Genomic DNA, 72,089 nt, shown 5'->3' with positions numbered 1-72,089 from the left:
TAAACATTTAAAGTTGAACTAAAATCATCAATCAAGTCTTCCGAAGTCCAAACTAACAACCTCACAACACAAAAATCGTACAAATGACTTAGAAAAGTTAAATTGTATGATGTTGTTCAAAGATCAGGGTTGTTTGCTTGTAACTGCATGTTGACAACTTGATTAGTAAAAGTAATGCGTGGGTGGATTTATTTAGTGTGTGTTGGATTCTTTTCCATCACAAATTACCCAAGTAATCTACCTGAAATAAATGTTTATGGATTCTGTTACATGTTATATGAGAGTAGATTTGGAAAAGAAAGCTGGGGCAGAAGTAGACAGTGCTATGGAGATGGATGTAGGTACTTCAGGAGGAGGTTTGGTTCCGGAACCTTATATGGAGGAGAAATAATAGGTTAGGGTTTAGAGTTTTTATAGGCATTTTTTTAATATTTTGAGCTTAAAGTTTGGCAACACATTGGGTTTAGCACATTTTAACTTACAAATTGGGTTTAGAAAATAATACCCAAAACAAATAATTAAATAAAAAAATTAATTTAATTAATTCGGTTCGGTTCGGTTTCTAGATCACTAAAACCGAACCGAACCAAATACCGAACCGAACCAAAAGAATTTGGTTCGGTTCGGTTTTTTTGGTTTCGGTTCGGTTTGGTTTTCGGTTTTTTTCGGTTTTCGGTTTTTTGAACCCACCCCTAATCAAAACTGGGTTTGAACAAATGATTGATCTATCATAATCTCCTGAAAATCTAATTGCTTTCGTACCAATATATGGGACTTTTATCTAATTGATATATCATATATATATATAAAGTGAGAGCCTCAGTTTGGTGAAGCATTCTAAAATGCCAAGAATGACCCTTTGTTTCCTTCACAATCAAAATCCAAAAAAATGGAAAAATGAGGATAAATTGGTAAAAACACATAACTGAACAAAAAAACTGTTTTGAAAAAAAAAGAAAACAAAAAGTAAATACGTTTCCTCTGCAGGATTCCCACAATCTGGATTGAGTTTAGTGGGACATTCCACAATAACTACCTACGCCCCCACTAATATTTAGAGATGAATAACCCCTAAAATAAAAAAATAAAATAAAAATAAAGGACAAAGTGGTAAAAAAAGGATAATTGAAAGAGAGAGAAAGCATTAAAACAGATGAGTTTTGCTGGATGAGGAATGAGAACCACGAACGTGGGATTCAAACAAACCCTCCACGTTCTGCGAACTAACAACCAAATCAAAGCCGATACCTTGTGTTGATGCACAAAACCGGAAGTCTTGGAACAATGTAAATCCGACCCTGAATCTGCAAGAAATGTAAATGATACAAGAAGTATCGTGGTTCACCCCAAGGTTTGGGCTACGTCCACACTGATATGTATTTATCTGTTTGTGAGGGAGAGAGATGGAGATAGCTTCTGAAGGTGAGAGAGCCTTTCCATGGCCTAGGAAATTGGCCTCATCTAATTGTGAGGGTGAGGGGTCCTTTTTTAAAATAAGGACTCCTCACTTATTACATATTTACCCCTTCCTTTATCACATAATTACATTTAAGTCCCCTGAGTATTTATATGAGGTCTAAATACGAGGCCTTAAATATGGTATAAACAGTAGTCCCTTAAGCCTTCAGTCAAGAGAGTCTTTTGGCTGGAGACTTGAAATTCAGTCCATGTGTGGGCCGAAGTAACTAGATGTTGTCTTGAACTGATGCTCGATATAAGGCGGTGCTCAAAGTGAAATGATGCTCAACTATAAGTAGCACATGTTGCGAGGCTGCTCGGCTTGTGGCTTATGTTGCTTTGGTTGGCTCGGCTTGTGGCGCTTGAAGGTGAGGGGGTCCCTTTTATAGAATAAGAGCTCGCTCCTCAATACATAAATAATGGGTTAGGAGTGATGCTGGCGGCGAGGCGGTTGCTCAGCTGGCGGCGTTGCTCTCTAATGAAGGTGAGGGAGTCCCTTTTATAGAATAAGGGTTCGCTCCTCAATACATAAGTGATGGGTTATGAGTGATGTTCGGGGCGAGGCGGTTGCTCAGCTGGCGGCGTTGCTTTCTAATGAAGGTGAGGGATTCCCTTTTATAGAATGAGGGCTCGCTCCTCAATACATAAGTGATGGGTTAGAAGTGATGCTCGCGGCGAGGCGGTTGCTCAGCTGGCAGCGTTGCTCTCTAATGAAGGTGAGGGAGTCCCTTTTATAGAATAAGGGCTCGCTCCTTAATACATAAGTGATGGGTTAAGTTTCCCAAGTATTTTTCATGAGTGCTCTCTAATGAAAGTGAGGGAGTCCCTTTTATAGAATAAGGGCTCGCTCCTCAGTACATAGATAATGGGCTAAGTCCCCCAAGTATTTTTCATGAGGCCCAGTTGAGGCCCAATATATGGTACCTAATGTAGTCCCACAAGTCTTCGGTCAATAGAGTCTATTGGCTAGAGACTTCAAATTGAATCCATGTATGGTCCGAAGTGGCGGTTGTTCGGAGGCGGTATTTGTATACCCTATACTGAAGCTTTGTAGGTGAAGCTTTGCAAGTAAAACTTTGAAGCTAGAGCTCTGTAAATGATGCTTTTGAAGCTAGAGCTCTGTAAATGAAGCTTTTGAAGCTGATTGACATGAGTGATGCTCATGAATGTTTATGTTGATTGACATGAGTGATGCTCATGAATGTTAACATGAGTGATGGTCATGAATGTTTATGTATGATTGTCATGAGTAATGCTCATGAATGTTTATGTATGAATGACATGAGTAATGTTCATGTATAATTTGGAGTACTGGACGTACTTTTGATCACCTGGTTAGTGGCATGAAGGAGAGTACGGGTTGTACTTTTCATCCCCTGGTTGGTGGCATGAATGGCTAGTTGCCAAATGATATTAGAGTACGGGTTGTACATTTCATCACCTGGTTGGTGGTAATAGCGGCAGGTTGCTGAATAATTTTGGAGTACTTGGCGTACTTTTGATCACCTGGTTGGTGATAATAGCGGCGAGTTGCCGAATAATTGTGGAGTACTAGGCGTACTTTTGATGACCTGGTTGGTGCTATTTCGGGCTTATGGGCCTTCGCCCTTTACACAACATTCTAGCCCATTTATTTTGGGCTTTGCCATTTTTTTTTATTTATTTATTTTACCCTCTGATGGGGTTTATACATATTACCCTATGATGGGGTTTATACAGATGTTTCCGAAAGATAAGGAAAATAAATTACATCATTCAAAAATAAGGAAAGTAAATCACATAATTCTGATGGGGTTTTTATTCCTTGCTTTTGCTTTCTCTTTTGCTTTTGTTTTTCTGCTTTACTTTTGCTTTCCTGTTTTGCTTTTGCTTTCCCATGTGCTATTTTCTTTTCTGCTTTTGTCACTCCATTTCTTTGCCCACCCATGTTCCCCATCTTTTGATGCAATCCTTTAGGCACAATTTTTGACAATCTCCAAATCCTTAAAGTAAGATCATCAATGAAAGTAATCATTTTGTCTCCATTTTGTTGTCATGCATGTGCAGACACGCCGAAAGATCAAAAGGAAAGAGCAAATAATAACATCCATCACTGCAGCCATGAATCTTACCGTTTTTCAAGTACTGGGTGGGATCCACCACCGCCATCTCCGAAGAGCCTCCACCCTTTCCCGGAAAGTAGAGCAGATCTTCCTGTCAATGAGACAGCTCTTGATCTTGTTCCAGAAGGAGGTGCTGTCTTTGTTACTTTGTTCTTGACAGCAACTTTAGTCCCGTCACTGAGAATCCCTCTGATGGCGCAAAAGCCGCCGCTGAAGCTCCTCAATAAATGGAGTGATAGACGGGTCTCAGGAATTGAGCAGCAGGACCTCATGGGCGGTGATGATGACCTTGATGTGCTCCAAGTTGATCACGATAGCTCGCTCTCGACCCAGCACCATAGACGGGTACGAAAGAAACGGATCCAGGATCCGAAGGTCCCGAGCGGGTAGACCGGTCCGCCGCATGATAGCGTGCTTGTCGGCCTCTACAACCTGGGCTTACCCGCTGGAGTCCAAAAACAACCATGGCCTCACGCCAAGCCCCTTCTTCCCCAGCCCGCCGGCCATCGACATGCCGAGGCCGGGCATTGCGGGTCGGGTCGGGTCGGGTCAGAGTTGTCTTCCGCTGGGGCTGTGGCCGACTAGATGGGTGGTGACTAGGATGAGGGATTCTCATCACTGTGGTTAGGAATTGGGATTTGCAGGTCAACCTCTCCTGAATCCCTCTCTGCTTTGTTAGAGTTGGGATGAGTTGCTGTGTTCCAAGTTTTGCTCGTATGCATTTATATCTTAAAAAGAACCTTTTTCCCAGCTTCTCCCATAAGATAGCATTCAAATTTAACAGCTGTCTTGGGTAGCAAAACTCCTCCAATTGATTTCTGAGGGAGTTCATCAAGACGAATAAGCACTCTGTTAGCTTGCGGAACCACCTTGGCGGGTTCCCATTTCTGGGCAATTGCGTTGACTCTCATTGAATTTCTTCGCAGACCTGGGAGTAGCTTCTGGCTGTTGGACAGAGAAGCGGTGTTGGGTTTGTACAACAAAGGAGTTGGTAGTATGACGAAAGTGGAAGCCATAGCAGAGCTCGAAGAAAGATGGAGGGGTTTCAGTGGAGGTGTAGAGAGAGTGAAGAAATGTTGGGGATGGAAGAAGTGAGGGAAGATATCTTAAACCCTGGTGCCTGGAGCTGTGTGAGGTAAGGAGAGAGTTGTTGAACCGGCAGAGACCCGAACCCGACCCGGCATAGTGGAAACAAACTCAATCAGCACACCCACCAATAAAAGTAGCCCACGAAGCCAAGAAGAACCCAGTTGCCAGAAGCAGTTTCCAAAACTCCATTTTCCACTGTTTGGCTGATGGTAGTGAGGCTAATCAAGCAGTATTTGGAAATGTGAAATCTGGATAGGAAGGGACTGCTTTCTTGGATTTTTGTGATTTTGCAGATTCAAGGTGGAAGTGAAAAAATGAAAGAGAACCGACACAACTTTTCGTATCAATTCCCACAGACGGCGTCAAATGTTGATGCACAAAACCGGAGGTCTTGGTACAATGTAAATCCGACCGTGAATCTGCAAGAAATGTAAATAACACAAGAGTTATCGTGGTTCACCCCAAGGTTTGGGCTACGTCCACACTGATTGTATTTATCTAAGAGTATTTGTGAGGGAGAGAGTGTGAGAGCTTTGCTCTATATAGGAGAGGCTTAGTGTTTGTGAGGGTGAGGAGGTCCTTTTATATAATAAGGGCTCCTCCCCTAATTACATATTTTCCCATTCCTTTATTACATAATTACATTTAAGTCCCCTGAGTATTTATACGAGGTCTAAATACGAGGCCCTAAATATGGTATAAACACCTTGCTTTCAATTCCTATTCTTCCGCATCCTTCCCCTTTCACTCCCAGCACCATCTGCAATCCCTTTCTCTCTCTCGCTTTCTCTCTCTCTAAAATCTAAAATTAATTGACGGTGTGTTTTTGAATGCAGGGAAGAGGAATTCTCGGATTTAGTTTTGCGCGGGCAAAGTGTGGGCTTTGAGAGTGAGCTGAAGTTATCTAGCAATTCAATGGAATCAGAGAAGGAATTTCCAAAGTTGAACCAAAGCCTGTACCCAAATATTGAGCCGTAAGTTGTCTACAACGAATATTGAGCCGTAAGCTGTCTACAACGAATATTGAGCCGTAAGCTGTCTGCAGCACATTGCTTTTCTCTACCTCTTCCATATAATTAGGTTTACAAGTTGTTTTAGATATTCAGTTAATTTTGAAGCCATTGTCAATCTTTCCGGTGCAGAGTTTGATTTATCAATCATCTGCTATCTGCATAGAATTTCATCTTTTTTCCTTTCAATTTTGGGTCAAATGTTGGTAGCATGATTATAATCTTTCAGTTACAAGTGTTTTTTTCCTTTCAGTTGCTATATCTTTTGGCAGAGTATTTAACAGAAGTTCAATTTCAAGCAGTCACTTTTCTTGGACAGAATGTTGCGGAAAGAAATATTTGACAAACGAATTAGTTCCTTACTTAAATAAATAAATCGAGACGACGAGAACTTCATCACGCAAAACTGAATCATCTCATTCTTTTAGGTCTAAATTTTTTTACTTTTTTTCCTTCTCTTTTGTCTTCTTTTATCTATATATATATATATATATATATATATATATATATAAAAAGAAAGCCCAGTTTGGTGAAGCATTCTAAAATGCGAAGAATGACCCTTTGTTTCCTTCACAATCAAAATCCAAAAAAATCGAAAAATCTACTTTTGTCTCTTAGTATTTGATTTCTTTCCCCCCCCCCCCCCCTCCCCCTTCGTCTTTCATTTTAATTTCAGGTATAGGAAATCTATTGCAGGGAGCGGATGGAAAGAAGCACGACCCATCCTGTGAAAACTGGAGGAAGAGATAGGCAGAGCGGCATTTTGTTGCTTAGGATTCAACTACGTATGCTCTTTCTGAGTACTTTTTATGTTGGTTTTCTTCTTACTTTTATTATTTTCTTGGTAAATTGTTAACACGCTTTTGTAAACTGATAGATATGTTGATATATAATTTATGGAACTATTACGATTCCCTTAATTGAAGAATAATTCGTACTAGATATTAGAATTCCAGGGTATAATGAAATGGCCACTGCATGAGAATCTTTTATTTTTCATAATTAATTTTGTTAATTCAATATTTTCTTCTTAACATTCTATTTGGTTTTGGAGACTGCTTTTACAAAATTATGAGTTTTTTGTGTGTATAATAGTAAAAGAAGAGAGCCTTTGGAGGGTGCTCATATATAGGCTGCGATAAGGTAATTGTTTTCAGTTTACTAATAGTTATCATTTGGTGTTTTTTTTTTTTTTTTTTTTTTTGAAAAGCCTTTTTCATTGTAGTTTTTTTGTTTATGTTTTTGCAGATTTATGAATAAGGTTGGGTATTTCTTGCTGGTGATTGTATGATTGAAGTCGGTTTCCTTTCTTCACCTTTATGCTGGGTAGTTGATTTTGGGGTACAAAATATTGTTTTCTTTAAGTGATCGGATCACGTCGAATCCTTATGAAAATGAATCCAGAACAAAATCGCGCTAAAGCTAGGGCGTCACCCGTAAGTGGCGCGCTGTGTGGCCCGAGCACAGTGATAAGTGAGCAAGGGTCGCTGTATCTCCATCGGCACCCGGATGCAGTGTTAAATGAGCAAGGGGGCCATAGAAACTTCTTTTCGAACGACTCCACTCAAAGTTGTTTGGGAGCATATGCTCCTATCAACTTTACCCGGGACACACAAAAGAAGTACTTTGATCCTATTAGACGGGGGAGGGTGAAGAAGCTAGGACAGAAGGGTAGAGTTCAAGAGAGCAAAATGCGTTTAGGAACGTGGAATATAGGAACCTTAACGGGAAAATCTATGGAAGTAGTGGAAGTTATGGTGAGGAGAAGGATAAATATTATGTGCCTACAAGAAACTAAGTGGGTTGGTAGTAAGGCAAAGGATCTAGAAAACTCAGGGTTTAAACTTTGGTATTCGGGCACAAATAGAACGAGAAACGGTGTTGGCATCATCGTGGACAAGACCTTGGTACAAGATGTTGTAGATGTCAAGAGGGTAGGATATAGAATCATGGCAATCAAGATTGTAATAGGACAAGAACTTATCAATGTGATTAGTGCGTACGCACCTCAAGTAGGGTTGGATACGAGTTCGAAGGAGAAATTTTGGGAAGATCTTGGAGACTTGGTGCAAGGAATTGCTCAGACGGAGAAGTTATTTATAGGAGGAGATTTAAATGGACACGTGGGCAGGGAGACAGGCAACTATGGAGGTTTTCATGGTGGCCATGGTTTTGGGGAGAGAAACGAGGATGGGGAAGCTATCTTGGATTTTGCACTGGCATATGATCTCTTCTTAGCCAACACCTTCTTTAAGAAGAGAGAAGAACATGTGATCACCTACAAGAGTGGGTCGTCAAAAACACAAATAGATTTTCTTCTAATGAGGAAAGGGGATCGTATAACTTGTAAGGATTGCAAAGTTATACCAGGAGAGAGCGTGGCTAATCAACATCGCTTGTTGGTGATGGATGTACATATCAAAAGAGTAAGACAAAAGAACAAGACTTGGAAGTGCCCAAGAACTAGATGGTGGAATCTAAAAGAAGAAAAACAAGCCATTTTCAAAGAGAAGGTAATCACCCAATGTGTGTGGGATAGAGAGGGGGAAGCTAGCCAAATGTGGGATTCCATGGCTAGTTGTATCCGAAAAGTAGCAAAAGAGGTATTAGGAGAGTCCAAGGGCTTTGCCCCACACCAAAAGGAATCTTGGTGGTGGAATGAGGAGGTACAAACAAAGGTGAAGGCTAAGAAGGAATGTTGTAAAGCCTTATACAAGGAGAGGACCGATGAAAATGGTGAAAGGTATAGAAAAGCGAAGCAAGAGGCGAAGAAAGCTGTCAGAGAAGCTAAGTTAGCGGCTTACGACGATATGTATAAACGACTAGATACCAAAGAAGGAGAGTTGGATATCTATAAACTAGCTAGAGCAAGGGAAAAGAAGACAAGGGACCTAAACCAAGTGAGGTGCATCAAGGATGAGGATGGAAAGGTTCTTGTTACAGAGAACGCGGTTAAAGACAGATGGAGAGGTTATTTTCATAATCTTTTCAATGAAGGACATGAAAGGAGTGCTTCTTTAGGGGAGTTGAGTAACTCAGAAGAGTGTAGAAACTACTCCTTTTATCATCGAATCCGGAAGGAAGAAGTGGTTGTAGCTTTGAAGAAGATGAAGCATAGAAAAGCAATAGGCCCAGACGATATACCAATCGAAGTGTGGAAAGTTTTGGGAGAGACAGGTATAACATGGCTCACTGACCTTTTCAATAGGATTTTGAAAACGAAGAAGATGCCAAATGAGTGGCGAACGAGCACTTTGGTGCCTATCTACAAGAATAAGGGCGACGTACAAAATTGCATGAACTATAGGGGTATTAAGCTAATGAGTCATACAATGAAGCTCTGGGAGAGAGTCATTGAGCATAGATTGAGGCAAGAGACACGGGTTTCGGACAACCAATTCGGGTTCATGCCAGGGCGCTCAACCATGGAGGCAATCTATCTCTTACGAAGATTGATGGAAAGATATAGAGATGGGAAAAAGGATTTACACATGGTCTTTATAGATTTGGAAAAAGCGTATGATAGGGTCCCAAGAGACATTCTTTGGAGGATTTTAGAGAAGAAAGGAGTACGAGTAGCATATATCCAAGCTATAAAGGATATGTATGAAGGAGCAAAGACTGCCGTAAGAACTCATGAAGGACAAACCGAAAGCTTTCCCATAACTGTAGGATTACATCAAGGCTCATCCTTAAGTCCTTACCTTTTTGCGTTGGTAATGGATGAGTTAACAGGACATATTCAAGATGATATTCCTTGGTGTATGCTTTTCGCAGACGATATAGTGTTGATAGATGAAACTCAGGAAGGGGTAAATGCAAAGCTTAACCTTTGGAGAGAAGTGTTGGAATCTAAAGGTCTTCGCCTAAGCCGATCAAAGACAGAATATATGGAGTGCAAGTTCAGTGCAAATGGAGGCCAAAACGAGTTAGGGGTGAGGATCGGAGATCAAGAAATACCAAAGAGCGACCGTTTTCGTTACCTAGGATCTATCTTGCAAAAGAACGGAGAATTAGATTGAGATCTCAACCATAGAATACAAGCTGGATGGATGAAGTGGAAGAGTGCATCCGGCGTGTTGTGTGACCGCCGTATGCCACTGAAGCTCAAGGGAAAATTTTATAGGACGGCAATAAGGCCGGCGATGCTGTATGGCACAGAATGTTGGGCGGTGAAACATCAACACGTACACAAAATGGGTGTAGCGGAGATGAGGATGCTTCGTTGGATGTGTGGGCACACGAGAAAGGATAAGATTAGGAATGAGGATATCCGGGGTAAAGTAGGAGTAGCCGAAATTGAAGGAAAGATGAGAGAAAATCGGTTACGGTGGTTTGGACATGTGCAAAGAAGGCCTACTGACGCTCCGATTAGATGATGCGACTATGGGACAGAGGTTCAGGGCCGAAGGGGTAGAGGAAGACCTAGGAAAACTTTGGAAGAGACTCTAAGAAAAGACTTAGAGTACTTGGATCTAACGAAAGACATGACACAGGATCGAGCACAATGGCGTTCTAAGATTCATATAGCCGATCCCACTCAGTGACTTGGATTTTCCAAGTCTCCAACCAAGAAGTTTTCCTCACTCGGGAAATTAAGGGAACACTACCCCAACCTACATGCTCCACTCAGAAAGCTTCAACATACAAGCTTCAACAAAAGAAAATTCAAAGAACTTAGCGAAGAAGGCTTTGGTGTATTTAACACAATACGTTGAAATGAAGGAAAGCTTATTTATTGATATCCCCGATAAGCTACAAATATGTACATATACATGAGTCAAAATAAACACACAAGAGGGAGCCTTCACAAAGGTTGCTTAGGAGAAGTCTCAGCAGTCGGTAGAGCCCCAGAAAGAGAAGGCACCGGAGGGGGATCATTTGGAGCCTCAGTACTGGACAGAACCCTAGAAAGAGGAGGCATCAGAGGTTGATCATTTGGAGCTTCATTACGCGGTACAGCCCCAGAAGACGAAGGCAATAAATGCCTTTGGAACAAACCCACAAATCTCTGATGATCAAGTAAAACCTGACCATCAGTTTCCTTCATCTGGTCAAGCTTCCTCTTCATGTTTGTAGCATAGTCATGTGCGAGCCGGTGCAACTGTTTATTCTCATGCTTGAGCCCTCTAATCTCATGTTTGAGACTCATCACTTCAGCCGCCAATGATTCAACTTGGCGGGTTCGAGCAAATAGGCGTTGGGCCATATTAGACACAGAACCTGCACACTGAACACTGAGAGCCAGCGAATCCTTAACAGCTAACTCATCAGACCGTTTGGAAAGTAGTCTGTTATCTTTGGGAGTGAGAAGGTTCCTGGCCACCACCGCAGCGGTCATATCATTCTTCATCACGGAATCCCCAACGGTAAGAGGACCAGTTGGGGAGACGAAGGATGGGCGCCATATGTTGTCTGGAGAAGGCGGGGCTGCCTCTTCAACAAGGTTCAAGTCAAAACGACGGTCGGAGGGGCCAGACATTTTCAAAGGTGTTGAAGAGAGAAGAGGTCGGACAAATCAAGATCTTAGAAGTGCAAGAATGAAGCTTCTACTGGTGGAGATTCAAGTGTGCTTTGGAACTTAATGCCAGCCTCTATAAAAATCTGCACTCGACGGAGCTTCAGAAATCAAAGAGGCGCCTGCTCAGAAATCGAAGAGGCGTTTGCTTTCTCAAAAGTTGGGCTGCTTAGAGATCACGAGGGTTGATCTCAGAAATCGAAGAGCCGTTTGCTTTCTCAAAAGTTGGGCTGCTCAAAGACCACGAAGGCCGATCTCAGAAATCGAAGAGGCGCTCGCTTTCTCAAAAGCTGGGCTCCCTAGAGACCACGAGGGCCGATCTCAGAAATCGAAGAGGCACCTACTTTTCCAGCCTTGTCAGCACCTGTCACACGCACACTCAGCTTTGCGGAAATTATGGGCATTCTGTCAAAGACTTCTGGGGAAGTAGAAAACACATGAATCTTACTGTTCAATCACCCACTTCCCACACGCAACAATAGCTCATGGGTACCACAGATAACTTTGCCAAAGTTCTCTGCCAAAGTTGAGCACGTGAAGCTTGCAGCTCCCACTACATCGCTCTGACCAAGAAGAGTAAAAGAATAGCAAAGAAACAGCACTAACAAAGTTTAGACCCATAAATTTTGAAGGTCTAGCTACCATATTATTACCCACAAGGGTAAAGGAACAGTACCACTGCTGGATAATTGGAAAGTCCATGTATGTCAACCTCTGTGCTTCGTGGCAAGGTAGACTAGCAAACATGCCCAACCTTTACTCACATTCGAGAAAACACTCCCAATAAGATTGCTTGCTCCAAAATCGAAGAGGCACCGTCCTCCGAATCTAAAGAGCCAGACTCCCAACATGACTACTTTCTTAAAAATCGAAGAGAGGGTAAAGGAACAGTACCATTGCTGGATAATTGGAAAGTCCCTGTGTGTCAACCTCTGTGCTTCGTGGCAAGGTAGACTAGCAAACATGCCCAACCTTTACTCACATTCGAGAAAACACTCCCAACAAGATTGCTTGCTCCAAAATCGAAGAGGCACCGCCCTCCGAATCTCGAGAGCCACTCTCCCAACATGATTACTTTCTCAAAAATCGAAGAGACACTGCTCCGCGAATCTCGAGAGCCAGACCCCCAGCATGATTGCTTTCTCAAAAATCGGTGAGGCACCGTTCTCCGAATCAATCGAAGAGGCGCTCGCTTTCTCAAAAGCTGGGCTGCTCAGAGACCACGAGGGCCGATCTCAGAAATCGAAGAGGCACCTCCTTTTCTAGCCTTGTCAGCACCTGTCACACGCACACTCAGCTTTGCAGAAATTATGGGCATTCTGTCGAAGACTTCTGGTGAAGTAGAAAGCACATGAATCTTACTGTTCAATCACCCACTTCCCACACGCAACAATAACTCATGGGTACCACAGATCACTTTGCCAAAGTTCTCTGCCAAAGTTGAGCACGTGAAGCTTGCAGCTCCCACTACATCGCTCTGACCAAGAAAGGTAAAAGAATAGCAAAGAAACAGCACTAACAAAGTTTAGACACATAAATTTTGAAGGTCTAGCTACCATATTATTACCCACAAGGGTAAAGGAACAGTACCACTGCTGGATAATTGGAAAGTCCCTGTGTGTCAACCTCTGTGCTTCGTGGCAAGGTAGACTAGCAAACATGCCCAACCTTTACTCACATTCGAGAAAACAGTCCCAACAAGATTGCTTGCTCCAAAATCGAAGAGGCACCTTCCTCCGAATCTCGAGAGCCAGACTCCCAACATGACTACTTTCTCAAAATCGAAGAGAGGGTAAAGGAACAGTACCATTGCTGGATAATTGGAAAGTCCCTGTGTGTCAACCTTTGTGCTTCGTGGCAAGGTAGACTAGCAAACATGTCCAACCTTTACTCACATTCGAGACAACACTCCCAACAAGATTGCTTGCTCCAAAATCGAAGAGGCACCGCCTTCCGAATCTCGAGAGCCAGACTCCCAACATGATTACTTCCTCAAAAATCGAAGAGACACTGCTCTCCGAATCTCGAGAGTCAGACTCCCAGCATGATTGCTTTCTCAAAAATCGAAAAGGCATCGTTCTCCGAATCTCGAGAGCCAGATACCACAGATCACTTTTTCAAAGTGCTCTGACAGAGTTAAAACATGTGAAACTGGCAGCTCCCACTACCGTGCTATGACCAAGCAGGGTAAAGGAATAGCATTACTACTTGTTGTTAGGGAGACTCCTATATATGTCGACCTCCATCCCCAACGGACAGGCAGACCTGCAAAAATGCTCAACCCTTCATCATATCTGAGAGGGCACTCCCAACAAAGCCTTTCGAAATATTCAGCTTTCTTTCCCCCCGATAATACCTCTGCAAACAAGCTATACTAGAGCAAGAATATCTCATATCATCAGGGTTAAAAGCAAGAGTATCCCATATCATGCTTTTTCCCTGTTTTTTCTTTTGGCCTTGTTTTTACCTGCAAGACAAGGAGAAAGAGAGCAATCAGTCAGCACTTGGAATCAAGCTTCCAGCCAGGAACTGACTGCCTGGAACCCCTTACCTGATTACTTACCTGGCATTGCTCTCGAGTACTCATCTTCATCATCTTATGTTTCCAGGGAAGATTCCGCATCTGCTTGAGGAACAGATAGGGCAAGTGCGAAGGATACAAGAAAGCATGTGGAGACAAGCGTAACAGCACACGTGCCGATACATCCATTACTCTGTCAAAAGCAAAAGTATCCCATATCAGCAGGGTGGAACGTACTCTAGATTTGAGGGACTTGTTTTGACCCTCAAATTCTTCAGTCGGCCTTATACTCTGGAGGAAACCAGAAAACCCTCCAGCTCAGTTCAAGAATAAGCCTGTGGAAAGTTACTTCTTCAAAAGCAAAAGTATCTCATATCATCTCTTCTCATTTTTCTTCTCTTTATCCTTCATGCTGCTGCAAGATGGGGAGAAGGTGAACAATCAGTCGGAGCTCTGATTGCTTACCTTGTCTGTCACCTCTTTCAGCAGACCCCCTAGCTCGGCGACTTGGGGGACTCCTACTACATGGTTTGTATCGCGCTTGACCAAGCCTGAAACTACAAGTAAGCTTCAAGTGAAATTGATACATTACCTTGTGCATCTCCACCAGTTAAAGATACCATCCCTGGATGGAGGAAGAGTACTTCCAGAGAAGATGCCACATCTACCTATGAGACAGATAAGGCAAGTCAAGACGACACCACACTCCGATACTTAGAAGTTTCGTGATTATGAGATCATTCTCCCACAATATTTCCTAATGTCATTTGTACTAAATCATTCACTCGTACTCACTAAAGGAGAGCTTGAACCTATGTACTTGTGTAAACCCTTCACAATTAATGAGAACTCTTCTATTCCGTGGACGTAGCCAATCTGGGTGAACCACGTACATCTTGTATTTGCTTTCCTATCTCTATCCATTTATATACTTATCCACACTAATGACCGGAGCAATCTAGCGAAGATCACAAAAAGCGACCGTTTTCGTTACCTAGGATCTATCTTGCAAGAGAACGGAGAATTAAATGGAGATCTCAACCATAGAATACGAGCTGGATGGAAAGAGTGCATCCGGCGTGTTGTGTGACCGTCGTAGGCCACTGAAGCTCAAGGGAAAATTTTATAGGACGGCAATAAGGCCAACGATGTTGTATGGCAGAGAATGTTGGGTGGTGAAGCATCAACACGTACACAAAATGGGTGTAGCGGAGATGAGGATGCTTCGTGGGATGTGTGGGCACACGAGAAAGGATAAGATTGGGAATGAGGATATCCGAGGTAAAGTAGGAGTAGCCGAAATTGTAGGAAAGATGAGAGAAAATCGGCTCTGGTGATTTGGACATGTGCAAAGAAGGCCGACTGACGCTCCGGTTCGAAGATGTGACTACGGGACAGAGGTTCAGGGCCGAAGGGGTAGAGGAAGACCTAGGAAAACTTTGGAAGAGACTCTAAGAAAAGACTTAGAGTACTTGGATCTAACGGAGGGCATGACACAAAACCGAGCGCAATGGCGTTCTAGGATTCATATAGCCGACCCCACTTAGTGGGAAAAGGCTTTGTTGTTGTTGTTGTTTGTTGTATCTATTAATGTGGTAATTACTTCTTTTTTATTTTTATTTTTTTTAACATTCTAACAGAGTTTTGCTTGGATATCTACACAACACCAGGCCTAGATAGATCCATCATTAATGAGTGAATTGGACATCATGGCACTTATTATGCTCTAAATAGTTTAATTTTCAATTTTTGTATGTACATTTTAGCTTTAAAGTTTTTGTAGTTTAAGTTTTCGTTTTCATTAACTCTATAAGCTTAATTTCTTTCGTTTTAGGTGCTCAAAAACCGATTGAGAATGATGCAACCAGAGACAATTTGGGTACAAACTCAACTGCAAACGAAAAAATTGTTCAGGTATATGTCTTCCATTTGTGTTTTTAAGTGATTGCATTTAGAGTTCTAATATTTGGTTATTGGAACTTATTTAAAGTGCTATGTGCTTTATCTTCTTCTTCATTTTATAGCTTTATGAGTTCTTTATGCCTTCTTTTTATGTTCTTATTTCAGATTACTTTGTATATTTGGTTGTATTCTTAGAGGAATTTTCTTGCTTCACTCTTTGTACATATATACCATGGAACTAAAACGAAGTATGCCTATAGGCAGTTTGGTTTCAGTGCATTTTATCCATCAAAATAAGAAAAGAGAATAAGTAGTATGGAGTTTCTTTTTTCTTACGGACAAAATTTCAGTTGTGTATATTATGCTAATGCAGGAGAAGTTGCTTCTTTTTTTGGATGTTACTGGCGGGTGAAAATCAGACTATTTGTTCGAAGTGTCTACCGATTAGATTTGATTGCACAAAGATAATGTTGTTGCCGTACCTATTAATTTATTGTGTCATGCAACAGTATGCTTATAGATGTATGCTTCTATAAGCTATCAAAGCAAAGAGAAATTATCTTTTCTTGGTCCGTGTTAAATGAGTGTATATATGCAGCATGATTTTATTTTATTTGGAAATATACTACTATTGCATACCTATTTACCGATTTATTATCGGAGAAGAGTACAAAATATTGCAAAGTAACTTCTATTCAACGTTGTTCAACACAATAGTAGAATAAATTGTCTCTTAATATTGTATTTCTAAGTCTAATCCTAAGGTAAACCAAAAAAAAATTGCAAGAGCGCGTGTAGAAAGACTAAATGATTTGGTGTGTATTTGTCACAAAAAAAAAAATATTATGTGCAATTCTCTCCCCTTTTGGTTCTTTTATACTGAGTCACTGACATATTTCTTGGTTACATGGTTGTGCTTACTACTTCTCAACAGAAGGAAAAAAAACACACGATGAAGTTATATATTAAAAAAAATAGGAGGAAAGATGGGTGTTGGCCTCTCACAAATTCAAAATCAAAAACTTCGAAATGGCCCTCACATTAAAATATAAATAAGCACTTACGAAATAAGGAAACAAATTAAGCAGCACATTTTCAGGGGCACGCATAGCGTCCGTGATAAAAAAAATATCTTTCGCATGCGCAATACATTAAACATATATCTTGACAATTACAATGAAAAATAACTAACTTGAGACATCTTTAGCAATGAGATCTTATTTATTTTCAGTAATCACTTAGGATATATAAGAAGTAACACATCTCTGTGGTGTGTAGCGCCCGTGATGCAAAAAAGCCTCTAGCATGCGCGTGAACGAGTGCAGAGAGGCTAGTGTTTACATTATGTTGACAGCATCTTGGTCAATTTCAGCTCGCAATTCCAGTGAGTTAGTGGACATTCGAATGCTGAACTAAGTTTGCAAATTTTTTTTGTTGAGCAAACGATATTTATCTACACTAAAGAGAGAGAGAGGGGTTTCTAGATTTTGGAGGAGGAGCTCTGTAAGAGTAGAACCTCTGGCGTGTAGTTCCTTTATATGAGGAAGTTTTTATTCATTAATGATATATTAATAATTTTATATTAACTTTTAATTATAATTATCATAAAATTAAAAGGATGGCCATAATCCAGGGTCCAAATTTTGCTTATTTTTCTAAATTTCCCACCTAATTTTGGTTGTGTATAGTTTCACTTCATCTTCCACTTGCTAATTAACTATCCAAATCAGTGGGGGCAATTTTGTTGATGGTGTTTGATATTTTTTTGTGTTGAATTATCCGAGAGACGGATCAAAAGCCCATTTCTAACAACAACGATATTGTCCACAATTTGATAATTATATAATTATTACTTGCACAATCCGTCAGGTGTTGAGTTTTATCACAAAAGATTTTGGTATTAGTAAGAGTAAGAGTAAAATATAAAGTCTTCTTTTTCCATCTTCCGCTTTCTAATCAACTTTGTGTGAGCTGCTTCTCAAACAAGTCTAGGACACAAACCCCATTAAGTTATAAAAGAGTGGTTGAGCTGCTTCTCGAACAATAACAACCACATTGCCTGCTTGTCTACTCGTTGTCTGGAACATCTGCAAGCTTATTGTTCTCAAAGTAATCTTTTACTTTTTCTACAAATTTATCGATTCGATCCTATTTCCTAGTGCCTTCGAAATTGTCACGGAAGAAAATAACTAAGAGGCCTACTAGGAAGTAGGGGCTTCCAGCCATATATGCATCCGGGTCTTATAATGCATACTCAAGCACCTAAACACAATTGTCTTTTAACATTTCTTCTAATGACAAGTTAGAGTGCGGAGGTCTAATCCACTTTACAATTTGATCATGTACATTAAAATTTTAACTAGTAATTTTATTTTCTAATTTTATAAAAGAAAAGATTTATGCATACTCTATTTCTCCTCGTGCACATTTTGTCATTTGATTATCTTATAATTTATTCAGTCGAAGCAAACACAAAAAAAAAAAAAAACATAAAAAAGTAGGAATGTACATGAGGAAAAAAGAAGGGTATAGATATTGTTGGAATTTATTAGGTTTATTTAGGAAATTAATTAGAGATTTGATTTGATTTTGTAGTAGGGTATTTTTGGCATTTACGCATTAGGGTTTCTTAGGTTTATTGCTCTATAAATAGAGCTTGTAATTTAGTTTGAGAGTAAGTGAGTCACAATGTAGTCTCTAGGGTTTTTTGTAGCCGTCTCGGCATTCTCAGTTTGTTCAATAAAATTCTTATTATTTTGTTCGTCTTGTTCGTTCCGCACTCTGATATTCAACTTGGTATCAGAGCAGGTTCGATCCTTATGGTTCAATCCGTTCTTGTTGGTATCAATTTGTTTTGTTGCTTTTTGTTTTTTGGTTTAGTTTGGGTCTCGTTTAGGCTTTCGCTTCCGCTTTGGTCTATGTCCTTTGTTCTTGGTCACTCTGTTTTTGTTCGTTTTTGTCTTTGGATTTCTGTTTATGTTCTTTGTCTTTGGATTTCGGTATTGACCGTCAAATTGTGTTAGTCTTGTCCGTAGATTTTTTACGTTTTCTGGTTTGGTTTTCAGTTTGTCCTTGGTAGTCTTCAAGAAAGGGAAAAAAAATTCTGTTTTTTGAAAAAAGGTATTTGGTGAATCCATCGCACTAGGATTTCTGCATTCCCCAGCCCCACCCTGCATCTGGATCCGTCCACAACCGTACCCTCGCGAAAAAAAAAAAAAAAAAAAAAAAAAAAAGGAAGGAGGTTGGTGATGTTGGTTCGCACAGAAGGTAAAAAAAAAGGAAGGAATCGCACAGAAGGAAAAAAAGGAAGAAAGAAGGAAGAAAAAAAATATTTGGTTGGATTTTTTGTTTGTTTGTTCGGCATCGGCATCGACATTTGCACTTGTACTGGCATTGGAATCTTGCACTAGCATGGAAATCTTGCACTGGCATTGGAATCTTGCACTTGCACCGATGGAATTTTGTATTGAATTGGCATCGGAAGTTAGCATAACAAAGCTTGCATCCACATCGTCTGTTGGCAAACTCATGTCGTATACCGTCATGAGTTTGACGGGGGGTGTTGGAATTTATTAGGTTTATTTAGGAAATTAATTAGAGATTTGATTTGATTTTGTAGTAGGGTATTTTTGGCATTTACGCATTAGGGTTTCTTAGGTTTATTGCTCTATAAATAGAGCTTGTAATTTAGTTTGAGAGTAAGTGAGTCACAATGTAGTCTCTAGGGTTTTTTGTAGCCGTCTCGGCATTCTCAGTTTGTTCAATAAAATTCTTATTATTTTGTTCGTCTTGTTCGTTCCGCACTCTGATATTCAACTGATATATCACTACCCCTTAGAATTGATGAGTCTATAGCTTAAAATATACCTACAAGATTATCGAACTCTTAAACAATCCAATTAACTAGAAAATGACACACATACACACACAAAAAATATATAAATGTGACGACCCGTCCCTAATCTTATGTTTTTACAAAATTTAAAAGTGTGATTTTATGAAAATGACATCAAAGGCAAGGGTCTTGACTTCCGTTGACTAACATATAGCGAGGTGTATGAATTAATCCATTAGCGTTTTCTTGAAGTACTCAACATTACGAAACTGGAAACTCGAGAAGTACTTTTGGTTTGGTCACTATTTATATATATTTTATATATTTTTCTAATATATATACTTTATTTATGATTTAGTGATTTTTTGGGGGGAAAAAGTTGAAAAAGAGGAAGAGAAAGAAGAAGAGGGAACGGGAGAGGGAAGAGAGATGGGTTGCTGCCCAATCGCAGGAGAGGAAGAGAGGGAACTGACCAACCAGAGAGAAGGGAAATGAGGGAAGAAATAAAGAAAGGGAAGAAATCGGGTCACCACCTTAACCCGTTTTTTTTCTCGACCCGGTCGGAAATAATGGAATCCTTAGGTTCCGCAGGCCAAATTACGTCGGTTTAAGTTGAACCACCATTTGGAATGTACTCCACGACCCTCTCCTTATCATTTTCATCCCAAATTCGAAGAAATTGGGCTCGAAATCACGAAGAATGGCACTGGTGGGTGCGGCGGGTCACGTAGGCAATCGGCCAATCCCGAAGGTAATCATGTCAATCTCCACCACCATTAGGCTCCCCTAGAACCCAGGAATAAAGCCCAGGCAGTGGTGGAGGTGTTGGAGCAAGTTTGGAGGTCGAATCAAGCACACCTAAATATAGGGTTTCCAACGGGTTTTAATGAAATTGAAGCTCTTCCCGGCCTATTTGGCCTTGGTCACATGTATGAAAGTTACCCTACTCATTGAGATCTTCATTCCTGTAATTTTTGGTAATTTTTGGAAATAATTGGATTTTCCGACGAGTCGAGACGGCCGACCGCCACCCACGGCGGTGCGTGGCCAAGGGGCCGTCAATGTCATTCTTAGGCTAAATTAGAGGCCTTGAGTTTAGTTTTGGTAATTTTATAACGTAGGTTGATCGTTTGAAACTAAATTCCTTACGATACATTACTTGGTAAAAATGTGAATCGACGATCCGACCGTTCGATCGTCACCAAACTTTAATATGTTATAGTACATAATATTTAAGGAGCATAGGAAATTATGGATTGGGAATCCGACGTACAGATCTTCCTGAATTGAATTTGTAAGTTCATAAAATAAAATGTTAACCGCCACTTGGTTTTGGCAATTGGCGGAGATCCGACCGTTGGATCGTAATGGAACTTTAGGATGTTGTTCGAGAAGTATAATGTGGATTTTTAGAAGTAACAGATTGAAAATCTATGATGTGGATTTTCCGGATTGAATCTTAAGGGTGTGTTTTATGTAAATTATGTATTCTATCGATAAGAATTTTGAGATGTGATTTGATAATTGTTCTAGGCGCCGATCGCTCGTGACGCCTCTTTGTGTGTGCTAGGGAGTTGTAGAGTAAACTCTAAGTGAGTGAGTCTTTTCCTTCCTATTGTATACATCTACATATATATATATATATATGATTGATAATTTCACAAATGGTTATAAATTGATTATTGCATATAATTACTGTGAATGCTTAGAAGTACTGATGTGAACTACAAATAGCTTGATCCCTGTTTAGGGTACGTAGGCAGTCTAACGAGACGCTAGATGCAGCCATACTATAAATGAGACTAAATAATTGAGACAATAGCCTTGTTTGGGAATTGAGCAATGTGAAGGAAATTGGTGAAAATATGAGATTTAAACTTATGTTTTTAGTGATTGGATATTGGTCATAAATCAATGTGGAAGGAATCAAGAAATTGAAATAAGGAAACGTAAGTAACGATAGTTAATTAAACTAGTGTTTTGTTGGACTTATCCTTGATAATTATTTCTGAAAATAAATAATTCGGGCGCAGGGCGTTATAGATTGTGCATTTTACGCCACATTATATATATATATATATATATATATATATATATATGTATATATTGGAAAAATACTATGATATGGTTAAGTTTTAGATCTGCATTATGGCATATCCATATGTATATTTTCCTGCACATAATTATTGTGAATGCTTTGAAGTGCGAAGGTGAACGCATAATACATAGGTAAGTTCAAGTGAGTTATGGTATTAGTTGAAATGATTGGGTTATGGCATGATCACATTTATGTTTTAGGCAACTCCGACATTGTAATACAGGTTGCCTATGAGTTGCATATGTCATATGAGATTGCTTTAGTTATGCGAGATATGATGAGATGCATCTAGAGCTCATAAACTTGCACCCCGGTGTTAGTGCTCCTGACCGTGGCCAGAGCATAATCCTTCACGTGATGTTCACCTCCCGCATCTTACGCTCACCTTGGATCCAAGGTAGGTGCACAGTCCTGTCTTACAGACCACTTTAGGTGGTTCCAACTCGTAGGTAACCTGCAATTATTCGCACAGTCTTCATGTGATCGTAGCACTTAAGCGTATTTATTTACACCCAGTCCTATCGTACAGACCACTTTAGGTGGTTCCGACTCGTGTGCATGTATACTTATTGAGCTATGGATAAGTCGTACAGATCACTAGAGATGACTCCGACTTATGAGCTAGCATATATGATGAAATATGTGATAAGCTAGCATATGTGATGAAATATGTGATGACTAGCATATATGATGAAATATGTGATGAGCTAGCATATATGATGAGATATGTGATGAGCTAGCATATATGACGAAATATGTGATGAGCTAGCATATATGACGAAATATGTGATGGGCTAGCATATGTGATGACATATGTGATGAGCTAGCATATATGATGAGATATGTGATGAGCTAGCATATGTGATGAGATATGGATAAGTCGTACAGGTCACTAGAGGTGACTCCGACTTATGAGTTAACCTTGATTGATAAGATATGGGTGCAATCGTACAGGTCACCATAGGTGACTCCGACTTGCGTGCTAGTATGAGTTATTAATCACATGATTATTGATATTGCTGATGAAATGCTGTGTTTTGGTATATTTATGATTTTTCTGGAAAACTATACAGGTGTTGTAGTGAGGGGTTGTAATGTTTTATACGGTTTCTATTAAAATTGTGTTTCCAAGGCCACTCACCCTTGTTTGGTTTTCACCCTCCAGGTTTTATTAGTTGAGCTTCTTATCGTCGAGGATTTATGGCAAGTCTTGGTATTGGAGATTACCTTTGATGGTATGATTCTTAATTCATTATACTGTACTTACTTATGCTCTAACGTCACGTGTGAAGGGGGTTCATTCCCACTCACCAGCGCACCCTAGTATTTAGGCATTCTTAAGTTTAAATTTATTCACATTTTTCCACATCATTACACTTTATGGCTTCGTCACCTTCCAGGTGTCGGCCAGCACAGCTCGATTCGAAGTCCTAAGGGACATTACAGATCGGGGTGTGTCAATAAATGTATATATATAGATGAAAATGTAATTACTTTGGCCGTCACTTAATAATATGGTCTAGTGGTATTCCTCTTTCCTCTTCACTTGTAAGTGAGACTTCTTAAGTTCGATTTTAACCAAAGGCGAATTTGAACCACGTTATTGTTAGTCTATTGTAAGACTTATCCCACTCCCCCACTTATAGATAATATCGTTTGTTCAAAATAAAAAAGTAATTACTTTGGCCTAAAGCTCCAAAAAGCTTGAATCTTACAAGGACATGGTTAACTTTAAAGTTTGTAACCTACTTTGAGTTGGAAAAGTTAGCAATCTAGTGTATTTGAAGTTAGCGTGTTTTGGTATTTTTTGTGCTAGTGTTTTTAGTAGGATAAGAATTATGATTATTTTCTTATAATTTAGTAGGGTTTGCGATTGCTTTCTTGTTTGTTAAGATTTCAATTTTTATAAATACACCTTGTAATTTTAGTTGATAGAAATCTAGTCTAGCAATATTCTTGGTAAATATATAGTGTTCTTATTTCTTTACAGTCAATAAAGATAGTCAAAATTTATAATTAATTTGTTATTTTTCTCGTTATTTGATTTTTTTTCTATCACTATGGCCTCGCTATTTCAAAACAACTGCACCAAGAACACTGAAATATTACTAACCAACTGCACCGACAACACTGAAATTTCTAAGAAATCTTGCATCCCTTGCTTCATTTTCAAGCTATGGATTTATGGTGATTGGTTGACAAAGTCCTCCCCAAATCCCCACAAAAGTATCTTTGTATATAATTCAACTTCCAAGCTTCGCTTCAAATGAAAGCAAGGGATATATCATATATATATATATATATATATAGAATGTACAAGAATTTCAAGGTTTTCTGTTTTTGCTAAGAATATCTTTAATTGCTTTTGACAAAATTAAAGTTTATCTTTAATTGCTTTTGAAAAAATTAAAGTATCTGTGTTCTTTTAATAATATCCGATGTTCAACGTGTTGATCCAATGTCACACGACATAATGATAATAATTCATACCAGCAATATAGACACATGAATACAGATAAGGCATAAGATGTTGAAAATAAGATCGAATCCAAGTCCTATTACTTTCTCAGGATGCATCGAATGTAATATTTATAAGTTACCGTTGCTTTCCTTTTGTCAAAAGCCAACAGCATATAAGAATCTAGAAGAAAGTCAAGTGAATGTTAACTTGTTCGACTCTAAAAGTTACAAAGTCTAAGCGGGGAGCAGACAAAATAATTAGTAGCTAATTACGTTTTTTGGTGGCTTGAATGTTGATGCGGGCATGCCAATTTGCCACCGAGCTCGGCCGGGGAAAATAACTTGAAATATGGTGATGTGATGGAAGCCGCTATTACCTTCTGAATCAAGCGAGTCCGGCTGTTGAAGGAACACCATCGCCTTGAGTTCTAAAACCTGAAGACAAGGTTATGTAAATCACTGTGAAGTTATGGATTCTATGTACTGGGTTCAGCAACCTTAACTATTTTTTTTTTGTTGGCCAATTAAAGTAAATTTCATTAAAAGAGATGATAGTACAAGGTAAGGACAATTAAAAAAAATAGTCTAGAATAACCAAACAAAAGCCCAACTCCATAAAAGAAAATTACAATGAAATTGGCCCAAAAAGAGCAGCCCAACACAACTAACAACCAAAAAAGCCTAGAGAATGTAAAGCAGCCACCTCCACCAAAACAGCACCACCACCACTGCAGATCCGTCGCCATCACCCGAAATAAGGGTCGAAGAACTAAATGGATGAACAGAAAATGGGGGTAGGCAGGCTACCCGCGCTGAGAGTGCTCTCATAATCCTACCAAATAGTGCAAAGTGCACTTTAAATGCTACGAGCCACCAGAGCCACCAAAGTACACATCTGGAGGAGATCCTAAGAAGAGACACCCAATGAAACTAGCAGCAAGGGTAGATGGTTGTAAATTCATAATGAGGAGCGATATTTGGAAAGGACAAAGCCTCAACTATATTGGTGAAAATATAGGTCCACCGAATCGATATCAAACAGTATGGGCAAAGGTACTCAAAGGTTATGAGCGTCTTAATTGTAAAAGTGGATAATGTAACCTGAATGTAACCAATTATAGAATACCTCACTTCTCGGAGAAGCTAATGAAGTGACATCTTCGCCGACTGAGACTTAAGATAAATAGCCATCCACAGACTCAAAGCAAATCCTCGTCTATCTAGTCAGTCGAGATTCCTAAGGCAAACTGACTCCACAAATCTAGCCCCATCTATGCAGTCAATCGCCTTCACTGGTTGCTTCTGAAAAATCTCGTTTATCTAGTCAGTCGTCGTCCATTGACTGCCAACCAAACCTGAATGAGTTTATAGGGATAAATTGCTTGATGTTCAAGTTGTAAAGTCTGATACTCCATGGAATATTATCTTAATATAGTTAAAATTATCTTTAATTTCCTCATGGCCAATCCGTCCTTTTATCTCTTTTTAACTCATGATCAAGTCAAGTCTTATACTTGGTTATCTCGAGACTACTAGGGATAATTGCATGCACCACATATCTAGTCGTCACCTCAAGATGAGTCCTCATTGCATGAAACATTGGACTCGTTAATTATTCCTACTCTCAAGCATTTTCAGGATAATTCCAATAACACCTTAAACAATACTATGATTGTTAAAACCATAATACTATCTAGAAAAGTTATTAAAAATCAATTTCATCTTCTTTTAATCTAACAGCTCCAAATATATGGGTTGATAGTGGAAAATTGAGTATGGACATAACTACTAAAAATTTTGATTGAGAAAATAAGCATAGTTTATTGAGCAAATTCTTTAGGTTGCTGATATTGAAACTTTAAAAATTCATCATGCACTCTTACTTTTTGAAAATACAAACGAAAAGGTTGTACTTTAACGAGTGCAATACTTGTGTGTGCACAAGGACTCATTATGCACTATTTACGAGAAGAAATTGCACCTACCATCAACACACCCGTCCACATTTGTCGTCACTCAAGTGAAATACGTGACTTGTCCTAACTAAAAGGGAAGAAACGTGAACAACACTTATTGAATGACGTGATAGCACGTGTGGCCATCAGGCTCAATACATCAACAGAAATATCACACCCAACTATGGGCAATGTGTGGAGACGTCGAAAAATCTATCAAACTCTGAGCTGGTTTGGTATTGCTTGATATGAGAATAAGTTTATTTTTTTTCTGCTTCACATTTTCAACATTTTTTTACCAAAAATTGTGAAAATAAGCACCAAACACCTTTTTGAACTTAGCTTTTTTTTATACCCACTTTTTATAAAAGCACATCAATACCAAACCAATACTCTTAACTCATTTCTATTCTCCAATTTCCGACTACTCAATGCTATGTTTTTCACTTTTGGCAGTAGTCCTAGACCCAGCTTTGGTAAAGATTGTGGTAAAGCTCTACGAAATTTCATCTTGTCATTTATCACATGTTACCATTGAGTCCAATTTGGGCCTAGCAATGATTTGGTATCATCGCAATTTGGTCATTGGGCTGGCAAAGAAGTAACTCTCAATTGGGCTCATTACTTGTGGGCCTAGGTATTACTTACCTAATAGGAGGTTTTTTTTGTTTTTTTGTTTTTGGTCGAAAGCCAATAGGAGGTTAATGGGGGTATATATTTACGCCAAGAAGTGATTAAGATTTAAGAACATTTATCTTTACACTCGAAGCTTTCATGTGCCGTTGCACACTCCGTCAGTAACACGTATAAAAATGCGAAACAAACCTGTAAACATAACTTCATATAGCAATTATTATCTCTGTGAGGACATAGCTTCCTCGATAAGTTTATCTTACGCGAAAAACGAAGCACCAATCAATTTGCAGCTAGAGACGCAAATTTTTGAAAACCAAGAGTCTTTGGAGTTAACAATTCCTGGCCCAAAAAAGTACAAATAAAACGGTTACGAATAAATTAAACTCATGACATAAATATTTTATCGTACATCCTTCGAACCACAATTTAAGAGAAAATTACTATCAACGGACTGGAGCTAGCCTTCCATTGGCTCGTCCCATCGATAACAAGAAGAGAGTTACAAATGAGAAAAGTTTTCGAAATATCATATGAACTTTTACATTTTTTTTTTCAATTTTTCATGACTCATCTTAACATCATTAAGTTTTTCATTCAAAATACTTGCACATAACTCGTGTTTAGGGTTCTTTCAAACAATTGGCCTCATTTTAACTTCATTTCATTGTTTACCACAAGCGATGATTTTGTAAAAACAATGTATATTTTGAGGACTATATACTGTTGAAAATAAACTCAAATCAAAATTATATCATGTCATTACACTAAGTTTCATTTTGTTTTAGAATAAAAATAAGTATTCTATTGCATAATCATTTCATTTTTAGTTTGTAGAAACTCTAGATTTTTGTTCCGTTGAATGCAACCTTCTAGAAGGCTTCTAGAAGGGAGTGAAGAGTTGAAAGTTATAAATAGGCCTAAACACAAGTCATGTGCAACATACACAACTTATTCGGATAGAAAACCTAACAAAGTTGAGAGCATATGACAAATTGATAGTTTCAAAAAGTTAACATGACAAATCACTTAAAATTTTAGTTCACATTCAAAAATTTTGCATTGTAAAACTCTAAATGGGCCCTTGGTTGAATTTTTTTGGAAATATAAATAGGTAGGGTCCAGGAAGATGTTTCTGCAAGTGAATACCGTTCTTGACTTGTGCCTTAAGGAAACTTTCCAGTTAATCTTCATCAGAATAATTGAACTTGACCGAGTGTGATTGCTGATCAATCTGCCCTCCTGTGTATGACCCTCGCTTCTTTTTGGTCTTTTCGTGCCGAAAATCCCTGCAAATTCAATGGAAAGCATAATTAAGAAACAAGTGCCTAGAGAGCCACTTAGTATTACGATCTAGTGGTATTCATCTTCACTTGTAAGTGAGAAGTCTTTGGTTCGATTCCCGCCAAAGCCAAAGTTAAACCATATTATTATGGCAAACCCATTGTTAAGACGTGACCCACTTGCCCACCCCCTTAATGTAGATACTATCGTTTGTTTAAAAAAAAAATTAAAAAATAAAAATAAAAAACACAAGACATTCTAGAGAGTTCATGCACATGGTACGTGTGAGAATGAATGAAGGGCATAAAGCTTTAAGTCTAATATAGTTCTCAACAGGAGCATCACAATCAGCTCAATAGCAATATGAAAGACACTAGTTATCGTTTTATTTTTGAAAATTTATGTTTAAAGAGTGCCAAATCATTCAGCTCTTTATGTACACCAAAAATATAACCTTTTCTCCATACTCCAGTAGGACAGATAAAAAAATTAGTCCAAGAGTCCTGCCCTCCTGGGCGACAGTTTTTGCGAAACTGTGACCCGAAATTAGGTTGCACTATAGTGTTGGATTACAAACAAGAGAAGTGGGGTTATTAGCCATAGAATCCATATGTTACGGACAGGCGCTCAAAAACAGTACATTAGTTGAAACTCGAAATACATCGGAGTTTCCCCAATAAAACCAATTTCCCTATAGCAGAGGTCCACTGGAGAAGAAGAGAAGGATGGTTAGAGGTGAAGAAATAAGAGAGAGCAAAGAGAGGTGGATGCTTATCCCTTTTTTTCTGGAAATAGCTTAACCCTAACTTGTGCATTAGAAAAAGCCGCACGGTCTAAAATTTTGATTAATACAATAAAATAAATTCATTCATATAAGTCACATGTTATTTTTTCAACAGTATACTACATTACAATTATTTCCTAACAGACAATATGTTCGAAGGATTTATACCATTTATGTTTATCATATCTTTCACAGCCGATCCTCTAACCCCTAACCCTTTCCCTGTTCTAGTATGATGATGGGTGTCTTGTCGGAACATTTTAATCTACTGAACCCCCACTCCATTCTTTATCCAAGTTGATTTCCAAGGCAATAAGTGTTAGGTTTTTGGCTCGTCAAATATGTCCTAGTTGGTTTAGGATTGTTTTAGGAAACCTAGAGGTATACCGATTCTTGTCCTAGAGGGATTAGGAAAGAATTTCAGTTTCCTTATTCAATTTAGGTTTGGATTTCTAGAAGTCTATTTGGATTTGAATAGTGTAATTTCCTAGTCCACTTAAAAATAGGAATTCAATCAGCCTTGGGACATGTAAGCCAACCCTATGTCTATAAATAGGGTGCGGCAAGGTTGTTTTTCAAAAAGAGAAACAGAAAACAGCCAGATAGCCAAGACTTTTGAGATTATTTCTAGGGTTTGCAAAAGTTCTGTAATCTCTATTATTAATCAAAGGAGTAGTGATTCCTCTGCCTAGAGAAATCACAATTGAACGTAAGCATAAGTTCTGCCGAACCAGTATAATTCTTGTGTGTTTCTAAGTTTTCTAATATTTGCTAGTTTAGTCTATTGCCGTTGGTTACATTAAAGAACAAGGTCTAGTGTGCGGGTTTTTTCAACAATACGAGGGGTTTCCGTTGGAATGAAATAAGACACTAGAGACATCTAAACGTAGCTTTGATTACAAGTCAGCTAGATGATTTTTTTGTTTCACTATGAGCCCCACCAGTTGTTTACCCAATTAACAGCCATATTAACTGTCCGTCAATCTATAACCTTTGCACGGCCTGACTCCAACTTAAATCAAATTACTCCTATTACATTTAAAGCCTTTCACTAAACATGACCAAACCATCTCAAACAATTATTCCTCCAATTCATTTTATCGAGGACTGGTGTCATCCCCACCCGTTTGCGTATATATAGATTGTTTATCTTGACACTCATTCACATAAAATCCTTATATCAACTACACTGACTTAGGCACAACTCAATTCAATGGGCATGTTGGTTTGAACTTGCCAGTGATGTGCACTTTTTTTTCAAAATTACAAACATTTTTGTGCCACCGAAAATAGTAGGCCGTGTAGCAATCTATTCATTAAGCTTCAAAGGTGCTTTAAAATCATAATTACTATATTTTGGATAAATTACATTTTACTCCCTCAGGTTTGAAGTCGATTTCAATTTCTTACAACATCTTTAAAACATTTCAATTTCATACATTTACTAATCATTTTATTTCAATTTCATACATCTTTTAAAAAATCTGTTAAGTTAACCGTTAAGTGATGACGTGGCGAATAAGAAGTCCCCATTTGTGCCGACGTGGCTGCCACATTTGTGCCTCGTGGCTAAACACTTAATAAAATATTTAAAATATTAAAATAATTAATTAAAGAAAAGTTTAAAAAATAAAAAATAAAACCCAAAACTAGATCGTCTTCCCCACCCCCTTCTCCACACCCGAGCCCACCCCCAAATCACACTCCCTCTCCTTCATCTTCCCCAAATCAGAGACGCCCCTTTCTCCCCACCCGAGCCCACCCCCAGATCCCCCCTCACGACCTTCTCCCGCCTGCCCACTACTTGACGTCATTGGCCGCAGCAGCCACTGCGCCTCCCACACCTGCTACGACGTCGGTGAGTGGAAAAATCATAGATGATTTCACCAGAAAGGGCACCGTCAACAAGGTCTGTCAAGTGATCGGAGCTGTCGTCGATGTTAGGTTCGACGAGGGGTTGCCGCCGATCCTCACGGCTCTCGAGGTCCTGGATAACTCGAAGGTGGGATTAGAGATTAGAGAGGAAGAGGTCCTGGATAAGGGTTTTTGGGTTAAGGGATTAGAGAGAGAGAGGGAGTGTGATTTGGGGGTGGGCTCAGGTGGGGAAGACGATCCGGTTTGGGGGTTTTTTTTTTTTTTTTTTTTTACTTTTCTTTAATTAATTAATTTAATATTTTAAATATTTTATTAAGTGTTTAGCCAAGTGGCACAAACGTGGCAGCCACGTCAGCACAAATAGGGACCCCTTATTCGCAACGTCATCACTTAACGGTTAACTTAACAGATTTTTTAACGGATGTATGAAATTGAAATAAAATGATAAGTAAATGTATGAAATTGAAGTATTTTAAAGATGTAAAAAATTGAAATCGACCCCAAACCTAAGGGGGTAAAATGTAATTTACCCCTATATTTTATATATGTTATCTAATATAAACGTAGCCGACCCCACTTAGTGGGAAAAGACTTTGTTGTTGTTGTATCTAATATAAACATAAAAGGTTTCACTAGTTAACTATGGTGCAAACTGCAAACTTATTTCGGTTTTTAATTCAGCCAAAGACCTATAAGATTTAACAATACAAGAGGAAACAACAATTTGGACACAAAAAACTGACCCACTCTCTAACAGAGGTGTGCCCTACCATTGTATGTGGGAGCCACCTGTATCAGAGTGTCGGTTTTGTTTATCTAACTAGCACTACTCCAAAAAGGAAAAGCAAGATGATAATTCAAGAGCATAAAACAGTTTAAAATACAACAATGTGGCAATCAGAATACACACCTTCCTCGGACTTGCCCAAGAATCTCTTGTGCTTTTGCACCGTAGCCAATCTCCGCACCATCCTGCACAGAATTGAGAGGGAGAAATTAGTGGACAAAAATACGTACGGAGTACAAGAAAATAATACAGAAGCTAATCAGTCTCACACCTTTGCCCAGTAAGAATTATCTCGAAGCTTCTCATCAACAAATTCCACCTCATCAGCTTTTACCCTTTGAAATGCATTAACGGTCTTTGGCTGCAGTAACAGCCTTTATCAACATTGGTTAAACTTTAACCCTGAAGTTACATAAGTATAAAGAGCAAGAGAGAGAAATAAAGAAAAGGAAACAAACATCAATCCAACAACAGCATAAAGCACCACACACAAAACTCATGCATAATATACAACAACAACAACAACAAAGCCTTTTCTCACAAAGTGGGGTCGGCTGTATGAATCTAGAACGCCATTACGCTCGGTTTTGTGCCATGTCTTCCGTTAGATCCAGGTACTCAAAGTCTTTTCTTAGAGTCTTTTTCAAAGTCTCCTAGGACTTCCTCTACCCCTTCGGCTTTGAACCTCTGTCTCGTAATCGCATCTTCTAACCGGAGCGTTTGTAGGCCTTTGTTTCACATGTCCAAACCACCGTAACCGATTCTCTCATCATTCCTTCAATTTCAGCTACTCCTACTTTACCTCAGATATTCTCATTCCTAATCTTATTATTTCTCATGTGCCCACACATCCAACAAAGTATTCTTATCTCCAATACACTCATTTTATGTACATGTTTGCATACGACGATCGCACAACATACTCAATGCACTCTTTCATTTCATCCATCCAACTTGTATTCTATGGTTGAAGTCTCCATCTAACTCTCTATTTTGTTGCAAGATAGAGGTAGCGAAAATGGTCGCTCTTTGGCACTTCCTGATCTCCAATCCTCCCCTAACTCATTTGAGCCTCCGTTCAAACTGAACTTGCACTCCATATACTGTCTTTGACCAACTTAGGCGAAGACCTTTAGATTTCAACACTTCTCTCCAAGGTTAAGCTTCCTATTTACTCTTTCATCTATCAACACTATACTGTCTGCGAAAAGCATACACCAAAGAATATCACCTTGAATATGTCCAGTTAACTCATCCATTACCCATGCAAAAAGGTAAGGACTTAAAGATGAGTCTTGATGTAACATTATAGTTATGGGGAAGCTTTCGGTTTGTCCTTTATGAGTTCTTACGGCAGTCTGTGCTCCATCATACATATCCTTTATAGCTTGGGTATATGCTACTTGATAGGAGCATATTTATGCGCCTTAGTTAGCTAGTTCTTATGCATTTTCGTTATGTTTTCTTCGTTAAAGTAGTCTTTTAAGCTACTTTCATGTGTTTTCAGGTTTAAAGGACACATTACATGAAATGATGCAATTTGGAGCTTTTTGGAGCAAAAAGTGAGCTTGGATTGAAAAGTACATGCTTGGAACACAAGGTTGGGATGAAATTGAAGATTTGAAGATTTGAGGATTCCTAGTACAAGAAGGATTCCTAGTCCGATGAGGAGTCCTAACTGAAGAAGGATTCCTAATCAACGAGGAATTCCTAGTTGAAGATGGATTCCGAGAAGAACGAAGATTACTACTCAAACGAGGTTTCCTACTTGAAGTAGGAAAGCTAAGCCTAAAAGTTTCCATTTTGGGTTGATCTTTCCTAAACCTAAATGGCCTTGCGTTTTAACAACATTAGAAGGTTCCTAAGCGTTGAAAGACACGAAGAGTGGTTCTAGAACATTTTCTCATCCTTGCCGTGGGTTGGGCTTATTTCTTCTTGGTTTTGGGCTTTCTAGAAGCCCTATCTACAAACCCTAACCCTAGCCACTAATCAGCCGCACCTTTCCCCTTCTAGAACACCTATTTCCTTGCCTTGCAAGGCATTCTAGAAAGCCCTAACCCTAGCCCACTTAAGCAGCCGCACCCTAGGCCTTTTCCCATGCAAAAATCTGATTGTTTAACCTAATTTCTTGTGGATTTTCAACCCTAGCCGCACCTAAACCCTAGCCCATTGTCTAACCTGATTTCTTTAGGGTTTGTAGTGCCTATATATATGTGTTTTTACATCCTTTGGCCGACGACCACCTCCCATATCAACCATTCACGCCAGAAATTCATACCAAGACTTTGCCGCAGCCTTCCACCCCCAAACTCCCAACTTTCTGCCCAAATTCAACCTTTGCCGCAACCTTCTATCCAAGTAACCATTCATCCACCATAGCCGCACCTTTCCATCACCATAACCACCTTGTGCAGCCACCATTAAAGGAACCAAGGAGTAGTGCCGTGCAAACCAAAGGAAGGAAGAGACCTTGCACATGCAATCTGCAACTAGTGGAGTGTTTGGAGTTCTTTCTTCTCTTGTTTCTGTTTTCATGTTTAATTTAACTTGCTGTTCAATTATGTTAAACATGTGGAACTAATTTCTTTTTAGTTAGAGGCGAATTTGAAGCCATGGACATATGTTGGTTATGATTTGATTTACTCTAGTTATGAATTCATGAACTTTAGATGTGGTTTACTTTTCTGTTTTGATTGATAACATGTTTATGTATGTGGGTTGAGGGTCGACACTTAATTTGCATGCCTAAACTTGATGCTAGGATATAAGGGAATTTCACCTAATCGTTATTAACTTATATTCATAAGTAGTAAAAGTCGCTAGTCACGATTGTGTTAAGTAAACCCTAGGCTGGATTAACATGCGTATTCCATAGTTATGAATGCCTAGTCGATGTTTATGATTTCCGTTGAACTTAATGATCTTTGTTGAATGTCTCTATCATGCGTATTCCATAGTTAGGGACTTTGATGAGGAATAATTTGGTTGTAATGCGTATCCCATTCAATCCAATGAATCTAGGGAAATCTGAAAGTTAATTTAAGTGAACCTAATTAACTTGGAGCATTGTCATTCATTGTTTGTTGAAGTCATAACTGGGAATCAAATTATATGCATATGTTCATGTGTGGATAAGGAACCCTCTAACTAAGTTTCTCATCATTCTATTTCATCACAATCTGTTTTGTTTGAAGTTTGTTTACAAGTCTCTGTTTTAATTTCAATTTCGTAAAAATTAATCCCCCATTTATTTTAAAGTGTTAGATCAGTTAGAAATTAATTTAGTGTGTGTTTTTAAGTGTCTTGAGTCAAGTTATAGTCCAATTTCGTCCAAATTAGTGTTAGGTGCTCAAAACTGCCCAGAAAGTGTTTTTAAGGCAGTTTTGAGTGTTTTGAGTGCTGTTTGAGTCTTTTGGTTTGTTTTAGTATTTTAGAGTTTAGTTTTGCATTCTTTGAGTCTAGTTTAGTGTTCTACATTATGTTTTTACGTTTTGAGTCAGTTTCACATTGATTAGCATCCCTAGTTAATCCCCGGTCTAGAACGATCCCTATTTGCTCATATACTACAATTGTCATCCATAGGGTTTAATTTGTGTGTCAAGTTAATTTTCACATCACTACTTGTACTCCTTTCTTCTCTAAAATCCTCCTAAGAATGTCTCGTGGGACCCTATAATATGTTTTTTCTAAATCTATAAAAACCATGTGCAAATACTTTTTCATCTCTATATCTTTCCATAGATCTTCGTAAGAGATAGATTGTCTCCATGGTTGAGCGTCCTGGCATGAATCCGAATTGGTTGTCCAAGACCCATGTCTCTTGCCTCAGTATATGCTCAATTACTCTCACAGAGCTTCATTGTATGACTCATTAATTTAATACCCATATAGTTTATGCAATTTGTACGTTGCCCGTATTCTTGTAGATGGGCACCAAAATGTTCTTTTGCCACTCATTTGGCATCTTCTTCGTTTTCAAAATCTTATTAAAAAGGTTTGTGAACCATGTTGTACCCGTCTCTCTCAAGACTTTCCACACTTCGATCGATATATAATCTGGGCCCACTGCTTTTGTATGCTTCATCTTTTTCAAATCTACAACCACTTCTTCCTTCTTGATTCGACAGTAGAAGTAGTTTCTACACTCTTCTGAGTTACTCTACTCCACCAAAGAAGTACTCCTTTCTTGACTTTCATTGAAAAGATTATGAAAATAACCTCTCTATCTGTCTTTGACCACATTCTTTGTAGCAAGAACCTTTCCATTCTCATCCTTAATGCACCTCACTTGGTTCAGGTCTCGTCTTCTTTTCCCTTGCTCTAGCTAGTTTATAGATATCCAACTCTCCTTCTTTGGTATCTAGTCGCTTGTACATATCGTCAAAAGCCACTAGCTTTGCTTCTCTCACAGTTTTCTTCGCCTCCTTCGCTATTTTATAGCTTTCACTGTTTTTGTCGGTTTTATCCTTAGACTTTACAACATTCCTTCTTAGCCTTAACTTTTGTTTGTACATCCTCCTTCCACCACCAAGATTCCTTTTGATGTGGAGCAAAACCCTTGGACTGTCATAATACCCCTTTTGCTACTTTTTAGATACAACTAGTCATGGAATCCCACATTTAGCTAGCTTCCCCCTTTTTATCCCAAATGCATTGAGTGATTACTTTTTCTTTGAAAATGACTTGTTTTTCTCCTTTTAGATTCCACCATTTAGTCTTTGGGCAGTTCAAGGTCTTGTTCTTTTTTCTCCCTCTTTTGATATGTACATCCATCACCAACAAGCGATGTTGATTAGTCAAGCTCTACAAGTTATACAATCCTCCTTTCTCGTTAGAAGAAAATCTATTTGTGTTTTTGAAGACCTGCTCTTGTAGGTGATCACATATTCTTCTCTCTTCTTAAAGAAGGTATAGGCTAAGAAGAGATTATATGCCATTGCAAAATCCAAGATGGCTTCCCCATCCTTGTTTCTCTCCCTAAAACCATGACCACCATCAACACTCCATAGTTGCCTGTCTCCTTGCCCACAGGTCCATTTAAATCTCCTCTTATAAATACCTTCTCTGTCTGACCGATTCCTTGCACCAAGTCTCCAAAGTCTTCCCAAAATTTCTCCTTCAAACTCGTATCCAACCCTACTTGAGGTGCATACGCACTAATCACATTGATGAGTTCTTGTCTTATTACAATCTTGATTGCCATAATTCTATCTCCTACCCTCTTGACGTTTACAACATCTTGTGTCAGGGTCTTGTCCACGATGATGCCAACACCATTTCTCATTCTATTTGTGCCCGAATACCAAAGTTTAAAACCTAAGTTTTCAAGATCCTTTGCCTTGAGACCAACCCACTTAGTTTCTTGGAGGCACATAATATTTATCCTTCTCCTCACAATAACTTCCACTACTTCTATAGATTTTCCCGTTAGGGTTCCTATATTCCACGTTCCTAAACGCATCCTACTCTCTTGAACTCTACCCTTATGTCCTAACTTCTTCGCCCTCCCCCATCTAATAAGGTCAAAGTACTTCTTGAACTCTACCCTTTTACTGGTTCCAAAACTCATCCATAATATAGAACACAATAATAGTTGAGAAAAAGTTTCCCAAGAACACACTCATTTGAAATGACATAGTGGAGTGTCAAAACAATACGACTTCAAACCGCCTCCAAAACTAGTAAAATTAGATTCAAGTAATACTAGGACAAAAGAGCTTGAATCAAAAGTAACAAGAGTTCAATATGAGACAAGCTTTTCATTTATTCACATATAAAATGGAAGAAAAAATGCGTTTGATAAGACATGTAGAACCTAGAGAACCTTTAAAGAGGCTGCATGAATAACTCACATCTCAAATGGTTCCCATCACACATAAAGGTCAAGGAAATACCTCAGCTGAACCGTTGAGTTGCTTCTTGCTTTTCTTTTTCGAAGACTTCTCGGCCCTTTTCTCTAGTTCACCAAAATTTTCAGCTTTTCCTTGTGATGCATCATTATTTACTGGTTGCTCACTTCCCTTGGATGCTTTTGAACCCTCTACCATTCTGCGATTGGATTCTTCATCTTCTTTGTTGTCAGTAGGCTGTGCATCATTTCCTTCAGAAACTAATCTTTTTCTTTTTTTGGAACATTTATTCTCCTTATCGGTAGCATCCGCTTCTGATATCTTGAAATCATCTTTTCCAGAACCAGTTCCATTCATATCTCCAATACTAAGCGCCTTCCCATTCTCACCACCTAAACTTTCAGAAACCAAACCATCTTTCTTTTTCTTCTTACTTTTAGATTTGACACTCTTCTCATCCATTGGATTGTCATCAGCAATTGATTTACAAATTTCATTTGCATCATTTTTTACTTCCAAGCCATGCTGCTCTACACCAGCACTGACAGAATCCGTACTTGACTTGGCCTTCTTTTTCTTCTTATCCTTTGGTTTCTTCTCTACCTCAGAATCACCAACACCATTTTCCTTTAAAGGCACAGCATCTTTGATTTTTTTGCCAGTAGCACCAGGAAATTGCTCTGATTGATGTTCTTCTGCTGCATCGGCAAGAGAACCAGAAGCTATCTTGGACTTCTTCTTTGCCTCCTGGGATAACTTATCGGCCTTTACCAGCAAGTGGAAGGTATCCTTAAATACTGTGCAGAATTAAAAAAAACTAACATAAGAGCAATATAAAAAGGGGTGTGATATCCACACCCATTTTTACTTCTCACACACCCTTATAATTTTCGGCCATCCGATTGGATGAATTGAAGAAGATCAACGGATATAAATTAACAAAGGGTGTGTGAAAAGTAAAAAAGAGTGTGTGGATAGCACACCCCTATAAAAATAAAGCTAAACTGTAGCAAAGGTCCTTGATCTATACCATGAGCTTAGTTTTGTCCCTAAACTCTACTAATAGTTTCTCCCATCCTCGAATTATGTCATTTGTTGCACTAGTAGTCCTTTTCGTTAGCTCCGACAACTTTTCCGTTAAGTTGAGGGATAAATAGGAATTTCATCAAAAAATAAAAAAATGAATTTTTTAAAGAGGGAGACTTGGCTCCTCAAAAGATTGATTAAACCTCGTGACCTATTTACAAAACTTTGTGCTTATGATTGGAACCCCTTAATATGAACGGCTCCAATCAGAAGTATGAAATTTTGTGAATAGACCACAAAGTATTTTGAGGAGGAACTCCTCAAACCTTAAGGAGCCAAGCTCTTCCCCTTTTTAAATAAATTTGATTTTTTTTTTCTGTATGAAAAGGCCACTATACCCTTAAATTTGATAGAAAGGAAGACAAATTTGACGGAAGGACCACTCATGCGACCAGTGGCGGAGCCACCTTTAGACTAGGGTAGGCTCGAGCCTATCCTCAAATAATTTTTTTCCTAACAACCTCTACTAACATTAATTAATTTTATAATACCACTATCAACTTGAATTTGTAATTGTATTAGTTAGTCCAATTAACTTCAATCTAACACATACAAAGCCTTCAATTTTTTACATTAGAGATTTGAAACTATAGTTATATACCAATATTAGTAGATCATATTCTCTATTTCTTGCCCATTTACAATTTTACCCTTTGCTTGCAGACTATTATTTTTGTTAATTTCTCATTTCCCTCTATTATATCATCTATGAAATCAAGAAGAGAAAAATATTTCCTTTTTCCAAATTAGCACAAAAAACCTTTCAAATGCTCTCAAGGCTTAATGTTTTTAGAAAAATGTTTTCTTGGTCGGTATGAGAAAATGAATGCATGGTCAGTCACCTTTGAATTTAATATCAAGAATGAAGAATAAATGAATGTGCTTTTAATAATGTTTCAACTCTTGATGTAGTTGACCATTTATAATGAAGAATAAATGTATAGTCACTCACTTTTAAATTTGATACCAAGACGACCAAAAGAACAAGATAGTTTCTACATGTATTATGTCCATTTTGATCTAAAGTGTGCCCCTCCTAACATGAATTTCTGGCTCCGCCACTGCATGCGACGCAGAGTTAAGTTAGAGGACAAGAAAAACTAATATGAGAGTTCAAGGACGAAAACTAAACATGGGGTAAAGTTCAGGGACCTTTACCTCATGACCTAAAAATAATGAACATATCTACATCATGGGACTCATACTTATACAATGGGGAGAGAGCCTTCATGCACGATGGAAAGCAAGCAAATTTATAAATTCCTACATACCTTTATCCTCGTTGTGGACATTTGTGCCTCCACTACTACATAACAAAGAAATGCAGGTCAAATTAAAATAGAGACTGTAATTTAATGTTTAATTAAATAGAAGTACGATCACCAAATGTATTTGAGGTATTATGGCAGTCTGCCAAACAGCATCGGGATTTTTCCCATTGGATGTCATGCCAGTGAGTGCCATCAGCATGATTCTAGAATGGCACACGAAAATCTAAGATAACCTCTAAAACCACCAGTATGTGACAACTATTGTTTAAAATATGATCCTGTAATCTAAAACTACTTAAGCATTAAAACAAAATCTATCGCCATCTAATCCCAAATATCTATGCCATGAAAGATTAGCATAACACCGTCCTTCTTGCTACTTCCACATCATTGAACTTACAAAAAATCAGAAAACAAAAGTTTCGTAATTTAAGTTGCCACACAAAAACTATCATCTGTATTAAACTCAGACCGTTTGAATACATTAAGTAGACGTGTGTAATGATTTAAAGAATCATTTCAAAAGTATTGAAGAAGATACTACAATTGATGATTGTCTAGTGTCTTCATAATGTTGAAAAACACGCCCACCAGACCTTGTTCTTTAATGTAACCAACGGCAATTGACTAAACTAGCAAATATAGAAAAAACTAAGAAACACACAAGAATTATACTGGTTTGGCAAAACTTTTGCGTACGTCCAGTTGTGACCGCTCCTTTGATTAATAATAGAGATTACAGAACTTTTGCAAACCCTAGAACAAATCTCAAAACTCTCGGCTGTCTCTGGCTGTTTTCTCTCTAAAAAATTAAGCCTTGCCGCACCCTATTTATAGGCATAGGGTCGGCTTACATGTCCCAAAGCTGATTGAATTCCTATTTCTAAGTGGACTAGGAAATTAGGCCATCTCCAACCGAGGGTTGACCAGAGGGCTAGTCCTTTGGCCCTCCAAGATATTAATATTTAAATGAACAGTACAAGGTCATATTTGGCTCCATCTCCAACCGAGGGTCAAAGGATCATAGAGCTTGTTTTAGCCCTGTCACAAAAAACCGTCTCTAACCGAGGGCCAAAGGGCCATAGGGTCAAACATAATTTATTATTTAAATTTAATGTTATTTAATGTTGTTTCATGTTACTTAATTTAATTTAATATTGTATAATGGCTTAGAAAGTTATAGGAAAAAAATTGAATTTAAAAAAAAAATATGAAACAAATTTTGCAAAATAGAAGTTATAGGAAGTTATAGAAAAAAAAATAGAAGTTATAAGAAAAAAAATTTGTAAATAAAAATAAATAAATAAAACTGTAAAAAAAAAAATTCAAAAATAACAGCTAGCCGTGCATTTGAAAATTTGGCCTAGCTTTCCTGTCAAATATAACCAACAGGAATGCTTACATTTCTAGCCAGCCCGGGGTTGGCTGGCTGGCTGGATTAGGCCAGCCCTTTGGCCCTTTCAGATTCTGTGGGGCCCACGAACCCTCTGGCCTAGCCCTCAGTTGGAGACGGTTTTCGGGTGTTTTTCGGCCCTCTAGCCCTCTGAACCCTTCGGTTGGAGATGGCCTTACAGTTATCCAAATCCAAATAGACTTCTAGAAATCCAAACCTAAATTGAATAAGGAAAACTGAAAATCTTTCCTAATCCATCTAGGACAAGAAACGGTATACCTCTAATTTTCCTAAAACAATCCTAAACCAATTAGGACATATTTGACAAGCTAAAATCCTAACATATAAAAATTCACTAAGAGAAGAAAAGAAAGTTGAAGAATTTGTCAAGTTACCACATCTCAGAATACTTGCAGTGCATTTCTCCCAAATCCAAATGAGAGTCCTTCACTTCACTTTTCTGCAAAAAGGTCAATAACCAAGTTTGAATTCAATTCACCATCAACCACAGAATACAGTATAAATTTATTTACAGTGTATAAAATCTAATACTTCGTTAAGGAACTGTCCAACTCCATCTTCTGGGACAATGTTACAAATACATTACTATTCAATCATATTAGATATGAACCAGGCCAAGGAAAACATCATAAGGGCTACGAAAATCGATACTGGATTAATTAATTAAGATCCAAAACAAACAGTAAAAATTTCTATAGAGAATGCTTTGATCATTTAGGGAGCTTTCAAAATGGGTCTTTCGAAACAACTTTCTGAGAATGCAACAATAAAAATTCATATATGCTCTGCATTTTCCTCCGTTTCTAGGCAACCAAACAGAAAATAGGCAAGTGCCCACCTCGATTCCAGCTTCTGAAAGGAACTTTTTCAAGGTTCTGGAGAACCCATTGCTCTCCAGGAACCAAGCCACGGCGCGGAGGAGTTGACCCTTCTGGTCGGGACTCAGAGTTTGGACTCCATCGGCAGAGCTACTAGGCTTGCTGTGCTTCATGTCTCGGTTTGCGAGCAGAACTTGGCGAGGCTTGAATGCGAGAAGGGAAGGGTTGATAGCGTCCTCCTGCGTGCTTGTTAGGGATTTGGGCATGCGAGGATTCTGATTTCTCTGAGCTTTATTTGGAGGAGGACGAGGAGGGAGAAGGCTCCAACGCCGCCTGAGGGTTTTAGGAGGAATTAGGGTTTATTTGTGGCTGTCAAGTTTAATATTGGGTAATTTGCAAAATTCAATTTTTGTATGTTACACCATTGATTTTTTGAACTGAACAAATTTATACTTTAAATCAAGGGGTGTGGTATCCACACATGCCAAATTACTTCTCACACCCTTCTTGTTAATTTTTTTCTTTTGATTTTTTTTAATTCATTCGATCCGAATGCCGAAAATTAGAAGGGTATGCGAGAAGTAAAATGGGATGTGTAAATATCACACCCCTAAATCAAACGTAGCTCACTTCTTTTTGTGTGTGAATAGGTGTCAAACCAAAGGATAAATTAGGAAGACTAAATTTTTTAAATCAAATTTACAAACTAAATAATCTGGTTATTGATGATTGAATTATTAATTAAGAATGATGCTGCTAGTTTGATCAAAAAAATGAAAAAAGAATGGTGCGAGCACCGAAGCTCACCCTTATTCTCTCTGCCTTTTAAAATACCAACATCATGCTGCTGAGGCACCAACAACATCATGCCCTTCAAGTTTTCTTTGCCTTTTACTGTTAGCAGAAAAGAAACTACAATTTGGCCACAAAGTTATTGGGGTCAAGGAATCCCACTGCACTCACCTTGGCTCTGTTAGTGGATGACACATAATTTAGTTTTAAAAATGGCAAACTTGAAATAGGTTCAATTTTATAGCCCAACATTAGAATTAGTCCAATTTTTAGTTACTTTTGACTTTAGCTCCAATGACTAGGATTCCATGTCAGCAATTTTTCTAATTAAGTTGATTTTTTTGCATTATTATTACTATTTTACCCTCCTATGACTTTTGCACATTCTCCATATATTTCCCACGTTTTAAATTTTTTTCAGAATTCAAATTCATTATTCAGTTCATCTTTCCTTGATAACAATTTTTGAATTTGAATTTCTTATCAATCTATTTTTAAGGAAGGCTTAATCACTTTTAACTTTCTATACAAATTACATGCAGATTTCTTAATCTAGTTTTATACGCGCTGTTTTCTTCAGAGACCTATTCTCCAGATACAATTTTATATGTGCAGATTTTGTCAACAGCATGGCTTAATCTAGTTTTATACGTGCAGATTTCTTTAGAGACCTATTCTCCAGATACAATTTTTATGATCGTGTTTTTCCTTCGTGGTTTGGCGATAACCTTCTCCATCTATCAAAGGACTAAAACACAGCAAAATGAATGCCACAACCGGAAATCTATTGGGGAAGAAACACGCCCCAACAAGCGATGTAGGTGTAATTGAGTGCCAATTATTTTCAAGTCAGGTATATTATAATTGTTTTCTCCTTTATTGTTGTTTGCTGTGCGAATTCAAAACATGAAGACTTTATCCTAATCCCCCTAATCCCTTTCTATCATCTCTCATTGATATGCTTCTTTCTCTTTTTATTCAAAAAAACCAATGCACATAAGGTGTTTGATGTTATGCCTCTTTGAAAATTCAACAAACAAAGTAATATACCTATACAATATCCTACAAGCCAACACGGATTAGAAGCACAGTAGCCAAAATGTAATAAACATGTACAACTAATTATGATATGTATATATGCTAAGTTCCTAACATTATATGAAATAGCTAATTATGATATGTACAATTATCAGTATGCTGAATAAATTTACATAGTCATATCTTTTTCTGCCTATTACATTTATGTTTTTTTCCTGTGTTTTATAATTGTTTAGTTATGGAAGGAGCTATCATTGTGAAGTGCACTTTTGAGAGCAAGACCCTTTTAATTCCAGTATTTAATCATACAAGTTCAAGGATATTGCTGAACAAATTTGTTCCCGATTTGTGGGATTAAGTCTTGAAGTCATGGAGTTGACGTACTCTCTAGGAGAACACCAATCTTGTTTACTGCAATCTGACATGGATGTGAGTGTAATGAAATTTTCATGTTGTGCTGAAAACAAAGCATCTATTCCTATCAATGTTTCCATGGTTGAACCAGTTGAGCAACTTGATCCCATTTCTTCCCCACATGATAAGCAGATTTTTACATATGAAGGCTTAAAACCCTCAGATGATCGTGCAGATTTAAGGAAGTTTGACACAACTCATGGGAAGACATATTTGTCCCATGCTTGGAGAAACTACATTAGCCTTGTTGGTCAAGAATTTCCAGGTGGTGTTAAGGAGTTTAGACAAAGATTGATGAAGTATGCAGTTGAAAAGGGTATCAGGTATGTCTATGTAAGAAATGATAGTGAACGTGTTACTGCTGAATGCTTCAATAAAGATGATGATGGTTGTGTTTGGCGTGTGCATGCCATTTTGAATCGTCCTAGCAAGTTAATCTACATTAAAAGTATGAATAATGTACATACATGTAAAGCTAGGTTTCGTGATCAAAAAAGCATCAAGATGGGTTCCAAAATTGTGGCGTCAGTCCTTGTTGACGAGATTCGAACCAATCCAGCTATAAGACCAATCGATGTTGTTAGAGATTTCAAGAAAAACTATGGTATATCTATTTCTTACTATAATGCTTGGTATGGTAAAGAGTTAGCAAAGATGAAGGTCCATGGTGATGATACACAGTCATACAGACAACTATTATGGTATGCAGAAGCAGTGCTAGCAACCAACCCAGGCTCCCATGTCTAGCTTGACTATAATGATAGTTCATGTCGGTTCGAGCGTTTATTCATTTCATATAATGCTAGTATTGAAGGGTTCAAATTATGCAGACCTTTCTTATGCCTCGATGGAACTTTTATAAGATAAAGGTCATTTGTTGGTAGCCATTGGGAAAAATGGTAATCAAGGTAAGATTTAGACATCTACTTATATTATAGACTGCATGAAAGCTAATAATTTTTTTTCCACATTGATAGGTAGTTTAAATGTTTATCCATGATGTTGACAAAATTGATCATTTTGTTAATTTTGCTCCATGTTAGGTAGTTTAATAGGGTCCCAAACAATAATATATGAGAAAGTATTGTTTTATAACTTTATACATATTGTGTCCATCCTTTATTATAACTTGTTCTTATGTATTCATCCTTAACAGATTTTTCTCTAACATGTTCTTCTTCCTCAACACATGGCTCAAGATTTTTCCCGCTAGCTTTTGGCATTGTGGACTCTGAAAAAGAAAACAATTGGACATGGTTTCTGGATAATTTAGCAGAGATATTGCTTCCCCAAGGTCGTACAGTTACATTCATATCAGACCGCAACAGAGGTTTACTTGAAGCTGTTTCCAGCGTTTTTTCCAGAAGCACCACATGCATTCTGCATGTTTCATTTGAAATTGAATATACAAAGTAAATATCCAAAGCAAATGGGTTATGGTTATGGTGAAGTCATTGCTAACCTGCTCCAAAAATGTTGTTACGCTCCATCCCAACTTGTGTTCTATCAGGAAATGAAAACTCTCATCAAGGATGGTGGTACAATAATTCAAAAATTTTTGCAAAACACACCCAAAGAAAACTGGTCCAATGCCTACTTCAGGGGAAAAATATGGTGAGATGTGCTCTAATATTGCAAAATCCTTCAATTCTTGGATTTTGGATGAACGCAAGATGCCAACTTACCAAATGATTGATAACATACGTGTGAAGTTGATGGAGATGAGTTCTGATAGGCAACGTGAAGCCGAAAGATGGACCTCACCAATATGCCCAACAAAGGATGAAGAAATGATGAAAATGGTTGAAGTTGGAAGACATTGGAATGTGTGTCTCTCAAGTGAACATATTTTTGAAGTCAGAGATGAGTATTCTGTCATGATGGACTTACAAAGTCATACTTGTTCTTGTTATCAGTGGCAAATTAAAGGGTTCCCTTGTGCACATGCTTTGGCAGCTATTTTGAAAGATGGAGGTAACCCATATGATTATGTCAAAGATTATTTCACAACAGATTTCTATAAGTCTTCTTATTCATATCCCATCATTCTTGTACCTGATATTGAAAAGGATGAACAATCTATGAGTCAGGAGTTTGTGATAGAACCCCCATTGACAAAGAGGTCCCCAGGTAGACCAAAATTTAAAAGACTAAAATCTATTGGGGAAGAAACACGCCCAAACAAGTGCAGTAGGTGTGGTGATGCTACACGCCACAACCGGAAAACTTGCTACGCCCCTATTTGACATACATCTCCATTGCCATTTGGATTATTTTTTTTCAAATATATGAACACATGCTTTTGTTTTATTTTTATTTTTTATCAATGTAATAAAATGATGCCTTCGACTTTTTAGTTTACTCATATTCTTCTTTTTTCCATTATCTACTTACATGTCATGTGGCTTATGCAATCTGTGAAGACTAAATATTTATTATGATATCATCACTAAACCTTCCAAATCAAACCTATATGTAACAGGCAGGCATAAGATGTTAAATTTTATCCTACCTATCACTTTGGCTTACAATATAAACTACTTATCCTTGTAGAATATGATTTTTCAAGACACAATTAGTTGTACAGGTACATTACCTTTTCAAACGGTTTTAAACTACCTAACATGTAGGAAAATTACCGACAACCATTTTTTATCAACACTTCGAAAGTACCTATCCTTGTACAATTTGAAAGTACACCAGACGAAGTATGTCCAGATAATGACAAAATAACATTATATGAGATTACAAACAAATCTTATTGTGCAATCAATAAAGGAAAACATGAAGAATATTCCCTTTCACTTGAAATTGAAATAAAAAAACAGATATGACAAAGCATATCTCAGTTCACATAACATCCAAACTTATCTAGCAGAAAATGAATTTGGATGGATTGGAGTCCCATCATTTATTAAATTGAAACACTTATATGAAACAAAAACTCAAATTTCGCATAACATCTTTATCCTACTCTTCCTTTTCCCAACTACCATCTCCCTCATTTATGAATCTACAAAGGACATGTGTTCTCGTATTCTTCATTGCCTCTGCTGAAAAGACACCTTCGACTAATTCTCCATTAGCTTTTTTTGTGCAATATACATCACAGCAACTCCACAGTCATAACTGTTTAACAAAAAAAAAGGATATGAACTTAAATATTACATTCTATCACCAAGAAACCAACAAATAGGCATAATACAGATGAAATTAACACTTACATGTTAGGAAATTGTTGTAAGCATGATATGTTTGCTTTCAGTGGATACTCAACATTAGTTTGCCTCAACCACATGAGAAATTCTCTGTCATCATGACTAAGCATGTACAACAATGTATGTACCTTATCACCTTTCATGATATGTTTGCAAATAGAGTTCTCATTGAGCTTTCTTGAAATACTATCTTTCATGTGCTTAAAGTAGTCAGAAATTTTCACATGCTACAAAAAAAATAAAAAAATAATAAAAAAAGAACACATTACAAAGTTAGTGTGTGAAATAAAATTCGAAGGATAAGAGGTATACTACATGGTTATCAACTTACCAATTTTTTAGCCTCTTCGAAATAAGGATCAACATACATATTCATCTTGGTTTGTAATGTGTTGTAATGTTCCCACCATCCACTTTGTTTGTTGAACACAAGCAAAGTATAATGCATTCCTTTGAAATGGTTAATCGGAAAGAAAACATAGTCGTTTTCCCGTACCTTCTTCAATAGAAGTTCAAGATAAATATATATTATCACTGTAGAATTCGATTCATCCACAATATCCTACAAGCCAAAAAGTAATATACCTGTACAACTAATTATGATGTAAAAATCATATTCTACAAGGTCAGGTAGAAGATTCTCTAGATTAATGCTAGAAGATCAGAATAAAAATGGATTACTGTGTTACAAGGGCAGGTAGTTTATAATTACAACAGATACTAATAAAAATGGATCAGAAAAAAAATAATAAAAATCAACATTTGACAATTACACTACTCATCACTAAATAGCATTGGACGGTATTAAACTAGCTAGAATGGAGGAGAATTAACTGCAATGTTTGAAGAACTAAAATTTACGCACCCATGCAAATGTCTGCATAAACCCATATTTCAGCTGATCTTTTGGAATCCCAATTTGGTCGTCATTCAAATTTCAAAAAAAGAATCAACTACCTACAGAAAGAACCAAAACATCTTATGAATCATTTGTAAACCTTTCATTCAAATATAATTGTATTCATTGCTATCTAAGTCAAATAATTATAAAAATTACAAATACCTGTCGACTAACACCTCCCTCATTCAATAGTGCGAGGATATCATCACGGATCACTGCACAATGCTCTCCTTTCCACATTGAAACCCTATATATATATATATATATATAGTTTAAACAACATAATCAACAACTTTATAACTAACAGGTAAAAAAATGTAAAAATAAGGATGAAAAATTATACACTACCTATCATCATTCAAATCCAGAAATTGTTTCAACTTCTCTGCGTACGGTATTGGAAGACACTTGCCCACTCATAGCCTACGCACAACTATTGTCTTCACCGGTGCCATTTTTTTTGTGTTCCCATATTCATGCATTTGAATTGCTCGTGAACCAACACAATTTTTATCCATATGAACTACCATTTTTTTATTAACACAAGCATCATACTTGTAATCTGGCATCATTAGTAAACCTTCCAAACTTAAACTAATCATTAGTAAACCTTCCAAATCAAACCTATATGTGATGCGAAATATATAAGCACACAAATTAAACCCTCTTTTTATCAATTGTAGCAAAGTATGTAAGTAGGGATCGTTCTAGGCCGGGGATTAGGAGGGATTGCTAAATCACTTGAAAACTGACTCAAAACGTAAAAACAAAGTTTAAAACACTAAACTAGACTCAAAGAATGCAAAACTAAACTCTAAAACACTAAAACAAACTAAAACACTCAAAACTGCCCTAAGAACACAATCTGGGCAGTTTGAACACAAAACACAAATTTGGACGAAAATAGGTTATAACTTGACTCAAGACACTTAAAAACACAAACTAAATTGATTTCTAACTAATCTAACACTTCAAAATAAATGGGGAATTGATTTTGACGAAATTGAAAACAAAACAGAAACTTTGTAACTAAAACAGATTTTAAAACGAATTTGATTAAAGTGAATGGATAGAAAGCTAGCTAAGGGGTTCTTCTCCACACATGTCACACTTGCATACAAAACGATTTCCAATTGCTTTTCAATAACCCATGAATTCTCAACACCCCAAGTTAATTAGATACGCTTAAATTAACTTTCAGATTTCCCTTAAGTCAATGAATTGGATGGAAAAAGCGCATCGCAATCAAATTATTCCTCAAAAGTTCCTTACATGAAAGCGCATAATAGAGATACAATCAAAGATCATTACATTCAATGAAAATCATAAGTATTGACGAGGCACTCGTAACTATGAAAGCGCATGAAACTTATGCCAAGAATTTACTTAACGCGATTGTGATCAACAACCTTTACTACTTGTGAATATAAGTTCATAACGATTAGGTGAAAATCCCTTATATCCTAGCATTAGATTTATGCATGAAAATTAAGCGTACACTCTCAACCAACACACACAAATCAGTTTTAATTCAAATAGATAAGCAAATTGAATTCACAACTTATGAAACGCAATTAGAAGTGATCAAATCATATAGCAAGCATAAAACATGGTTTCGAATCCCCCCTAGCCAAGGGGGGTTTAGTTCCTCATATGCACAAAGCAAATATAAATAAGTTTAGACATTGAAATTCAAAGAAAGAGAACACCTAGACACTCAAACTTGGGCAGCAGGTGCATCCACGAAGTTCCTCCTTCCTCCTTGCTGCGGCACAGAGATTATGGACAGGTTCTTGGGGTTATGAATGGTGTAGAATGGATGGGGGTAGTATGGTGGTGTTTAGGATTGTTGGGTGGTGCGGCAAGGGGTGGTTTTTGGCAGGAATTATGGAGAATGGTGGTGGAAGGCTGCGGTAGAGAGTGGCTTCTTGTTTCTGGCGTGAATGATGTGAATGAGAGGTCGTCATTCGGCCAAAGGGTGAATGAGAGTATATATAGGCACATAAAACCCTAGGGCAATCAGATTAGGGCTTCTAGAAACCAAATCCACTAGGAAAAAGGCTTAAACAATCAGAATCCACAAAGGAAAAGGTGTAGGAGGTGCGGCAGGTTTGGATAGGGCAAGATAAGGCTTCTAGAAAGCCTTGCAAGGCAAGGAAATAGGTTCCCTTGCTGAATTAGGTGTGGCAAGGATGGGGGGAAAAGGATAGGACTTCTAGAAGCCCAAAACCAAGGGGAAATAGGACCCAACCCACGGCAAGGATAAGGAAATGTTCTAGAACCTTTGTTTGTGTCCAAAAATGCTTAGGAAACCTTCAATGTTGCTGAAACTTAAGGCCATTTAGGTTTAGGAAAGATCAACCCAAAATAGGAAACTTTAGGCTTAACTTTCCTACTTCAATTAGGAAACCTTGTTTGAGTAGGAATCTATCTTTGACTAGGAATCCATCCTTAACTAGGACTCATCCGATGATTAGGAATCCTTCTTCAATTAGGACTCCTTCATTCTCGTTCATTCCTTTCGTTCCAAGCACGTGATATCCATCCCAAGCTCAATCTTGCTCCAAAAGGCTCCAAAATGCATCATTTTGCATACTTTGCCCTTAAAACCTAAAAACACATGAAACTCGCTTAAAAGACTACTTTAACTAAGAAAACACTATGGAAATGCATAAGAACTAGCTAACTAAGGCGCATAAATATGCACCTATCAATATGTAACAAGCAGCCATAAGATGTTAAATTTTATCCTACCTATCAATTTGGCTTACAATATAAACTACCTATCCTTGTAGAATATGATAGATGAACTGTAGTACCTGTAATCTAGGTATCAAACACCACAAAAGTAAAAAGTCAAAGCAGCATACCAAAATACTAGAGAAACAAATTCAACCAATCATCATCCCACATTTCACATGCATAAGCAGCACCCTGTTTTTTGTATTCTGATCCAACTCAAACTCATTACTAATATGTAATTATAAACCCTCTTAACCCCCCTAATCGATTTCAAACTAGTGCAAACCTTCACTAATGCGTCATAAACACTGGCCACCAATTCATACTCGTCGTCAAACTCTAAAATCTCGAACAATTGAAGTGAAAAAAAAAAAATTAGAGCAAAGATACAGTAGCACCTGTTATCAAATACTGGTATTGAAATCGAGGGAGTGTAATACCTGTTATCCAGGTAATGAACACTGTCAAAAACAAAGCCCAAATCACCAAATCACCAAATCACCAAATCAAAATATTCGGAAAAAAAAAAAACCAGATTACCATGTATGAAGCTGAAATCTTCCGAGAAGATACACTACCTGTTCTCCAGGTATAACAGGAAACACGAACCAGATAATCGCCTATTTTGTTTCCATCATATACTGGGAGAAAATTTATAGCTTTCATAGCTTCATATGGATTTAGGATTCAAAACCTGGTTTCCGCTGGATATGGATGCAAACCAATTTGAAAGATAGGAGGATAAGGTTTTGAATAAAGGGGTCGTTTGATCTGCAAGAGTCCTAATAAATGGGGTCTTTTGAATAAACAATGAGTTTAATCTGCAAGACACCTAATAAACCATCTAATGGCAGTTGTTGTAATTTCGTTGGTAAATTATGTGCATTTTAATTGCTGACATGGATTATTGTTGTACTTACTAGCCCCCACTTATGCTTATGTAATATAAGTGGATTCCATTCAAAATAGGCTTGTAAAATTGGACCCATATCAAAAGACCCTTTTAAAAAATTATTTTTGTAACATTACCTCAAATCAAAATACACAACCTAAGCATTAGTTCTCCTTGAAAAGAGGTGATTCAACCGGACCTTTCAGTATAGCTACCTTGTTACGACTTCACTCTAGCATTGACTGTCAACTTGTGCATCAAATATGGACTCAATCTATATCGGTCCTTATTCTAAAAAAAATTATTTGTCACGTCATTAATTATGCCATTCAAAATCATTTTGCCATTTAGTACTACAGTCTTGCGATATTTCTCTTCACTTTAAAGTGATAGGTTTTATGTTATATTTTCGTCAAAGGCGAATTTGAACCATATTATTGATAGACTAATGTGAAACTAAGCTCATTCTCTTCCCATTAGTATAGATAATATTGTTTGTTAAAAAAAAAAAGACCCCAAACTTTTACGATTTATACACGGGTTACCCTTTCATATTTGAAAAAAGAATTTTGCATAACTACGAACAATCACATCACTAATTGTGCATCTTATTTACACAATTTAATAATAGCCGTTATTAAAATGGACGATTGAGATGAAGAATTGTATTTCAAGTTATAAAACAGTAAAAATATCCAAAAACTGAAATCCACTTGCTATTGGGTCCTTTCCTGTGTACATTATCTCAGTCTCTAAGAAAAGGCAATAACTGACACAAAACAAAATTTCTATTTGTTAACAACCTCTTAACAGCTTTGGCAAAAAAATTAAAAAAAAAACAACCACTAACAGCGACACGCTCACAACTCTAAGCCTTTTTGTAGCGTTGAGTAGTAAAGAAACACCCGAAGAAAACTGTTTATTGTAACACTTTAACTAAGTCCTATTTAAACGCCACCGGTACTGAATTAAAATTTAAAAAGATTATTAGTTAATGAGTGAAAAGATAGTGTTATTCTACACTAATTCTATCTTCTACGCACCCTTGTTAATTTTTTGTCATTGTCTTCTTTAATTAAATTAATCCAACAATCGAAAATTGAGAAGAGTGTATTAGAAGTAAAAATAGGGGTGTGAATATATAACACTATGAGTGAAATAGTCCATACAAAGAACTCAAGTCTCTTATTTCTGAAATGAGTAGTTGCAGTAGGGTAATAAACTGCAAGTAACGTTTTAATTCTCTGGTTTTCATTCGTTTTTTCAGGTCTTTGCAGAGAATTCAATGGTGTGTTCTTGGAAGTAAACAAGGCGAGATTGAACATGTTCCACAGGGTTGAACCCTATGTGACCTGCGGGTATGTCATTTTTTTCGTTTCGAGCTTCATAGCCTCATGATATGTTTTTCTGGGTTATTTTGTTAATTTTAATGAACTTCAGGTACCCTAATTTGAAGAGTGTCAAAGAGTTAATCTACAAGAGGGGGTTATGGGAAACTTAACAAGCTAAGAACTGCACTGACTGACAATTCAGTTGTTGAGCAGGTAGAGAGAGTATATGATTAGTAAAGTTCAATAACGTGATCAAATTTCTTTAAATTCATTGGCATTCTTTCACTGACATTGTTTGAAATCACAGGCCTTGGGCAAGTTTGGCATTATCTGTGTGGATGATCTTATCCATGATATCTTGGCTGTTAGGCCTCACTTCAAGGACGCAAACAACTTCCTTTGGCCATTTAAGCTCAAGGCGCCTCTCGGTGGTCTAAAGAAGAAGAGAAATCACTGTGTTGAAGACGGTGATGCTGGAAACCGTGAAGACTGTATTAACGAGCTCATCAGGAGGATGAATTATATTAAAGCAAGAATTTTTCTTCTTTTTGAAATTTTGAGGTGTTTACGTATTTTATTTTTTGTCAATCAAATTTATCAGACTTTTAGTTCTCTTATTAATGGTTACAAAAATGGTTCTGGGCCGTTGGTTGCTTGGGTTGGTGCTGAATCAAATGGCGCTCAGCGTGGAGCAAGGTTGATGCAGTGGAAGGCTGAAGCAGAAGTGCAGGTAGTGGCAAAGACTCCAAAAATATTAGATGAATTGACGGGGCCTCGGATTCAAAATGAGACGGGAGTTCTTTGTATGGAAATGTTATGCCAATGAAAGCCTTACCGAAAGCAACATCTAAGCAGTGATATCCTTTGTAATTTATTGTTGGAACTAATTTTCGCACCGCCGTGAAAGGTGGAGATGTATGAATTCGTTTATCTACAAAACATAACACAACCGTGGGTTAGTCAAAAGACCCAGGGGGAGGGGGTGTGCCGGTAAAAAGATCTCTGACAGTTAAGTTAGCAATATAAGATTTAAGAGTGGGCAAGAGAATTAGAATGCGACAATTGTGTTATTAGATATAAACCCTAGAATGGTGTATTTACACCAATCGAGGATGAGACCTTTAGACTATATTCAACCCTTGGCCTAAAACCTAAAATTTTTAGCCCAGAAGTAGCTTTTCTGCCTCAGATTATTAAAGAATGAATTTGGACTTTTTTTTTCTTACATTAACTTTTAAAAAAAATTTTATGTAGACTATTGTAAATTAATTTTATGAACATTTTAATATAAAAATATTTAAATTCCGATAAATATTGAAAAATCACTAAATCGATACATGAAACTCACGAAACACTATGAAAGAATATGAAAATCATGATAGAGATGTATAAACACAAAATATATGAAACACACAAGACACACAGAACACATGTGAAGCACATACAAAACACATGTGAATGACATACAAAACATATGTGAAGCACATACAAAACACATAATAGAGATGAAGCACACACATAACACATGTGAAACACATGACACACACGAAAAGCATACCAACATACATACAAAACACATGAAACACAAACCTACACACATGAAATTGAAACCTTCAATCATCCTCTATATAAACACAGGTTGAATATCAAACCATCACACAACATTCAGACCTTCAATAATCCTCTATATTTACCAATCTTCTAACTTTCAAAGTGTTTTTGTTTCCTAAAAATCATCAATATCTCATCAATGGGTGATAGAAGAAGGCGTAGCTTGGCACTGTAGATGGCACAATACCAAACAAGCCGTGCAACTGCCGATGCAGAAATGAACGCAGAAGAAGCCGAATTTGAAAACTCGATTATTCAATATCAGCACCATGCCAAATCTAGCCATCATGGTTTTGTCACAAGGCGTTCATTTGTGCAGCGTGATAGAGAAGAGTGTCATGACCAAATGATGAAAGATTATTTCATCGAACGTCCGAGATATTATTCTCATGATTTTAGGATGTGGTTTCAGATAAGGAGAGAGCTTTTTGAAAGCATCTTGAACGCAGGTTCATCATGACCACTACTTTGCAAGGAAGATAAATGTCATAGGCTGACAAAGTCTATCATCTCATCAGAAGCTCACATCTGCATTTTGGATCCTAGCTAATGGGTGCTCTACAGACTCAACTGACAAGTATTGCCAACTTGTGGAGAATACTGCTATTGAGAACCTGAAGGCAATTGAAGCCATATATGGAGCCACATACCTCCGCAAGCCAAATCATGAAGACTTGAAGTAGCTTCTACGCAAGGCAGACAAAAAAGGCTTCCCTGGCATGATAGAAAGTCTCGATTGTATGCATTGAGAGTGGAAGAATTGTCCTACTGCTTGGGCTAGCCAATTCAAGGGTCGTCACAACAAGCCAATCATCGTGCTCGAGGTTATGGCATCTTACGACACATGGATCTAGCATGCATTCTTCGGCGCTCCTGGATCAAACAACGATATCAACGTTCTTTGGTCTTCTCCTCTGTTCGATGATGTTGTCAATGGATGGGCACCGAAATGGAGGTACAAAGTAAATGGTAATAAGCATGAGCTAGGTTACTACTTAACTGATAATATTTATCCTAGATGGTCCACCTATGTGAAAAGTTATTCTTATCCGATAATGCAAAGAAGAAATTATTTTCGCAGAGACAAAAGTCTTACATGAAGGATGTGGAGAGAGCGTTTGGGATCCTACAAGCTTGATAGGCCATTATTAGAGGGGCTGCACGACTTTGGCATACCAAAGACCTCCATTCAATCATGATGACATGCATAATTTTGCACAACATGATTATGAAAGATGAATATGTTGAAATTGAGGAAGATTCTAACAAAGATGTGGATGATGACCAACCAACATATGCTAGAGCTATGGCAAGAAATGTTGAATATCTCGCTGCAACCACATATGAGACCCAATAGGATAAGGTCATACTTAGTGAGTATATGAGACGTTTAAATAGAATTCAAGCTCCTCAAGGTCATGACACACTCCGTAAGGATTTGGTTGAGCATATATGGCGCCGAGAAGGAGAACCTTGATGATGGATAATCTTAAGTGTAATAATGTGTTATGTTATGTAATAATTTTGCATGTACTATGTTGGTATTTTCCAGTAATAAATTGAATTGCCTTCTTGTGACAAGTCTTTTCACTAGTACATTGTCAAATATATTAAAGGTCGTTTGAATTATCGAAGGCATCTATTGTACAATAATTAATGGGTGCTCTACAGACTCAACTGAACAATAAGTACAATAATTATTGAAAGCATCTAAATTAATGAAACAATAATTAATAAGTCATAAACTTAATACAAATGACATTTAATAAACCACATAAACTTAATACAAAGGACAATTAATAAACCACATAAATTAAAAAAAAGGATAATTAATAAACTACATAAACTTAATACAATCGAAAATTCATAAACTACATAAACTTAATAATGATATCCACCATCTTGATTTGGTGATGGACTTGGTGGTGGACTTGGGATATAGCCTTGAGATGAATTATCATCTTGAAATATACTCATTGTGGCATCCCTTTGCAAAATTTCCATTTGCTTACCACGTAAGTACTTCTTTCTTTCTGGAGTATATTTGTTGAGGTCCTCCATCATCAAATTTATTTTGAACCTCTCTTGCTCCCTATCCCCTAGCTGCGTCATAGCCGCACGCATTCGGGCCACTTCCTCCTCTCGAGAGCTATGACTTTCAGTCAATCTTGCAAATCCAGTAGCAATTTGTTCACTAATGGGATCTTGGGACTTCCCTTTACTCTTTGCTTCCTTTTACTTATCTCATCCCGAGGGCCTTGCAAAAGAAGAAATTGGGGTCATTTGTTTGACACCTTCATTGAAATCATTTGGGGGCGGGGCTTCACTATGAAATAATCTTCCTCATTGTTGGTCTGCATCGGTTCCCCACCTCGAACAATCCTTGAGGACGTTCCAAGCATGATGCAACTTAAAAGCTTGATTTTTTTGGTGTAGTTCTTGTCTTGTAAATTGTCATTGCTTTGTCACCCTATGCATCAAATATGTAAAAACAATTAGTTGAAACATACTATTATGTACATGACAAATAAAATATCAACAAAGAAACTCACAATTTCTGAGAATCTTCTTCCACTAGGCATGTCAACCATGGCTCTCTCCAAGCTTCCCTTCCCCAAAGTGCACATTTTGTTGATAACCTTCCACCGATCATAAACACCATCATTTTCCCTTCGGCTGACGTTGGAGTTTTAATGGAACTTATCAACGATTTTACCCTACAAAACCTTTTTATTTTGATTCGTGCATACGGCACCATCTTCACTAATGGAAACTCATGCCAAACGTAAAGCAATATCTTCCTCAAAGGTCCAATTACAACCTCTAACATGCTCTTTTGCCATCTTGAAAATTTTGAAAATGAGAAGAAATGGTAGAAAGAAAAATTGGATGAATTGTAGGAATAAAGTGAGTTTTGTGTGGATGTTTGAACAAATACATAGGTATTTATAGAGTTTTTGGGTGAATTTTAAGTTAAATATTTTTTTTAAATTATTGTAGCCGTTGGATTTAAATTTGGGTCATTAGATCTTCTTTTTTTTACCGTTAGATTTGATTATATTCGATCTAAGCCGTTAGATTCAATAAATATATAAATATAAAACTAAAAAAAAATTTGGCCGTTGGATTTAAGCTGTTGGATCTAAGCCGTTAGATTTGATTAACCAACAACCCAGTTAAATATGGCCCTTAGATCGAAAAAAGTAGCCGTTAGGCTACCGACCGGGACTAACAAGCGGGGGACACGCCCACGTGGGTGGGGTCCTGCTGGGATTCCGTCTGGCGCGTGTTGCACGTTGGGCAAGTGGGTTAGGCATTTGGGCTTCACAGCCCGTGGTTCACTAGCACTAGGTGCGGCCCACAATGATTTATTGCCTAAAAAAGGGCCGATATTTGGCCCTGTTTTGAATTTTAGGTTTTAAGTTTTGTTTAGCACTTGGGTTGGGTTGGGTTGGGTTTTGGGGGGGGAAGGGGAAATTTGGGTTTTAGCCCAGTGTTGGAGAGACTCTTAGGATAGGGAAATCGTATTAAACAAGAAGAATCCAAATGATATCTAGAAAGTAGATATTACTACCTCTTAGACAATCTCCAACCCTTGAGCTAAAAGCCAAAATTTTTAGCCCAAAAACAGTTTTTCTGCTCCAACCCTTTTGGCCTAAAATTTTAGCCCCGGATTATTAAAGAATGAACTTTGTCACATCCCGTTCCAAAATATTACATTCGTGGCTGTGAATGGACGAAATTGCCCTTAAGAAATACTAAGTATGTGAAGCTCAAGTTGATAATTATCTAGGTTCCTAAGTTTTGAAAATAAAATGGAATTTATTAAGGATGGAACTTAGATTTTTAGGTTAAAATTTTGTGGTTTGGAGTTGGGGATTGGAAAAGGACCACGAGGGATCCCCACATTCCTCAATCCTCTCCCTATTTTCTGCATACTGTCTCTCTCTCCTCCCTCACGAAACTCTCAGTTCTCTCTCCCTCTCCTTCGAACTCACAGACCAACCACAAAACCACCCTAAATCTATACCAACGACGAATCTAAGACCACCATTGGAACCCTGAAGACTTCACGAGCACGATGGTATCCATTTCAGGTAAGTTCTACTTCGGAAAACCCTAGTTTTCAAGGACCCCGTGATATTGCACTGTTCATGAACTTCGAATTGGCTTTGTTTTAGGTGAAACCAAACTCACAGTGAGCTTTAGGAAGTCACAAGGAAGCTCGGAGTGCTTCGTTGGCATGGATTGGACGTCGGGATCACGAGTTGTAAGTTTGGCCGATTTCTTGAATTTTTGAAAAGTTTGATCTCGTAGTTTTTAGGCCCTAAAACTAGTCCAACGTGAAAGTAGATGTTTAGGGCTTCAAATTGGTGTAAAATTCGAGAAATTTGGATGAAAAACGAAGGAGAATAGTGGATTTGAAATATTCCCCAGTTTCCGGTGACCGGAGTCCGGCGAGGGACGACCGGAGAAGAAGAAGGAATAATCCGTTATATTTAACGGAATATTCCTAACGACAGTAACGGAAAAAGGTTAAGTTAACGGCATATTCCGGGGTTTTAACGGAATATTCCTGACGGCATCAATTGACACCGTCAGTGTGCTTGGCACGTGGCCGCGCGTGGGGGGCGCGTAGGTCCGTGCCACGTCAGGCGCGTGGGGGCGCGTGAGGACTCCAAAAATTATTTTAAAAATATGGGGATGATCCTGAGGTTGTGTAGGTCACGGTGGTATATTCATATACCCAATTTGAGCAATATTTGAGGAGTTATTAGCTAAGAATTAGGTTATGCGTTAAATAACGTTAATTCGGTTATTTCTCGTATAGGCGAGGCTTGTACGAACGTTGGGCATGACTAAGGGAGGCTCAGGGACCTTCGACACGTCGATGTATTCTGTGAGTGGGCAGTTTTGTTTTCCGTATATCTATATACTTGACGTTTTCCCAGAAATTGAATTAGAATGAAATTATGTTTTAAACGAAAGGTATATAGAATTATATGAAAATGTGAATTGAGATGCCATGCATAGAAGTATATGAAATATATATAGAAATGTGAATCGAATGGCCATGCATGAAATGATATGAAAAGTATGAATTGAGATATGATGCATATTGAGATATGATGCATATGAATGAATGGTGCGGCGGACGCACAGGTGAGTATCAGGTGAGTATTTAAATACTGTTATGATGATGTTGATATAAATTGAGCTCAAATCCTGCACCATGGTTTAGTGCTTATAGTATTCACCGCATCGCACGCTCGCCTTGGATCCAAGTAGATGCTGGTCGCACAGTCCACGCGGAGTGGGTGCGACGGGCCAGTCGAAGAGTGTTAGTGAGATTTCGACTGGTGGGTGACCTTAGATTATGTGCACAGATGATTGATGAGAAAGCACTAGAGCGTAACTTGTGTGCAGAAGGCCGGACAGGTCACAGAGGTGACTCCGGTAGAGTGAGAGTGATAGATTTTGAGCTCTAGGTTCAACCGGGCAGGGCTATTAGAGAGGGCCTCCGGTTGATTACTTTCTTGCACCTGATATGATTATTGTTGATACATCTATACTTAACTGTTGAATTAGACATGGCATGGCATGGCATGATTGATAAAGAAAAATGTTGAGATAGTAAAAATGAAGTTTTGAGAATATATATGTATATTTATATTTTACATTTCTGGGAAAGTATACAGGTTTTTACGGAGAGGGGTTACAACGTTTTGAGAAATGTTTGGATTTGGAAAAGAATTGTTTTACTGACCCACTCAATTTTGGTTTTGCGCCCCTCCAGGTTCAGGTTTCACAAAGAAGTGGTGACTACGAGGAATTCGACGGTGTTCTGACAGATTGGACAAAATTAGGACTCACCTTCGGGTGTATCAACTTATAAATTGTATCTTAAAGCTTCCGTACTGTGCAAATGGTTACGTCACTCTCACGTGACGGCCAGCATGCCCTCCTTCGGGACGGGGTGTGTCAAACTTCGACTAATTTTTTTCTTAAATTTACTTTTTTTTTTTTTTAAATTATGTAAACTTTCGTAAATTAATTTTATGAATATTTAAATTCCAATAAATATTCAAAAATCACTAAATTGATACATGAAACTCATAAAACACTATGGAAGAAAATGAAAATCATGATAGAGATGTATAAACACAAAATACATAAAACCTATAAGACATACATGACACATGTGAAGCACATACAAAACACATGTGAAGCACATACACAATTGAAGGACATACAAAACACATGATAGAGATAAAGAACACACAGAACACATGTGAAACACATGACACACACAAAACACATACAAAATACATACAAAACACATGATAAAGATGAAGCACACACAGAACACATGACACACATGAAACACATACAAAATACATAATAGAGATGAAGCACACATAGAACACATGTGACACACATGACACACACGAAACACATACAAAACACATGAAATGCATGAAACACAAACCTACACAAGTCCAATTACGACTTCTAATATGCTTTCTTGCCATCTTGAAAAATTTGGAAATGGGAAGAAATGGTAGAAAGAAAAATTGGAAGAATTGTAGGAGAAAAGTGAGTTTTGTGTGGATGTTTAAACAAATACATAGGTATTTATAGAGTTTTTGGGTGAATTTTGAGTTAAATAATTTTTTTTAAATTATTTTAGCTGTTAGATTTAAATTTGGGCCGTTAGATCTTCTTTTTTTTTACCGTTAGATTTGATTATATTCGATCTTAGCTGTTATATTTAAATTTGAATCCAACAGCTGAGATAGAATATAATTAAATCTAACGGTAAAAAAAAGATCTAATGGCCCAAATTTAAATCCAACAGCTAAAATAATTAAAAAAATTATTTAACTAAAAATTCACCCAAATTTAGTGATTTTTCAATATTTATCAGAATTTAAATATTTTTAGGTTAAAATGTTCATAAAATTAAATTATCATATTGTACATAATTTTTTTTTAAATTACTTTAAATGAAAAAATTAGCCTAAATTTTTTCTTTAATAATCTCAGGCTAAAAAATTTAGGCCATAAAGGTTAGAGCAGAAAAACTGTTTCTGGGCTAAAAATTTTAGATTTTAGCCCAAGACTTGGAGATGGTCTTAGGAGTGTGATTATGATCCAAAAACTTCTTGGTGATAGAACTTATTAATTCCTAATTGTAGGAATATGGAGTCTCGACTTCTCTTTGGAAGTGGACTTCTATTAAATGAGAGGAAACTAATTAAGAAAGAAAATGAAGAAGATAATAAAGAAACAGAATTGCTTGTTTCCTTTCAATGAATAACTTATGTGTTTATACAATATTTGATTGCTAAAATTAAAATAGTAAGTAGTTTTTTTTTTTTTTTGGAACAAACGATATTATTTAAACTGATGGGTAGGGGAGTGAGCTAAGCATCACGATGGGTTATTAATAATATAGTTCAAATTCACCTTTGGCGAGAATCAAACTTAAGACCTCTCACTTACAAGTGTAAAGAAATACCACTAGAAAGTAGTTCTAAGTGACAAATAATAAATAGTTTTAAACCATAAAGAATGAATAACTTAAAACCTCAAACTCATTAAAACCATTAACCTTTTTACGGTTTATAACAATTCATTATAAACTATTAGGGTACGTTTGTTGCACCGGACTAAGTCGGACTGGACTAACTTCAGGGTGCGTTTGTTGCACTGGACTGTCTCGTACTAGACTAGCTGCAGGGACTAAGCTGGACTGGCTTAGACTAGACTAAGCTGGACTAACTTAGTGAAGCGTTTGGTGCAGTGTCAGACTAAGAAGCAGAATAACATAAATATGTGAAAAATGGATCTTTTTTTTTTAACTAAAGAAAATATAATGCCTAAATAATGTTGAATACCACGCCGTGAAAAATTGTATCAATTGATAAATTTTACACCGAATGTTTGAAACTTGAAGGCCTACTTGAAAATAAATACAATAAATATTGCACCAAAAACCATGTGTGAACATATATAAGATATTCTACAAGCAAATGTTACAATAAGAAATAAAACAATAAACTTGATGCAAAAATGTTGTTAAAGGATGTCTTCGGAAGTCTTGTTGTTATGAGCTGAATTGAGTCTCAAAACTGAGTGTATGGCATTCAAGATTCCCCAAGTTTAGCACAACAACAACTCCCGTCTCACAGAATTCAGGAATGCTAATGAGTCATTTCCATTTAAACAAACAAAAGTCCTTGTTCAATACATAGAAAGCGAAAGCACATGCCAAGAAAACTTTACTCTTCCACTAGACATCATAATTAAGCTTAGACAAAAGAAGCAAGCATGATACAAGGCAACTATATCAAAAGAAAGTAAACTCTGAGAAATATACAAAGATGCAAAACTTCATGTTGTCCTAGTCTTAAGTATATTGCTTTATGTGAGAATATGTAACTGAAACCCCATCAATAGAATTAGCAGGGGTCTCAACAATAGCACAATAATTTTAGAGGAAAGGCATTGGATTCATTTAGTTGTAAACTTATTCAATACAATCTGTTCCTTTTTAATTTGCACATTAGAAGTCGGAGTCTTATGAGAAATGCCGCACCTAGAAGGTCAACATCTCCAATGCGGAGGATTCAAATAGAAAGAACAAGGTATCGCTGAGCTGTTGCATAACCATTAAGAGCCTCAATTACTTTCCTTCTAGGGAAAAGCCTTTTTTTAGAAGAGGGTGAACCTGAACACTCAAACAAGAAATCTGAGAGCAATGCACGAAGGATAAGTGTTCAAGATGTAGTTAGTCTTTTCGAAAGCAAACAAAGAGATCAAGCTGCTGCAGATGCTCAAAAAATGAGCTTGTTAACAAATATCTTTGTGAGTACAAATAAAGCTGTATCAAAAAGATAGAGCTCAGGTTTGGGGGAAACTTCCACCCAAAGTCAATCTGAAATTGCCTCTGGAGACAGTGGTCCAGTGACTTCCAATGATATAAAGAATGGTGTGGCGCCAACATCTTCAGAAGAAATGAAACCAAAGTATGATCTTTTACCCACAGATCAAAGTACTATTGAAGCTCCTAAACCGGTAGTTAACCAAGGAAGATTTGAGAAAAAATTTAGTCCAATTGATACTGAAGTAGACTCTATTATAACTCTGGGAGAGAAAAGTAATCGAAAATCAATAGCTTCAATGGGATGGAGTCAAGAAAGGGAAGCAAAATTGAACCAAATGCTGATGAAAATGATGGAAACTAAACCTGTTAAATCTACATAGCCTCAAGCTACCAGAAATCAAAGCTTTCCTTCTGAATAGAGAGGTGGCTTTTATGACCACAACAAGGAGAAGAGAGATGAAAAACTACAAGGTGAGAATTCTAGAAAGCGAGCAAAGCACAGTTTATAGCCATGCAGCGAATTCTTGATGAAAGGAAAGCCGAAATGTCGTCTACAAAGGCGAATGATATTAATAAAAAACGTGTTACGCATAAGCCCCAAAAATCAGTTGGAAAAGTATCTCAACCTGCAAATCCTAGAAAGGAAAATGAAAAGCCTTCTGTTTCCAAGAAGGCTTCACCTAGAACATCACCCATGCCTGCTACATGAAAGTCGTGGCCATCAACACCAACACTGAGAGCCACAAAGGCATCGCCAGCTAGAACTCCTGTTGGGGTTACCAGCACTACCCCGACCCATCAAAAACCCAAGCCAAACAACTAGAAGGTATATATAAGCATAAAAACTAGAAGGATTATACGAGGAATCAATCAGAACCCATTAATAATTTTGAACCCAAAACAACAAAATCAATCAGAACCCAATAATGATTTCACAATCTACAAAACAAAATCATAGAAATAGGTCGTCGAATTTGGAATTTATCAGATGAAGATGAGTAGGACGAGCGAGAAGGATCAGCGAGGAGGACCGGAGAGGAGGACGACCAAGAATGAGGAGCGAGCAACACTCTTGAAGACGGGCTTAGCAATCCCATGAGAATTGGGGGTTCTCGCTAAGAACGTTTAGCGAAGGGGTTAGTCGGAGCGAGTACCGTCTAATCCCATTAAACTTAATCCCCAAGCAACACTCTTGAAGACGGGCTTAGCAATCCCATGAGAATTGGGGGTTCTCGCTAAGAACGTTTAGCGAAGGGGTTAGTCGGAGCGAGTACCGTCTAATCCCATTAAACTTAATCCCCACACCAAACAAACACTGGACTATAGTCCAGTCCAATGAAACTTAGTGAGCCCAAACAAACACACCCTCATGGACTAAGCTGGATTGGCTTGGCATAGACTAAGTAGTATAAGAATAATGAAGCGTTTGGTACAATGCCGAACTAATCTACGGACTAAATTATTTTCATATACAAATAATCCTTTTATTATTTTCTAATTAATTTATTAGTATTTTATTATTATTAATGTCATTTTTTTTCTCTGACTTCTCTATTCCCCTTTCTTTACTTTCCTTTTCCTTTTCTTTATCTTCTTCGCATCCAGAGAATTCCTTTCCTTTCTCTTCTTCGACAAGCTTCAATCCCCGCTTTGCCGTCCTTTTCCTCCTTCAATCTCTCTTGGTTTGACAAAAATTCGAACTATTTCGATCCTTCCAGTCCTATCCACAAACCACTCTTCATATTCATGTCAGATGCCAAAAGACCCTTTATGCTTGACAGACTGGCGATGGGGGCAGGTTACATCTGGCAGTAGTGCAACCGACGAAAATGATGAACTCTTAAACCCTAGACCTTCGAAAGTTGTTGAAATGGCTGATATCAAAGGCATTGGTGATGGGGTCAGATTAGTCTAGATTTCACTTGAGGATCAGCAAGGCCGTGATTTTCATCTACCTGATTTTCTATACGCATGTGTAATCACATAGTTTGTACGTTGGCGAAGGAATTAGGGAAGAAACTAACCCATTATTAGGAAAGAAATGAAGCAGGTGTTGGGATGTGAAGGAGAGGAAGCGAAGGTCTTAGTTGTACCAACGTTTTCGGGGAGACTCGTTTAGTACCATTAGACTTAGCCCATACACAAAACAAACGTTGGACTAGACTAACAAGTAGTCCAATCTAGTCCAGTGGAAACTTACGAGGCCAAACAAACACCCCCTTAGGTTCTTATGGTTTTAAGTAATTTAATAATACAATATAATTAATTATTTTGGTAGATCCTCCTGGATCATGGCTCCCCCATTTAGAACACTTGAGCTTATGATCAAGCTAGACTATGAGATAAGGAAACTCTGTTCCTGCCTTGTCTCGACTATACCACTTTGACTTGCTAGGAAGTTGCCATTTCTTACCAATGCAGAAATTTTCAAATTCCCATACCTTGTTTCACGAACCTTTTGCTCTAAGATAATGTCCTTCTCCAAATGATCTTTTCGCTCTTTTCTCAAGTCATCAACTGAATGGAGACAAGTGTCTTCATTAGGATCATCATCCAATAAAGGTGGTTCAAAGAGCTTCAAATTCTCGACATTGATGATCAATACATATGCATGTATGGTGGTAGATCGAGTTGGAAGGCATTATCACTAATTTGTTTGATGATTTTGAACGGTCCATAACAAATAGGCTTTTGTTTCTTTCCTTCTACTTGTAACTGCTCTTTAACAAGGTTTAACCATAATAGGTCACGTTCTTTGAAGTTGCATGGCACACGATGCTTGTCATGACGGTCTTATAGCATTATTGTGACAGTTGTAATTATGTATATACCTCTTTATGGATCTTGCTTACTTGTTCGAGAACTCTTTGTGCTCGAACATGTTCTTCTTACTTTCCAGTAAGTGCTTCGGCACTTACAGAGAATACCATATCAAAAGGACTTTGTGGTAGAAAACCCAAACAAACCTCAAGTGAAGATTTAAGTGTAAAACCATGAATTGCTTTATTAAAAGCAAACTGTAAATGAGGGAGACTTTCATCCCAACTTTTTAGATGCTTGGAATTATAACCTTTGTAAATGTACCATAGTCCGATTAACAACCTTTGTTTATCCATTGGTTATGGATGAAATGGAGTGCTACGCTTCAACCTGGTATCCATCATTCCTTATAGTGACCTCCAGAAATGCCTAAGAATCGATTATCTCTATCTGAAATTATCGACGCAGGCACGCCAATATGTTTGCACACATGTTGTAAAAACAACTTAGCTGCTTATGGAATAAGAATCACCATTCTCCAATAATGTTCTTCTTGCATAGAATAAGAATCACCATCTTGCTGAAATGATCTACTACCATAAATAAGTAGTCAAATCCAGACTTCGTATAGTCAATCCACCAAGAAAATTCATTGAAATGCTCACCCAAGGTCTGCTAGGTACTGGTAATGGAAGATACATTCCTAACTTCTTATTAGAAGGCTTCAATGTGTTGCATAGAACACAACCCTAATTGTACCTTGAAACATCGAGATGCATCATTGGCCAATAGACATAACGACGAATATTCAGTACTGTTTTCTCTACTCCAAAATGTCCGACTATTTTGGGAAGTATAAGTTTCACGAATCCACTGCAATATGTCTCCATCATACATTAGACCTTCTTTCAGTTGGAACTCACTAGTCTTTCCTTGTTGTAGCTTCGCATAGGCTAAATTAAAATCAGCATATGTGTCATACCTTTTGGTGTACTCGAAAGGAACAATATGTTGGATTGCATAGCCTCCATTAATGTTGAAACTGGTGTTGGTGATCGAGATAACATATTTGCCAACTTATTAGTCACTCTCTTCTAGTACTTGATCACTATATTGAATTGTTGTAGGTAAGACATCCATTTATATGGTGAGCTTGTTGCAACTTAGACTGTGTAGTAAAAAACTGAAGAGGTTTATGATATGAGTGAACCACGACTTTTTTCCTTAACAAGTAAGATCTCCAATGCTTCACTACTTGATGCAAGGCATAAAGATCCTTGTTATAAGTTGGATAGTTCAATACTGGCCCATTGATGTCTAAGAACGGTATGCAACTGGCTTGCTATCCTGAAATAATCTTTGAACTCCTTTTGCAATTTTCTAATTCGGAACATTGTTTAGGGAATAAAGATACGATAGATAAAGTCACAGCTCCATAACTCTAATCTTGTGGTTTAATCATTAGTAGAATAAATCTTCCACACAAATCAACCAACCTCTTGGCTTGGTTAACTGTTAACAAGATTTATGTACTTTGAGGCGTATAGGCGTTGACATGGAACTCCCTATCCTTCATAAGACAATAATTACGAAGCCTGTTGTAGTGAATTGCATCACGATCTCATAGATATAGACTGCCGAAAATGACTTGGCACACATCTAATGGAACCACCTCGCATGTCACCTCATCAATGAAACGATTAGTGATTGCAAACTTAAAGGTACATTGCTTTGTAATCTGCAAGTCAACGTCCTTCTGAATCCATCCTATTGGGTATGGCTTAGGATGCGGTGTGGTGTCTAAGCCCAATATCTAAACTTGAGCCTCTGAAATCAAGTCTTTCTGACTTCTAGGGTCAGTGATGCTTGCAATTCTCATGAGACTCACCTGAATATTCATATGAAACAACTTTTTACGGCTATGAAAATTTACAACATATGTTGGTTTGGTCATAAGGGCAAGAATAACATCAGGCTGCCTCAATTCTGGAAGCTTTTTTGCCTGTTGCGTGGCCAAACTAGCCTTTCTGTCATTTCTCCATTGTTTGTTTTTCACCTGCTTCTATCGCAACTCAGGGTGAAGTATCCAGCACTTATCTGTGGCATGTTTATTGGTTTGATAGTGATCATAATAGTTCTTCTATGTTGGATTTTTCTTGCTTTCTTTCCCTTTTTTTCTTCCAATTAGATTTAATGTCTTGTCATATCTTTTGTTTTTGGCTTCGATAGCAATGACCTTAATAGTAGCTTCTTCAATAGTATCTACGGTGAACAAATTCATTTATTTCCGTATATAGTTAGCAATACCTCTGATGTACTTCAAGAACACATCGTAGTCATTAACATCGAGATCCAAAACCATAACTTGGTTATAGAGCTCGGTAGTATACTATTTGACAGTTTGCCCAAACCTTTGTTGAAAGTGTTGCGGCTTGTACTATCTTTCTTCTTCGTAGCCAATTGGATAGAGTTGTTTTCTCAAGATCATCTTGAATGCCTTCCAAGTCAAATTAGATACATCATATACCGTTTTTGGTATGATTTCCACCATGTAAAGGCATGACTCAAAAGTTTCAAGCTTGCGAATTTGATCTTCTGAGAGTAAGAGTATTTATAAACACTGAAATAAGTTTCTAAGGTTTCTATCCAATTGTCTAACTTGTCTGCATCAACATCCCCTCTGTAACACATGGATATCAATCTTAAAATCAATTTTTATGGTATTTGCGAGAGTTTTATTCTTGCCTGATGATTCTTCTTTGTTATGCTCTGTTTCGGGATTGATGTCATCATCATTTTCTGTCTCTTCATCCATCATTTTCTTGAGCTTTCGGTGAGTCTCACGTGAAATGGATACACTAGAGGACTTTTGTAGACTTAAAGCCATCAACAAGTTTAGAAACTGACTTTGTCAAAGTTTGAACTTGTTGTTCGAGTTTGGTGATTCATTCCTCTCCACTCGATGTTTCATCGATATTCTCTTCTGGCATATTTCCTCCCTTAGTCCTTGGTTTTCCATGAACCTTTAAAGGACTTGCAAGTTCTTCTCTCGAAATTCTGTGTCAGCCACGAGTCAAGACCATAAACCACCACTACCCTTTTCAGATTTGAGACTCTGATACCACTTGATCCAAAAACTTCTTGGTGAAAGAACTTAAGAATTCCTAATTGTAGGAATATGGATTCTCTACTTCTCTTTGGAAGTGGACTTCTATTAAATGAGAAGAAACTAATTAAGAGAGAAAATGAATAAGCTAATAAAGAAGCTTTGAATTGCTTTCAAAATTGCTTATTTCATTTCAATGAATAACTTACGTATTTACACAATATTTGATTGCTAAGATTAACTAAACTAAAATAGTAAATAGTTTTAAACCATAAATAATGAATGACTTAAACCTCAAACTCATTAAAACCATTAACTTTTTATGGGTTATAACTAGGTTTTTATGGCAAGTGGCTATTTACCACAGTGGTGGAAAGGTGTTGAATCCTTGTACGTTGGTCTGGGTTCGAACCTCGTTGGTGGCTAATCTAACATTTAATCTAACAAAATCTATCATTAATAAAAAAAAATGGTTTTTATGGTTTTAAATAATTTAATAATATAATATAATTAATTATTTTGGTAAATCATCCTAGATCAGATTACTTACGACCCATGCAATCCTTAGATTGTAAGGACTCCCAGAATATAGGAAACATGTTGATTCCTTACTAGATTACGTTTTCGTATCTTGCGGAACAAGCATAGTCAATCTCAGCGAAGTCGTCAAACTTCGCCTACTGTTCGAACCTCGTTGGTGGCTAATCTAACATCTAATCTAACAAAATCTATCATTAATAAAAAAAATGGTTTTTATGGTTTTAAATAATTTAATAGTATAATATAATTAATTATTTTGGTATATCATCCTAGATCAGATTACTTACGACCCATGCAATTCTTAGATTGTAAGGACTCCCAGAATATAGGAAACATGTTGATTCCTTACTAGATTACGTTTCCGTATCTTACGGAACAAGCATGGTCAATCTCAGCGAAGTCATCGGACTTCGCCCACTGATTTTGGAACAAGATGATGGTGGCATCACTGCTCCATTTCAGCACTGCAAAGGAGGCTGTTGAATCCATGACCGAACTTCTGAGGTATTCGTATTTCGATCCATTTTACTCCGGCCTAGAAAAATCATAGCCCATAATTATCATAACCAATAAACACGCATTTCATGAATTTGGGCATGAGCTTGTGTTTATTGTAAAGAACTAGACGGGGACAATAGGTGCATCCAAATGCTTTAAGAAAGCGATAATGCCCAAGATTATGTAGATGCAATCGATTAATGAGAAATGTGTTAGGGGTGAAAGCTTCCACCCAAAAGCTTGGTGGTAGATGAGATTGAGTGAGAAAACATAGTCCGATTTCAACAACATGACAATATTTTCATTCAACAATGTCATTTTGTTATGTGGCATGTGAAGACAACAAATTTGTTGGATTATCCCATGACAGAGAAATGTCGGAATGCAATACTAGTGAATTCACCACCATCATCAGTTTGTAGCACTTTAATTTTGCGAGTTAGTCGATTCTCAAACATTATTTGAAAATGATAAATATAGGCAGAACATCATATTTGCGTGTAATAGGAAACAACCATACAAATTGAGAAAAATCATCACAACAAGTAAGTAATATTGTAATCAAAATTAGACAAAGTTAGAGCAAGGCCCAAGACATCAAGATGTAGAAGATCTAAACGATAAGAAGTCCAGAAGTTCGGGAAGAAGAAGGTAATCGACATGCCCTGCCTAACGGATAAATGTGACAACTCTTATTGGAGAAGACTGCACCACTAAGAGGAATGTGGTATTTATTTGCTAATATTTGAAAAATAGCATCAGAAAAATTGCCCAAGTGGGCATGCCACACATCAAGAGTTGTCTGTTCACCATAAAATACAATCTTAAGAGTGACATGAGAAGCAAGCTAAATATAGTAGATATCGCCATGGTTATGCCCAATCAAAAATACATGTCCCATTCTCTTGTCATTCACACAGAAACACTCATCATCTGTCCCAAAAAACAATGATTATCACAACAGAAGCGATGAATTGACTGTAGGTTCTTCTTGATGGTATTGTGATATATGGGTAAGTGAGCACCATTCCTAACAATAATTGAATCAGTAACTGTTATGGCTCAATCTGAGTAAGGTGAGACAGATCATTGGTCACATGATGGGTTGCTCTCGAGTCGATGACCCAATGTGTGGATGATGAAGAGGCAGCATAACTAGTAACATTATATCCGAAATTGAGAACCATGTTCATTTTTTAGGTTGCAGATGATCTAGTTGGTCGGGATTGAGAACTTTGTGTACGTCTTGAGCATTGGGCCCCTTTTTGTCGGGCAACGGTTCATGCGCTTGGCTCCTTGTTTTTTCTTGTTGTTGGACTGCTTCTTATATGCCTTCTTCTAGGTGGCTTTCGGTTCCTCCTAAGGCTGCTCAGGTGTCTTGTGGACTCGTCGGACTTTGTCCGAGAGTGCATGAATTTTTGCTAAATTGAAGAACCTTGACAAGGTCAAGTCCTATCCCATGATCAATTTTCCAAAAAAAGGTGGCATGCAGAGTCCATTTCGAAAGGCTGCAATGGCTTTCGTGTTGTCGCATCTAGCGATCTTGGCATTCTTCGCCTTGAATCGTTTCACATAACTGTGAAACAACTCATTCGGGTCTTTGTTAA

The 72,089-nt window shown here is 37.6% G+C and overlaps 2 protein-coding genes, 3 long non-coding RNA genes and 3 pseudogenes across 8 annotated transcripts; 4 read left to right on the top strand and 4 right to left on the bottom strand.

Annotated features, from left to right (window-relative positions):
- Window positions 1-27,583: 27,583 nt before the first annotated feature.
- Window positions 27,584-42,143, bottom strand: LOC126596103 (uncharacterized). Of its 2 annotated transcripts, XM_050262580.1 has the most exons (7): window positions 41,770-42,140; window positions 41,306-41,370; window positions 39,518-39,552; window positions 37,206-37,957; window positions 31,583-31,672; window positions 31,435-31,496; window positions 27,584-27,870 (listed from the first exon to the last, which is right to left on the bottom strand). In XM_050262580.1, exons 1-7 carry the CDS (start codon window positions 42,013-42,015, stop codon window positions 27,765-27,767), a joined length of 1,356 nt encoding a protein of 451 aa, XP_050118537.1. In that variant the 5' UTR covers window positions 42,016-42,140; the 3' UTR covers window positions 27,584-27,764. The 2 variants fall into 2 exon arrangements, 1 of the variants encoding a protein (XP_050118537.1); XR_007613829.1 differs by lacking the exon at window positions 27,584-27,870 and having other exon boundaries at window positions 31,434-31,496; window positions 31,583-31,685; window positions 41,770-42,143.
- A 1,648-nt stretch (window positions 42,144-43,791) lies between these two features.
- LOC126595386 (uncharacterized) lies at window positions 43,792-44,740 on the top strand (annotated as a pseudogene).
- Window positions 44,741-45,582: 842 nt separating this feature from the next.
- Window positions 45,583-46,239, top strand: LOC126595385 (uncharacterized). Its single transcript, XM_050261698.1, has one exon. The coding sequence runs from the start codon at window positions 45,583-45,585 to the stop codon at window positions 46,237-46,239; it is 657 nt and encodes a 218-aa protein (XP_050117655.1).
- Window positions 46,240-46,766: 527 nt separating this feature from the next.
- LOC126596108 (uncharacterized) lies at window positions 46,767-47,402 on the bottom strand. Its single transcript, XR_007613834.1, has 2 exons — window positions 47,218-47,402; window positions 46,767-47,122 (listed from the first exon to the last, which is right to left on the bottom strand). It is a non-coding gene; the product is annotated as an uncharacterized LOC126596108 (long non-coding RNA).
- Window positions 47,403-47,708: 306 nt separating this feature from the next.
- On the bottom strand, window positions 47,709-49,459 carry LOC126596107 (uncharacterized). Its single transcript, XR_007613833.1, has 3 exons — window positions 48,461-49,459; window positions 48,275-48,359; window positions 47,709-48,168 (listed from the first exon to the last, which is right to left on the bottom strand). It is a non-coding gene; the product is annotated as an uncharacterized LOC126596107 (long non-coding RNA).
- Window positions 49,460-49,673: 214 nt separating this feature from the next.
- Window positions 49,674-51,638, bottom strand: LOC126596106 (uncharacterized). 3 transcript variants are annotated; one of them, XR_007613832.1, is made up of 3 exons: window positions 51,395-51,638; window positions 50,867-51,315; window positions 49,674-50,722 (listed from the first exon to the last, which is right to left on the bottom strand). It is a non-coding gene; the product is annotated as an uncharacterized LOC126596106 (long non-coding RNA). The 3 variants fall into 3 exon arrangements; XR_007613830.1 differs by having other exon boundaries at window positions 49,674-51,315; XR_007613831.1 differs by having other exon boundaries at window positions 49,674-51,315; window positions 51,433-51,638.
- A 5-nt stretch (window positions 51,639-51,643) lies between these two features.
- On the top strand, window positions 51,644-53,995 carry LOC126595384 (60S ribosomal protein L7-3-like; annotated as a pseudogene).
- An 868-nt stretch (window positions 53,996-54,863) lies between these two features.
- On the top strand, window positions 54,864-64,401 carry LOC126595383 (uncharacterized; annotated as a pseudogene).
- Window positions 64,402-72,089: the final 7,688 nt, after the last annotated feature.

The sequence above is a fragment of the Malus sylvestris genome, chromosome 13 (genome assembly GCF_916048215.2).
Source record: "Malus sylvestris chromosome 13, drMalSylv7.2, whole genome shotgun sequence".
In the NCBI taxonomy this organism is placed as follows: Eukaryota; Viridiplantae; Streptophyta; class Magnoliopsida; order Rosales; family Rosaceae; genus Malus; species Malus sylvestris.
This window is presented reverse-complemented; position numbering and strand designations above follow the sequence as displayed.

Coding starts and splice junctions, on each gene's coding strand:
- LOC126596103 (XM_050262580.1), bottom strand. CDS start 42,015: ATGCCCAAATCCCTAACAAGCACGCAGGAGGACGCTATCAACCCTTCC. Junction 39,553..41,305: donor TGCAAGTATTCTGAGATGTG/GTAACTTGACAA, acceptor TTTGTTATGTAG/TAGTGGAGGCACAAATGTCC. Junction 31,673..37,205: donor AACTCAACGGTTCAGCTGAG/GTATTTCCTTGA, acceptor CTGTTACTGCAG/CCAAAGACCGTTAATGCATT.
- LOC126595385 (XM_050261698.1), top strand. CDS start 45,583: ATGCCTACTTCAGGGGAAAAATATGGTGAGATGTGCTCTAATATTGCA.